General features: G+C 38.8%; 1 protein-coding gene, 1 long non-coding RNA gene and 2 pseudogenes across 2 annotated transcripts; 3 read left to right on the top strand and 1 right to left on the bottom strand.

The window, feature by feature from the left end:
• The window catches only part of LOC121770506, a 9,543-nt pseudogene extending 7,820 nt beyond the window's left edge, over positions 1 to 1,723 (top strand).
• A 22,977-nt stretch (positions 1,724 to 24,700) lies between these two features.
• LOC121771248 lies at positions 24,701 to 26,889 on the bottom strand. Its single transcript, XR_006043965.1, has 4 exons — positions 26,672 to 26,889; positions 26,522 to 26,580; positions 25,354 to 25,417; positions 24,701 to 24,885 (listed from the first exon to the last, which is right to left on the bottom strand). It is a non-coding gene; the product is annotated as an uncharacterized LOC121771248 (long non-coding RNA).
• Positions 26,890 to 34,444: 7,555 nt separating this feature from the next.
• LOC121771654 lies at positions 34,445 to 44,951 on the top strand (annotated as a pseudogene).
• A 3,449-nt stretch (positions 44,952 to 48,400) lies between these two features.
• Positions 48,401 to 50,620, top strand: LOC121771653 (serine/threonine-protein phosphatase 7 long form homolog). Its single transcript, XM_042168486.1, has 4 exons — positions 48,401 to 48,761; positions 49,322 to 50,177; positions 50,257 to 50,344; positions 50,423 to 50,620. The coding sequence occupies exons 2-4, from the start codon at positions 49,519 to 49,521 to the stop codon at positions 50,603 to 50,605; spliced, it is 930 nt and encodes a 309-aa protein (XP_042024420.1). The 5' UTR covers positions 48,401 to 48,761; positions 49,322 to 49,518; the 3' UTR covers positions 50,606 to 50,620.
• The last annotated feature ends 21,469 nt before the right edge of the window (positions 50,621 to 72,089 follow it).

Genomic DNA, 72,089 nt, shown 5'->3' with positions numbered 1-72,089 from the left:
ACCAACCGATCCACTCGAGGTGGATCCACCAGTGGGCCCAAGGGGGTTAACAAACTCCCAAGGGGTTGTTGATGAAGAAGGATTGCGCCCGGGAGTGGGCATCATCGTCGGAATCGGCGAAGTGTTGACAGGTCCAGTTGTCGCCATGGTGGAGGAAATGGCGGCGGCGGTGGTGGCAGCAGCGGTGTTGGATTCCGTCGACATCTCCAGCAAAGGTGTTATATATTTCGAAAGTTTTAGTTCAGTTTATGGTCCAAATTCCTTCAAAGGCAAGTAATATCTCGTCTTGCGATTGTTGGTTTCTGGGATTACAAGAGATACAACCGGGCGTAATACAACCCAAAAGAAGGAATACAAATGAAAACTGAACTGAAATTACAACTGAAAATTGAAACAACTAAACCGTGAAATTTGTTAGCCGAGTAGAAGAGGCCTCTTTCCGCAAGACGAGATACGCCCCGGTAGTGCTCTTCGGATTGGCGTTTCGTCCCCAAAGATAAAACGGCTACGTCTCTGATGAAGCAGCACCGCAATCAACAGAGCTCCGACGAACTGGATGGAGGAGAGGACAGAGCTTTCGACAGCAAAACAATGCAGAGAGAGGGAAAGAGCTTATGATGCTAATGCTTGTGAATATTATATCTGATGCAGTGGAATGACTAGCCTATTTATAGGTCAAGCCACCATGCAGGGTCAACCAAGCCATGAAGGCTCATCATGGCAGATTCGTAACCGTCGGCAGTTACAAGCGTGTGGCAGGAGTGTGCCTTTCGCGTGTGGATTTCTCACGTGGCAGCCTTGTAGGCTTTGACTGTGCCACGCTTGACGATGTGTGAAGCCACTTGGATTGTTGACTCAGCGGTGGTCTAAAAAGATTACTACGGGTCCAGACCCAAGCCCAAAGACCACCCAAAGAACAATTGCCAAGTCCAAGTCCAAGATCGGGCCCGGGGCTCGGGCGGGCGGCGCGCACGTGTGGGCTCTTTCACCCATCTTGGTCCACTATAATTATTCATTAACATAAAGTCACTTAATTTAAACACATTAAAAGATGTGTCACTTCTCCAATGTGGGATAATTAACACTAGTTAATTATTCCCTAAGCCCCAACTCCAAGCTTTAATTAAAAGCTAATTATGCTCAACTTTAATGAACTATTTCTCACTCACCGGAAATCGGATTTGAGAAAATGAATATACTACATTTATCTACGTAAAATGTAGATCGACACTATACCATTTAATTTCACAAAATTAGATGTCTCGTCACATTTATTATTTGGTCAAAATCCATTGACCGGGCATATTTATTCCATGATTTCTACAGATGATAGGTCCCCTTTCCTTGATGTTCTCAACTCACTACTGGACCAAGTTTACCCCTTACTACACTGGATTACAAAGAATTCGGAAATCCTCAGAATCAATCTTGCTTCGAATACATTCTCAAGTACTCTCCTTACGAAAATATTACCGAGGGAGCATGCTGCCCTTCCATGCTTGTCTCGGCTGCGATGCCCGGTAATTCTTCTATTCATTTGTAATGCTTATTTTCACAATTGACGCTGCAAAATGGGTGGCGCGACACAACATGTCCGGGCTGCTCGTCTGCAGTCATTCTACTAACAAGCATGGACGAAGGGCATTTTGGCGGGGGTGGCCGTTTCGCTAGTTGCCGGGAAAAAGCGTTTGATTATGCTTTTGAGTTTGAATCATCTCAATAAAAGAATTTGCAGAAAGCTCGAATCTCATGTTTTTAATTTGACTATTTAGCCATACTCGTAAATAGCAGTAGCCAGTATCTAAAGAAAAGAATATATACCAAACATTTTAAATTTACTTCATGCTCGCAGTCTCAATTATTTTACTCCCTCCGTCCCGAGCTACTTGATGGAGTACGTACTAAACAAGCCCAACAGCAGTAAAGCCCATCAGCCTAAAGCCCAAGAAAGAGTATCAGTTCGGCATGACTAAAGAGTATCAGTCCAGCATGACTAAAGAGTTCAGTTCGGCACAACCAAAGAGTTCGGCCCCAGCCTACAGCTCGGTAAAAGCCAACCAATCAAACTCTGCTCTCAGGTCGGCATCAAGCTCTACTCTCAGATCGGCAAAAGCTGCTCGGCAATAATTCAGCAGTTCGGTCTCAGTATTCGACCGAACTAGGAGATAGTGGACTCATGCAGGATTTCCACCTCCACTACACCCACGATCTATTTAGTGGTGTCAAGCAGTCATTAACTCATGCAGGATAGTGGACCCATGCAAGATCGCCACGATCTCCACGACATCCACTACCTAGTAAAGGGTGCTGCATGCCACGATCTTGGTTCAATGTATAAATAGAACCTAGATCAGATAGATAGGGTTAAGTTCTGTTAAGCTCTCTAGAGATAAAAGATCAAATAGCAAGTCTGTATTGTAAGCTGTAGAAAACAGATCAAGCAATACAACTCTGCCCTCTTTTCTTCCCGTGGACGTAGATTTACCTCAGTAAATCGAACCACGTAAATTCTTTGTGTCGTGATCTGTATTTTCCAGCATTCTTCACCATCAAAAATTCGCCAAACCATCACTGGCGCCGTCTGTGGGAAACAGAGAACCAAATTTGTGATAAAGCGAATTTTTGACCCTTTTTCCACCCCAAAAAAAAAAATGCATACCAGATCACATACTACCCGTAATACCGTTCGTGATAACCGTGAGAAAGCTAGTCCAGCTCGCAGGTCTGAAAAACGGCCTCGGGAGACATCTACCTCCGGTTCTCACGAAGAAGGAACAAGCCACTCCAGGAGTCATCGCACCGAGTCTTCCCAGCAGCCCGATTTAAATGAAGCTGTCAAGCTGTTCTTGGCCGAGAAGCAGGAGGAGTTCTTAACCTTCCTGCAGAAGAGCCAATAGCCGGAGAAGACAACGGCGGATTCTCCCTCCTCATCCAGACATGAAAGTCACTACCGCAGTAGTGACGTGTCTTCCAGGAGAAAGAATCCTCAACCCCGACATGTTCCTGTTCCTCCTCGGTATCGGAACCACAGGAGAACTCCATCTCCTCCGTACCGAAGAGATGTCGGGTTCGCCATGTACGGAGCATTAAAGACTCCGTTCTCGGACGATATCACCCGAACTCCTTTGCCGCGGAACTACCGGACACCGTCAATGACTTATGACGGGTTGGTGGATCCTCATGACTTCCTGGGACGCTATCAGTATAACATGGCGAACCAGGGTCTCAATGAGGTCCATATGTGCAAGCTGTTCCCCGAGCTGCTTATCGGGAACGCGAGAAGGTGGTTCGATAGCCTCCCCCAAGGCAGCATTAGATCCTACCGAGATCTAATGGATGCTTTCCACAGGAGGTTCTTTCAGAAAGCGGAAGCCCGAATTACTTCGGCTCAGCTGCTTTCTATACGTCAAGGTCGCGACGAAAAGATCAGCGACTTCCTGACGAGATTCCATAAGGAATGCCTACAAGTAGATAATCTCAATGATCTACTTGTCATTTCGGCATTCCAAAATGGAATCCTGCCCGGAGCTCTCTACAGAAAGCTCGTGGAGTGCGGTCCGCAAACAGCTCAAGAAATGTGGGACATTGCGGACCAGTTCTCCCGTGCCGATGAGGCAGACCGTCGAAAACGGTCTTTAGACAGCTCATCTAGAGGAGACGAAAAGAAACCCGATCATAGCGATCAGAGGTTTCCTCGCCGAACTCCTTTTGAAAGAATTCAAAGGGCACCGGTACAAGGCAGATTGGGACCACGTCTCAATCCTGAGAAGCCGCCCGCTCAGTTCGTACCATTGAACAAGTCAAGAGCGGAAATTTTCGAACTGCATTCCGATATGTTCGAAAAGCCAAGGCGGATGACGAAATCGGCCGCGCGCCGACCTCAGGATCAATATTGCTCCTTCCATCAAGACTACGGTCACGATACCGAGGAGTGCCGACATTTGGCTACAGGTATTGATGCCCTTGTGAAAGCAGGGACGTTAAAAAAATACCAAAGCAAGCAGCCGAAAAGGAACAAAAAGCAGGGAGGTGCGAACTGCGCTCCTCAGGATCCGAAAAGGCAACAGGATCCCGAAGACGATAACGAGCCGCAATATGATGGAGTAATCCTAACTATTGACACTCTCCCTGCCGGGAAGACTAAATCGTCTCTGAAGTCATAGAGCAGAAAAAGGCTTTTGACGAGCTCAAAAGTTATTTAGCCGAGCTTCCAATTCTCTCTGCTCCAACAGATGCCGAAGTGATTTTCTTATACTTAGCGGCATCGGATCAAACCATCAGCGCGGTGCTTGTACGAGAAGAAGGCCTAAAGCAGTTTCCCATCTACTTTACAAGCCGAGCATTAAGGGGTCCAGAAACAAGGTATCAACCTCTGGAAAAAATTGCTCTGGCGTTAGTAAATGCAGCAAGGAGACTGCGGCCATACTTCTATGCTCACAAGGTATGCGTCTTAACCGATCTGCCTCTTCGGCAAGTTTTGACCAAGCCAGAAGCATCAGGCAGAATCGCCAAATGGGCCATAGAGCTGGGAGAACACTCAATCGAGTACCTACCTCGAAAAGCCATCAAGGGACAAGCCTTGGCAGATTTTCTTGCAGAGGCCAAGTTCGATCAAGCAATCCCTGTCATTGCCGAACAGAAAAATTCTGCCAATGCCGAACTAGCACAGCCCTTGGAATCCGAAGAAGAGCCGCCGGACTGCTGGAGCGGATTCGTAGATGGAGCTTCGAATAAGACGGGAAGTGGAGCTGGTATTCTGCTTATCGCTCCCGATGGACACGAGGTAACCTATTCACTTCGGTTCTCATTCCCAACCACTAATAACGAAGCCGAATACGAAGCCCTCCTTGCCGGACTCCAGCTAGCGCAAAGTCTATGTATCAAATCTCTCAAAATCCATTGTGATTCACAAGTCATAGTGAATCACATGTTGGGTACAAGTGAAGCCCGTGATGAGAGGATGAGGAAATATTTAGACAAAGCGCAAAGCATCAGCCGAAGTTTCTCCTATTTTCGGATAATCCGCATTCCCAGAGCGGAAAATAGCCGAGCAGATACCTTAAGTAAGTTGGCCTCAGATCCGAGCTCAAAGGCGGAAGAATTAATGCATCGAAGCATTGATGAAGCCGAGGTACATTCAGTATCCAGCTCGCCGAACTGGATGACGCCGATCTTGCAGTATCTGGATCAAGGACAATTGCCCGAGGATAAGAGAGAAGCTCGGAAGATCACGTGCCGAGCACTTCGGTACGAACTTCATGAAGGAGTCCTCTTTAGAAAGTCTTACCTCCAGCCGTTATTGCGGTGCGTAGGACCAGAAGAGACGGACTACATCCTCAGAGAAGTTCATGAAGGATCGTGCGGCAGCCACATCGGAGCTAGAGCTTTAGCTAAAAAAGTTCTAAGATGGGGATATTATTGGCCAACCTTGGTACAAGAAGCAGTGCCGCTCGTCAAGACATGCCCGAAGTGCCAAATCCATGCAAATATCCCAAGGATGCCGCAGACCGATCTATCCACTATGCAAAGCCCTTGGCCTTTTATGCAATGGGGTATAGACATAGTAGGACCACTACCACAAGCTCCTCGGCAAATAAAATTCCTAATCGTTGCCGTGGACTACTTTACGAAGTGGGTGGAAGCTGAACCATTAGCTACGATAACGAGCTCGAAGGCATTGGATTTCGTCTGGAAGAACATAGTGTGCCGATTTGGCATACCCCACATCCTCATCTCGGATAACGGGACTCAGTTCACCGACAAGACGTTCAAGAATTGGTGCCAAGAGCTGAATATTCAACAGCGGTTCACTTCAGTCTCTCATCCACAAGCAAACGGACAAACGGAGGTAACAAATCGTATCCTGGTGAAAGGGTTAAAAGCTCGGTTAGAACAAGCCAAAGGACAATGGGTAGAAAATCTCCCTCAAGTCCTATGGTCCTACCGAACTACACCCACAACCTCCAACGGTGAAACTCCGTACAGTCTTGTGTACGGCACTGAAGCCGTGATTCCGGTGGAGATCGGCATACCCAGTCCCCGAACTCTAAATTTCTCAGCAGAAATGAATGACGACGGACTGAGAGCCGAACTAGATCTTGCCGAAGAAAGAAGAGAATTGGCATGCATAAAAGCAGCCAAGTACAAGGAGCAAGTAGCCCGGTATTACAACCAAAGGGTGAAGAAGCTGCAATTTCAAGTGGGAGATCTCGTCTTGAGAAACAACGAAGTAAGCCGAGCAGAAAAGCTGGGCAAGCTCGAACCCACATGGGAAGGTCCGTATCGGGTGTCAGAAGTCCTCGGCAAAGGGTCTTACAAATTGGCTCACATGTCAGGAGAACAGGTACCCCGAACATGGCACATTTCCAACCTCAAGAAGTTCCATTTGTAAGAGACAGTCCGGTCAGTCAGTCTTGAGTCCTGTTCGGTCAATGTGCTTTATTTGGTTTGCTTGGTCTTTGTTTGTCTCTGTGCGTTTTGTCTGTGTGTTTTGTCTGTCTCTGTGCGTGTCGTCTCTTACAAATGTTACTGAGGTATCTTGTTCTTCGAAGGCTGATCCCCTTCTTAGAACATATACAAGCCAACGATTGTGAGTCAAAGCTTCTAAAGAGGATACAAGACCACAATTCAGCTTAAACAAGCAGTTCGTCTAAAACGAGCTGCAATAAGCCAACGATTGTGAGTCAAAGCTTCTAAAGAGGATACAAGACCACAATTTCGCTTAAGAAACAAGCACTTCGTCTGAAACGAACTGCAATAAGCCAACGATTGTGAAGTCCAAGCTTCTAAAGAGGATACAAGACCACAATTCAGCTTAAGAATCAAGCACTTCGTCTGAAACGAACTGCAACAAAAGTCCGATTCACGCGATAAAACTTGCCTGAATTAGGACAAGGGAAAGTCCGATCCACGCGATAAAACTCGCCGAATTAGGACAAGGGAAAGTCCGATCCCCAAATTAGGACAACGGAAAGTCCGATCCGAGCGATAAAACTCGCCAAATTAGGACACAAACCAAGTCCGGTCAAAGAAGAGTTTACTTCATAAGACCGAGGACAAACATCAACTTACCCCGTACCTTTATCCAGAATGCCGAAGTGATTCACTTCGCTTTCCGGGGGGGGTAGTGATGGAGTACGTACTAAACAAGCCCAACAGCAGTAAAGCCCATCAGCCTAAAGCCCAAGAAAGAGTATCAGTTCGGCATGACTAAAGAGTATCAGTCCAGCATGACTAAAGAGTTCAGTTCGGCACAACCAAAGAGTTCGGCCCCAGCCTACAGCTCGGTAAAAGCCAACCAATCAAACTCTGCTCTCAGGTCGGCATCAAGCTCTACTCTCAGATCGGCAAAAGCTGCTCGGCAATAATTCAGCAGTTCGGTCTCAGTATTCGACCGAACTAGGAGATAGTGGACTCATGCAGGATTTCCACCTCCACTACACCCACGATCTATTTAGTGGTGTCAAGCAGTCATTAACTCATGCAGGATAGTGGACCCATGCAAGATCGCCACGATCTCCACGACATCCACTACCTAGTAAAGGGTGCTGCATGCCACGATCTTGGTTCAATGTATAAATAGAACCTAGATCAGATAGATAGGGTTAAGTTCTGTTAAGCTCTCTAGAGATAAAAGATCAAATAGCAAGTCTGTATTGTAAGCTGTAGAAAACAGATCAAGCAATACAACTCTGCCCTCTTTTCTTCCCGTGGACGTAGATTTACCTCAGTAAATCGAACCACGTAAATTCTTTGTGTCGTGATCTGTATTTTCCAGCATTCTTCACCATCAAAAATTCGCCAAACCATCACTACTCGTTCATTTCCTTTTTCGGCACGGAGATTAAGGAATGAGTGTATAGGAAAATAAAAAATGACGGATGTAGGTGAAATTTTTTACTAAAAATGGAAAGAGTGCAAGTAACTTGGGACGCTCAAAAAGGAAATACGTGCGAGTAGTGCGGGACGGAGGGAGTACTATTTTTCTATTTTAACTATTTATTAGCATCATTTTTTATAAAATGAGTGCTCAAAAGTAACTAAACCGGGACGGAGGGAGTATATCTTTTCAAACTAATAGATATCTGAGTTTCTATACTTTGATTACTTATCATGTCAAGACTGGAATGTAACAGACTTTGCTATCACCGTTCATCAATTAAAATATTGAAGCCTAAAAGAATTAAGTCGGAAATGAAATAGACGTTGATAGTGATATTCATAAGTGAAAACATCAACAATTGGTGAGTGGAGTGACTGCATTTGGCACAAGCATTTTGCCACTGCCATAATATACAAATAAAATAGGTGTCGAGATACACCATTTGCTGCTGCTAAAGACAGATAAACATAACTAATCTCCCCGTTCCGAGTTTAAGAATAATATGTTAAATGGATGATGGAAAAAGTAAGAGAGAATAAAGCAAAAGTGAGAATTACTTTTTGTCAAAAATAAAAATGAGTCAATTAACTTAGAACTTCCGAAAAAATAACTCTATTAAAATGGAATGGAGGGAGTTCGATCTATCTACCGGTTGAAATTACCATAATTAGTTACCGTGTCCTATGCTTGCATCAAACTGTTAAAATATTCACTGAAAATTGTACACATTTACAATTGGTTACCATGCACTCATTTGTATGAAATATTCATACAAACTCAATGTTTTCACATTATAGCATTAGCTTTGTCACTATTCTTTCCATCTGCTTCCACAAGAATTTCATACAAACTTAAATTACAAAAATTCAATTATCACCCAATTCCCAATAAAATAAAAATATCACCTTTGCTGTTATAGCTTTATTTTTTCATTAAATAATTTTGAAATTAATGTTAAGTTATTAACATTAATAATAAATTATAAAAAATAAAAAATAAAATATAAAATATAAAATATAAAATTGAAATTTAATGGAGTACTACTTTTTGCTCCACAACCAGTAGCAGAGCCTATACTTTGACGATAGGGATTCCAATTATTACGTACTTTTCAACGCCGGCGCCGTCGAAACAGATGCATCATGATTTATTAGAATTGAACATTTTCATGATTTAAAATTTAAAATTAAAATTTAAAATTTAAAATTTAAAATTTAAAATTTAAAATTTAAAATTTAAAATATGCTTTATATCCTTAAAATAATTATTATTTGATTCATTTCTTCTTCAACCAATTTAATCATTGATTTACCTAATTAAATACGCCTAGAAATTTTATGATGGAGCCACTGACCTTTCTTTCAATATTTGATGTTGCTTCAAAAAACCACCACTATACATATCCTTGTTACTGTCACCTATTCTCTAAATACTCCTTTACTCCATTTGTCCCACTTTAGGAGCTAAAGTCCCGATTAATTTGTTGGAATTTCGTTTTAAGATGCTCGATCAATGAAGTTTGACCAATAATAAATGTGACGAGACATTTAATTTTAGAGAATTAAATGATATAGCGTCGATCTACGTTCCACATAGATGACCGTAGTATATTCACTTTCTTAAATCCGATTCCCGGTGAGTAAGAAATAGTGGATTAAAGTTGGTCACATTGTAGCTTTTGATAAAGCTAGGAGTTGAAAGTATAGGGAGTAATTCACTAGTGTTAATTATCTCATATAGGAGATGAGACACATCTTTAAATGTGTATTTATTAAGTGACTTATTACACTTAGTAATTATCGTGTACTAAGATGGGTGAAAGAGCCCACACGCGCGCCGAGCCGAGCCGCGCTTTCGCCCGTGCCCGAGCCCGTGCCCTTGCCCTTGCCCTTGGGCTTGTCCCTGGATCCTGACTTAATGTTTTGGACCACCTAAGTTTTGGGCAGCAGCCTGATCAACTTGACATGCTGCGCCTTGATCAGCAGTTTGATCAACTCGCCTGCTGCGCCTTGAGCGATGGCTTCAGTAGCCTGATCAACTCGACCTGCTGCACCTTGAGCGATGGCTTGATCAGCGTCTTGATCAAGTCGAAGTCCACATGTGACGGTTGAACTAGGGCGTGTACAGCGTCTAGATTCAAAGTCGACCACTCCAGCTTTCAAACTCGTAACGGCCGGCGGTTACAACCCCGCCATAATGAGCCATGATGACAGCCATCAAGGCTGAGTTGACCCCCGCAGTGGACCAAGCCTATAAATAGGCTAGTCATTCATTGCATTAGGATAGACATACGAACATACACACAAGCATCATACTCTCTGCACAGTCTTTCTTCCTGAAGCTCTGCCCTCTCCTCCATCCAGTTCGCCGGAGCTCTGTTGATTGCGGTGCTGCTTCATCAGAGACGTAGCCGTTTTATCTTTGGGGACGACACGCCAAACCGAGAGCACTACCGGGGCGTATCTCGTCTTGCGGAAAGAGGCCTCCTCGACTCGGCTAAGTTTAATTTCCGTTTACAGTTTCGATTTCATTGTAATTTTCAGTTTTAGTTCTTCCTTCTTGGGTTGTATTACGCCCGGTATTGTTTATCTCTGTAATTCCAGTCACTCGAAAAACCAACAATCGCAAGACGAGATATACTTGCCGTTGAAGGTTTCGGACCTAAACTGAACTAAAACTTTCAAAACTTTAAATACCTTTGCTTGGAGATGTCGACCAACGCCAACACCGTCGCTTCCACCACCGCCGCCGCATCTCCATCCACCATGTCGACCAATGCACCGGTCAACACATCGTCGATTCCGACGGTGAAGCCCACTCCTGGGCGCAATCCATCTTCATCAACAACCCCTTGGGAGTTTGTTAACCCCCTTGGGCCCACTAGTGGATCCACCTCGAGTGGATCGATTGGTTCCACTTTTAGTGGTTCCTTCGGATCCTTTAATGGATCAAGTGTTGGGGCCTTCGGGTCTCACATGAGTGTTGGGGCCTTCGGGTCTCATGCGGGTGCTAGTTCCTTTGGGGCTGGTACGACCATGGCGGGCTCTATGCCCAACAAGAATGGTGGGGGCTCTATGCCCAACCATGTTGTTGGCTCCTTCGGGGGCAACAGAATTGGTTCCTTCCAAGGACCAAGTTCGGCACCTTTGGCACCAAGAATGATGCCACCTTCCGAGAAGCCACCAAAGTTTGGAGGATCTGACTTCAAAAGGTGGTACCAGAAAATGTTGTTCTACTTGACAACATTGGGGGTCGTGCACTTCCTCAAGGAAGACGAGCCACCCAGGCCAAGCGATCAAGAGACAAGACTGGAGGTCTTCTCCGACTACGACGCATGGCAAAAAGGAGATTATCTATGTAAAAATTTTATTTTAAGTGCATTAGATGATAGCCTCTACAATGTATACACCAATGTAACCACATCTAAACAAATGTGGGAAAGCCTAGAAAAGAAGTATAGCATAGATAATGCTGTAGGTACTGAACAAGTTGTAGCATCCAAGTTTATGGACTACAAGATGGTCGACTCTCGATCCCTCATGGAGCAAGTCCAAGAGCTCCAAATGATCATCCACGCATTAGTGGCTGAAGGGATGACCTTGCCCGGCAAATTCCTAATGTGCACGATCATCGACAAGCTTCCTCCTAGTTGGAAGGACTTCAAGAGGTATCTCAAGCACAAGCGAATGCAGATGACCCTTGAAGACTTGATCGTGAAATTGCGCATTGAGGCTGATGTGAGCAAAAGCGACCAAAAAGCTAAGGGCTTTAGCCCACTTGAAGCCAAAGCAATCTGTTGGAGCGGGGCGGTCCCTCCAACAAATGCCCTTGCCCAAGTCAAAAGGATAAAGGGAAAGGGAAGCAGCCTACAAAGAAATTTGAAGGCAAATGCTTCAAATGTGGTAAAACTGGCCACTTTGCCAAAGACTGCCGCAGCAAGAAGAAGAAGCCGACAGCCCACGTCGTTGAGAAGGAGTTCAAAGACTGGGATGAAATGGACCTCATTGTCGTGGTCACTGAAGAAGCCAACTTGATTGAAAACAAGGGGGGCTGGTACATCGACACTGGAGCAACTGCTCATGTTTGTGCCGATAGGAGTAAGTTTTCAACTTACAACCCTGTTGATGGGAGGAAGATCAACATGGGGAATCAAGCATCGTCCGAAGTCCTCGGCGTTGGCAACGTGATTCTCATGATGACGTCTGGCGTCACTATCACGTTGAAGGATGTGCTGCATGTCCTGGACATCCGCAAGAACCTAGTGTCGGGATCAATACTAGTTAATAAGGGGTTTAAACTTGTATTTGAGTCTGATAGGTTTGCATTGTACATGTTTGGAAAGTCACTCGGAAAATGCTATGTAACCGATGGGCTTTTCAAGCTTAGTGTAGCAACTCGCAGTATTGCAAAGCCGTTGGCTAATAATAATAAAACATCTACTTCCTCTTATTTGATTGAGTGTTCAAATGTGTGGCATTGTAGATTGAGACATGTAAATTCAAAAGCCATTAAAAGATTAGTGAATTAGATTTACTAAAGGCTAATGAAGTGGATACCCAAGATAAATGTAAAATTTGTCTTGAAGGCACAAAACCCCTTGAATTAATTCTCACGGATGTATGTGATTTAAAGATGGTGCAAACTAGAGGTGGTAAAAAGTATTTTATCACTTTCATAGATGATTGCACAAGGTATTGCTACATTTATCTTTTAAGAAGTAAAGATGAAGCAATAGAAGCGTTCAAAAATTATAAGAACGAAGTTGAGAATCAACTTGGTTGTAAAATCAAAACGATTCTAAGCAATAGAGGAGGTGAATATGTAGCCCCGTTTGAGGAATTATGCAAGCGGTATAATCCATCAAACAACTGCTCCATATTCACCACAATCTAATGGTGTTGCAGAATGCAAAAATTGAACTCTAAAAGAGATTATGAATGCACTGCTTCTGACTTCAGGATTACCACATAACATGTGGGGAGAAGCTGTTTTAACAGCCAACTATATCTTGAATAAAATCCCTCTCAAAGGAAAAGAAGTTACTCCTTATGAGTTGTGGAAGGGAAGGAAGTCATCCTACAAATACCTCAAAGTGTGGGGGTGTTTGGCAAAGGTGATGGTTCCTCCGCCCAAAGAAGTTACAATCGGACCTAAAATGGTTGATTGCATCTTCATTGGATATGCACTTAATAGTAGTGCATATCGATTTGTTGTTCATAAGTCTGAAATATCGACTATTATAGTAGAAACAACAATTGAGTCAAGGAATGCTGTATTTCTCGAAAATACATTTCCTGGCAAAGACAAGGAAAAAGTCTTAACCAATTCTAAGACAAGAATTGAAGTAGAAGCCACTAGTTCTAAATCAACGGACGAGGAACCTGAATCGCGCAAGCGTGCAAGGCCCGATCCAAAGGATACAGTACTAAGACGTGGTAGTAGGGTCAGAACACCAAAAACATTTGGTCCTGACTACATTGCTTTTATGTTAGATGAAGAACCGACATCTATAAAAGTAGCCTTCGATGGCCCAGACGGGTTACATTGGAGAGAAGCTGTTCAAAGTGAAATTGACTCAATTTTGCTAAACCACACTTGGGTGTTGGTAGATCTACCTGAAGGTGCGAAACCTCTAGGTTGCAAATGGGTACTTAAAAGAAAATTTAAGGCCAATGGAACAGTGGATAAGTATAAAGCCCGACTAGTAGTAAATGATTTTAAACAAAAGGAAGGACATGACTTCTTCGATACCTATTCACCTGTAACAACGATTACATCTATCCGAGTGCTTCTTGCTATTGCTGCATTGCACAATCATGAGATTAATCAAATGGATGTAAAGACCGCGTTTCTAAATGGTGAACTAGAGGATGAAATTTTTATAGAACAACCCGAAGGGTTTGTAGTACCTGGACAAGAGAAAAATGTATGTAAACTGGTTAAATCCCTCTATGGATTGAAACAAGCGCCATTGCAATGGCACTTAAAGTTTGATAATGTGATGTTATCAAATGGGTTCAAAATCAACGAGTGTGACAAATATGTCTACATCAAGAGCACCAATAACGGCCATGTTATAGTGTGTCTATACGTTGATGATATGTTAATCTTGGGTAGCAACACTCAAGTAATTAACGATACAAAGGTCATGTTAAAGAGAAACTTTGACATGAAAGACATGGGTCTAGCATATGTAATTCTTGGAATGAAGATTCTAAGAACGTCTGATGGAATCATCTTAACACAATCTCATTATGTTGAGAAGATATTGAATAAATTCAAAACCTATGATGGCGCGCCGGTTAAGACTTCAATTGAACTCGACGTTCACTTGAGCAAGAACAAAGGTTAGCCCGTTGCACAAGAAGAGTATGCACGGGTCATCGGGTGCATTATGTACTTGACTAATTGCACTCGACCTAACATTGCTTGTGCCTTGAACAAGTTGAGTCGTTACACGAGCAATTCAAGCAAGGAGCATTTGAGAGCTCTTGTGAGGGTTTTGAGATATTTAAAACATACTCAAAATCATGGGCTACACTTCTCGAGATACCCCCCGGTACTTGAAGGGTACTGTGATGCAAATTGGATATCCGACAATAGAGACTCACTTTAAACAAGTGGATACGTCTTTACTATTGAGGGTGGTGCTGTATCGTGGAAATCCACAAAACAGACATGTATAGCCCGATCAACAATGGAATCGGAGTTCATTGTCGTAGATAAGGCTGGTGAGGAAGCCGAGTGGCTTAAGAACTTCCTTGAAGATATTCCATGTTGGTCTAAGCCAGTGCCACCAGTGCTGATCCACTGCGATAGCCAAGCGGCTATTGGAAGGGCAAACAATGGCTTTTATAACGGTAAGTCTCGACATATACGTCGACGACACAATACCGTGAGGCACTTGATCACAACTGGCGTGATTACAATTGACTATGTGAAGTCAATAGATAATCTAGCGGATCCGCTAACCAAATGGTTAAACCGTGATCAAATGAATAAGTTGCTAGAGGGAATGAGTTTGAAATCCACAAACTAAAGAATTATCATAGTGGTAACCCAACCATGATGACTGGAGATCCTAAGAACTTGGTTCAAAGGGACAACTAATGTCACGACCGCCCTTTAGGGTTAATAAATAAGGGCGATCGTGATTAAAAGAATTTAATAAACAGACGAAAAAGATAAGGATTTCAACACAAGTTGGACCAACTATTAATATCTAATTAAATAACCAAGAGTTTAATATTATCCAACAAGAAATTCGGAAAAGCCATTATCCTAACAATTAAAGCTGTCGACCCAAATAAAACATGAATAAATGAAAAGTCACAGCGGAAACGACCAAGAGAAAGAGTGACGCCATGTGTGAGGACACAACGACTCTTAAGGTTCAGAGATAATAATAATATCTTAAATTCACTTGCTCAACACCACCACATCCTCGTCGCCGCTCAACCTGCACATAGGGAAAACACATGCAGGGCTGAGTACTATAAGAATACTCAGTGGCTCATGCCGAAAACATTTTCAATAAAGAGTAATTTATCATGCCATTCACGAGTAACCATCGGGGTTTAGCTTTAGAAATGCCCGAGGCACTCAAAATCATTTTCGTTCCAAACATCGACTGATCAGTCATTTTCCCATAGACGTTTACCATATCTGCCAATACATGACTTGGAATGTGGCCACAAACCAAGCCACTAGACCAGCCAGCCCGTACGCTAGCACACGATCTACCATAGGTGTACACTAGCCCAAGTAGGGTTTGCGGCCCTACAAGGACCCGAATTCGATTTATATAATAATGGCATAAAGCCCCATCAGATAGGCACGTAAAAATCAAACCATAGCATGATAAATACAGTTTCATTTCCATCGATAAAATACTTAGGACGTTGTCCTTATTTAAAAGAAAGCCCACCTCAATTGCTTAATTCTCTACACTTCCTTCCCTTTGGTATTTCGATTCCCTTGCGAAGTCTCACCTTTAGAATTTAAATAATACATATATCAACATACTTTCCAATTAAATAAATAAAATGCATGCAACCTAGTTTAAATCTTTTATCTCGTTTTCTCGATTTTTCGTTTATTCGGCGGCCGCCCAAGGCGTCGCGTGCGACGCCGGTCAGCCACTTACGTCAATAAACGCTCCGATGGCTCCTCGTAATTTCCCTCTTGAAATCGAAATAAAATCCCCAAAATTATAAAAGTGTATAATTAAATTATCGCAAGCATTTTCCCCTCGAACTATATTTATTTCGGACTTAGGATATAATTATTCATTCGTTGAAATATTCCGGAATTAATTAAATAATTCGTCACTATTAATTATCAGCCCAAAGATTTAATTAAAAAGCCCAACTCACCACCTTATATCTCAAACTAAAATTTTAGAGCCCAAAGCAATTTAAATGAAGCCCAAACTAAATAATACATCCAATTTAATTTGTAAGGCCCCATTTCTTTTTTAAAAAAACAAAAGGCCCAACTCTATCCTTCTACCATCTATCGGCCTTCACTCCCTTATCCCCTTTCTTTTTTTTTTCAATTGAAACATAACCCCAATTGACGAAGAACTCAAATTCCGTCGTCTTCCCCAACCTCACATCCCGAATTGACGGCCAATACCCCCTCCGTCGAGGAATCCATCGCGACGACCCTCACGCCGGCGGCTGCTACTTGCCGAAGGTGAACGGTGCTGCTGTCGCTGCTGTCACGCCGTCGCCGCCGCCGTCAGACGCGCTGCCTCCTGAACTGCTGCCGCTGCTGCTCGTCGTTCGTCCAGCCGTCGCCGGGAGGAGCTGCTGCTGCCGCCAGCCGCTGCCTTTGTCGCCGGGAGGAGCTGCTGCTGCCGCCAGCCGCTGCCTTCGTCGCCGGTTCGTGCAGCTACCCGAACTCGCCCCGAACAGTTCCGAAACGACCCCTACTCAGCCCCGATTGCTAGCCCGAAAGGTAATTGTTTGGTATGGTTATATTAGCTTAACGTTTAATTACCATCATCAACTATTATAAGCATAAAGTCAATTAATATAATAGAAACTCAATTGTTGCTTGAATAAATGGGGAATGCGATAATTCGTGTTTGAAACTGGGTAGGAATTTTACCTCCGTTAATTGGACTTGGTTGTGGAGTTCACAAGGGTGAAAAGGGAGATTCTTTGAACCTGGGGTTTCAATCTCTGTTAGAAGAAATCATCGATGTTTTGATATTGAAACAAAAGAAATTAGATATGAGTTGATTAGGAAATTGATTACCACGGTTGAGACTGGATTGAGAATTCGGCAATTCTTCAAGGTTTGTCGTGGATTTCAGAGAAATGAGTTCTTGTTGCAGAGATGGGAAAAATAGGAAAATTGATTGATGAACGTATAGAGAGGAGGTGATTTGGTTTAGATGTAGGAGAGATTTATGGAGTGAGTGGAGAGAGAGGCGGTTTCAACGTGGGAAAGGGAGTGGGGCGATTTTTCTTATTTTCTTTTAAATTGGACGTTAGTTTACTTATTTTGATTTGTTTAATATTTTATTTACAGATCACGGAGGAGGAAAATCTCATCACGAGGAGGAAAAATCTGCGTAGAATCTTTAATTAAAATTCGAATTAAAGATATTTTATTTTAATTAGTTTAGTTTAATTCACAGCCCATTGTATTTTATATTACATTGTGCAGTCCGCAATTTATTTATCACGGACTGGATTTTTATAGTATTTATTTAATTTATCGGATCCAACACGGAATTTAGTCCAATAAACATTCCTCACGGACAGGAATTAATTAAATTCGCGCAGTCATCTATTTCACAAATCTCTAGTCCAACAATTCCACTCAACAAATAAATTTACCAACAATTAATTCACGGACTTCGCAATATTAATAGCATTGAATTCAAGTACTTTAGGGTTCACAAATTAGGTTTAGAAAAACAGGGCGTTACATCCTATCAACCTTAACAGAAATTTCGTCCCGAAATTTGTTACCCTCAAGTAAATAGTTCTGGATACAATTCCATCATTTTATCCTCATTCTCCCACGTAGCTTCTTCATGCCCTAGATTTTCCCATAGTACTTTCACACAAGCAACATTTTTATTTCTCACAACTTGGATCTTTCGGTCCAAAATGGATTGGGGTCTCTCTTCGTAGCTTAAATCTGGATTCAACGCGACTTCCTCAAAACGAATCACGTGCTTTGGGTCAAACACGTATTTCCGTAACTGCGACACATGAAAAACGTTGTGCACATTCCCCAGGTTTGGTGGTAGCGCCAATCGGTATGCAACGGGGCCACTCCTTCAAGAATTTCATAAGGCCCAATAAATCGCGGCTTCAATTTGCCCTTGACACCAAATCGTGTTATCCCTTTTGACGGGGATACTTTCAAGAAAACTTTGTCGCCAGCTTGAAATTGTAATTCAGTTCGTCGGACATCCGCGTATGATTTTTGTCTGTCTTGAGCTTCTTGTATCCTTTCACAAATTTGTCGAACGATTCCCACCATTTCTTCAACTGCATCAGGTCCAAGTATTCTTCTCTCGCCAACTTCGTCCCAGTAGAGCGGCGATCTACACTTCTTCCGTACAGTGCCTCATACGGCGCCATGTTTATCGTTGCCTGAAAGCTATTGTTGTAGGCGAACTCAATCAGTGGTAGTGCTGCCTCCCAACTACCTCCTCGGTCGAGTACCACGGCTCTCAGCATATCCTCGAGAGTTTGGATTGTTCTTTCGGACTGTCCATCGGTTTTCCGGTGAAACGCTGTACTGAAATTCAATTTGGTTCCAAGCTCCTTCTGTAGACTTACCCAAAATCTTGAGGTGAATTTCGGGTCACGGTCGGACGTGATAGTTACTGGGACTCCATGCAATCGAACTATCTCCCTTATGTAGATTTGAGCCAGTTTGTTTGACCCATAGCTTATGAGAATCGGTATGAAATGCGCACTCTTGGTAAGTCGATCTATAATTACCCAGATGGCGGTGTTCCCTCTCAGAGTCCTTGGCAAACCTGTCACGAAATCCATGGCTATGTGCTCCCATTTCCACTCAGGGATTTCCAATGGTTGTAGCTTCCCATACGGTCGTTGATGTAGAATCTTCACTTGCTGGCAGACTAAACATCTCTCGACGAATGACGCGATGTCACCCTTCATACCATTCCACCAAAAGGACTTCTTTAGATCTTGATACATTTTCGTACTTCCTGGGTGGGCGGTGTAAGGAGTCTCATGCACTTCACTCATAACTTCATTTTTGAGTTCCTCGTTATTCGGTATGCATAGCCTTCCCTCGAAAGTAAGGGTATTGTCACCTTCTTCACTAAAATTCCCAGATTCACCGGTTCACACTTCTACACAAATTTCCTCCAATTTTGAGTCCATCCGTTGTACTTCAATGATTCTCGACCTTAGATCAGGTTCAATAGCTAAAGTGGCGATTTAGGCTTCCACTGTTTCACAGGTGCCCTCACCACTTCCAAACGCATCTTGCTAAACTCGCGAATCAGGCTTTCTTCTTTGGTGAGAAAGGTAGCCAATTGGAAATGGTCCTTCGGGCTCAAAGATTTGCTTTGTCGGGGTGGTAGTTGATGCCACAATCGTAGTCTTTCACCAACTCGAGCCATCTTCATTCCCGCATGTTCAAATCTTTCTGCTCGAAGAAATACTTCAGGCTTTTGTGGTCCGTAAAGATCTCATATCGAACTCCGTGGAGGTTGTGTCTCCAAATCTTTAAGGCGTGTACTACCGCTGCTAACTCCAATTCGTGGGTTGGATAGTCCAACTCGTGTGGCCTCAATTGTCGTGATGCATAAGCAATCACTTTGTTGTTCTGCATCAACACACATCCAAGTCCCACCTTCGAAGTGTCAGTGTATACCACGTAGTTCACTCCAGATTCTAGCATAGCTAGAATCGGTGCACCAGTTAGCTTTTCCTTACAATCGAAAACTTGCCTCACACTCTGGGGTCCAATTAACTTCTACCCCCTTCTTGAATTGTTGAGTCATTGGCCTTGCTATCTTAAAAATCCCTCGATGAATCTCCGATAATATTCCGCCAGTCCTAGGAAACTCCGAATTTCGTTAGGTGTGGTTGGTGTTTTCCATTTCTGTACAGCTTCCACCGTTGCGGGGTCTACTCGAATTCCATCTGTGCTCACTATGTGCCCAAGGAAATTCACTTCTTTGAGCCAAAACTCACACTTACTGAACTTGGCGTAGAGTTTCTCGGCCCTTAACTTCTCCAAGGTAGTCCTCAAACGTTCTTCATGTTCCTCCTCGTTCTTTGAGTAGATAAGGACACCGTTTATGAGGAGTAAGACGAACTTGTCCAAGTATGGATGAAACACATGATTCATAAGGTCCATAACTACAGCCGGGGCATTTGTTAATCCGAAATGCATCACTATAAAATCATAATGACCATATCTAGTTCGGAAAGCCGTCTTGGGTACATCTTGTCGGACTCCAGTTGATGGTATTCAGATGTCAAATCCATTTTCACAAAGACACCAACTCGTCGAAGCTGATCAAACCAATCATCTATTCTCGTTTGGTGTTGAAGGTGCTCTCCACTGTTGTACTGCCTCAACCTTGGCGGAATCCATTCGTATTCCTTCTGCCGACACTATGTGGCCAAGGAAGTTCACTTCATTAAGCCAAAACTCGCACTTGCTGCATTTAGCATACAGTTTCTCACTCCTTAACGTCTCGAATTTGATTCACAGGTGTTCCTCGTGTTCCTTCTCATCCTTCGAGTAGACGAGTACATCATCTATGAATACCAAAACGAATTTATCCAAATATGGATGGAATACTCGATTCATCAAACCCATGAATACTGCAGGTTCACTTGTCAATCCAAACGACATTACCACTAACTCATAGTGACCATATCTCTTGCGAAAAGCAGTCTTCGGTATGTCTTCTTTTCGGACTCTCAATTGATGGTATTCGGACATTAAGTCCATCTTTGAGAACACAACGGCTCCTCGCAGTCGATCGAATAGATCATCTATCATCGACAGTGGATATTTGTTTTTGAGAGTCATCTTGTTCAACTCTCTATAATCGATGCACATTCTCATCGATCCATTCTTCTTCTTCACAAAAAGCACAGGCTCGCCCCACGGTGAAACACTGGGTCTAATGAAACCCAAGTCCATAAGCTCTTGAAGTTGCATCTTGAGTTCCTCCAACTCTTTAGACGCCATTCGATATGGGGCATTAGACACCGGTGCCTACCCTAGCTCTAGGTCGATTGTGAACTCCAATTGTCGATCTGGCAGTGGGCCAGGTAAAGCTTCAGGAAAGACGTCTGGAAATTCTCGTACCATAGCGACATCCTCCACTTTCCTTTCCTCCTTCTCATCTCCTTGTAGATAGACCAGATAGGCAGGGCGCCCTTTTCTTAACATCGTAGTGGCTTGGAGTGCGGAGATGTTAGACATTTTTTTCTATTCATCGTGGTTCCATGATACACGATTGGTTCCTTTCCCGGGGCTTGTGATGATATTTGTTTCCCCTTACAACGATTAGTGGCAAAATACAAGGGTAACCAATTTATTCCCAAAATTATATCAATATCCCCTCTTAACTGCTAACGGGGTCCTTGATTGTTCTCCCTTAACTCCGTCCCCACATTTTTGTTTGGACACTCTCTAAAAAAGTGATTATATCTACTACAGTTAAAAAAACTTGATAGTATTATGAATTCTACACTTCCCAAAATGATAGTATGAGCAAACGATGCACTGAGGGGGTTTGGGTCGAAAATCACCCATCTGACTCGGTGCAGCCAGTACTCCCCTATACTTTGGTTGGTTTTTGATGGGCTGGTATCCCTTGTTTTCATAGGGAGCCTTATTCTCATCCCACTTTCTCTTCTCTCGAGAAGAATGTGGTGGAGGCAGTGCCAGTGTAGTGTTTCACATCGCCATCTCCTTGGGCATAGCTTCCTCCACGTCTAGCACTCGGGTCAATGATCCAGCGCATGTAAGTATTCCACGACTGGCTAATGCCATCTTTATCTCATGCCTTAGACCCTCACGGAACCTTTCGGCCAGTTTATACTCAGTGTCAACTTGTTCAGGTGCATACTGGGTTATATCGCAGAGCGCGCGATCATATTCCGTCACCGACATGCGTCCTTGGGTTAAGTTGTAAAACTCAGCCGCCTTTGCCTTTCGGTAACTTTTTAGGATATACTTGTTGTATATCTCCGTCTTAATGTCTTCCCATGTCAATGTATCCACTTGCTTAGTGGTCATGGTCCTTTGCTTGTTCCACCAAGAGTCGGCTGAATCCGTGAGTTGGTAGATTACACAAATCAACCTCTCTTCCTTAGTGCACTTGAAGAATTCGAAGATCCTCTACATTGCGCGTATCTAAGTCTCGGCCTTTACTGGCTCTCCTATCCCATCGAAGATAGGAGGATTTTGCTTTAGCAAAACTATTCAATATGCCATTCTGGCTTAGGTGGAGGAGGTGATGGTGATGGTACTTGCACGCGTTTCTCCCCTCGATTGTTTCACATTTTAGTTGATTCAATTTCGCCACTTGCTGGATGATTTCCTCTCGTCGACGACCTTCATTCGTATATCATAATCTATCAGGGTGCTCGTACTTTCATTCCAATACTATCATACAGTGATGCTCTTATGCGACGATCTTGAATACTCCGACTCACAACTTTCTGTTGTTATCCGTATATCCCTTGATCAACCACTTACATAAATTCTGAGCCCCAAAACGTGATAATTTGGTGTACACGGCTTCTCTCGACTTTTTGTTTCTCAAGACCTAATGTCTGGTATGGCATAACATTCGATTCTTTGGCTGCTTGCTACAACTAAGCATAGATGCGTAAATATTTGACTCTGCGTGTTGCTGGTGTATCATTTTGTATGTGTCTCTTGAAACTTATTCCTCATATGTGTTTGCAGAGATCGAGCCATTGTCTTCCTTGAGAGTCTTGTATCAAGAATTTGGAAATCTACTTAACAGTCTTACTTGGATCAGAACGGGTTTCAACATGAGGAGCACTATTGACATTGCCCTTGATTAGAATGGCTCCGAAAATGACTCAAGAGGAACAAGAATGAGGCACTACTTTCATTAAAAGAAACAGTGATGCATCACTTGCAAATTGCAGGTCAATCAAAGGTTTTAAATGCACGAAAAGAATACCATTGTCAAGGAGCTTCATAGAAAGAAATTTATGAGAATCCAAGTAAGTACTGTCAATTAAATTTGTCCATTCTAGCTACAAAGGTAGCACTCCGTCATTTCCCGAAGATAATAGATGCATTCTCGAAAACTCTAGATTCGAAGTCAAGATTCTTGGTGTCGTTACAACAATTAACTGTCCTTGAAGATCACACCTTCATATTGTTTTTGGCACGCCATAGCGGTCATTCTCATTAAAACATGGTAATAACCCTCCCGGCCTTAACGTGTCATAAGTGTTGTCATATTTGTAACGCGTCGTCGCATTAACATGTTATGCACGATTGCATTCACTTTATTTGATTGCATGCACAAAATCTCGTCGTTGTAAGGATACATCACCTAACATTTCTTCTTGTCTTGATCTCGTTAGAAACTTCCTTTCGTTTTGTTCTTATCATCCAGAGAAGACAATAGGCAATTACAATATTCCGTCTAGTTCGAAGTACATGTTTTCGTTTGTCCCATCACTTAGGAAAGTGATATTGTAGTTATCAGTTTACAATTGTGTTCGAGCACGTTCGGCCTAGCATACTTCTTAGGCACTCTATGTTTTCCAGACATAGTTCATGGTCTCATACTTATACATATATTCGATCATTGCTTAATTCAAACTTCATATGGATTCTACATTTGCAACGAAGTTCAAAATTCCACATTTCACTTTCACAATGATTCTATACAATACCTCGTACTTCATCAATCAAGAATTATAAAACGTCATTCATATATTGCGCAGTCAAACATGTTTATCCATATAAACCATTTGGCATTCCATAGCATTTCATCCAACGTGTATTAATATTTAAAATAGTAACTCAGTCAATCCATCGTCCATGGAATCACATTTCGTAAATCATACAATTCATGGACATCTTTATCACAATCACAAAATTGTAATTGTGCACTCATCATGCTTTGCATTCACAGTTTCGTAATCATGCAATTTCGACCACATAGGCATAAAAATAATAATTTGCCGCTCAAGTAATCAACATGTATGTCCTTCAAGTTAAATTCGCAGCTCAGACATGTAATAACAAATTTCCGCCTCAAGCATGCGATTCATATTCACACTTCAATATTTACCACATTCAACACCTTCAATCACATACTCCCATAGTGTCTCACGTCTCATATGACCACATCATTTTCCAAAAGCCATAGCATTTACTTTAAATTTCCAATAGGCCCAAACTTGCCATATTCTCAAGGAACCATTTTTCCATCGAATTTAAAAAATTTCAGTAATTCATTTCAAAAGTCGCCAAAGTATTCTTACCTCTTCTTTCGTGGTTGGGCGTGACGAGTTGTGGTGTTGAGCCTTCGACGTTTATCACTTTAGTCTATCGATACAAGGGTAGACTATAACTCAAAAAGACTCTTGGGTCCAGAGCGGAAAGAAACTGAGGCTCTGATACCAAACTGTCACGACCGCCCTTTAGGGTTAATAAATACGGGCGATCGTGATTAAAGAATTTAATAAACAGACGAAAAAGATAAGGATTTCAACACAAGTTGGACCAACTATTAATATCTAATTAAATAACCAAGAGTTTAATATTATCCAACAAGAAATTCGGAAAAGCCATTATCCTAACAATTAAAGCTGTCGGCCCAAATAAAACATAAATAAATGAAAAGTCACAGCGGAAACGACCAAGAGAAAGAGTGACGCCATGTGTGAGGACACAACGACTCTCAAGGTTCAGAGATAATAATAATATCTTAAATTCACTTGCTCAACACCACCACATCCTCGTCGCCGCTCAACCTGCACATAGGGAAAACACATGCAGGGCTGAGTACTATAAGAATACTCAGTGGCTCATGCCGAAAACATTTTCAATAAAGAGTAATTTATCATGCCATTCACGAGTAACCATCGGGGTTTTGCTTTAGAAATGCCCGAGGCACTCAAAATCATTTCCGTTCCAAACAGCGACTGATCAGTCATTTTCCCATAGACGTTTACCATATCTGCCAATACATGACTTGGAATGTGGCCACAAACCAAGCCACTAGACCAGCCAGCCCGTACGCTAGCACACGATCTACCATAGGTGTACACTAGCCCAAGTAGGGTTTGCGGCCATACAAGGACCCGAATTTGATTTATATAATAATGGCATAAAGCCCCATCAGATAGGCACGTAAAAATCAAACCATAGCATGATAAATACAGTTTCATTTCCATCGATAAAATACTTAGGACGTTGTCCTTATTTAAAAGAAAGCCCACCTCAATTGCTTAATTCTCTACACTTCCTTCCCTTTGGTATCTCGATTCCCTTGCGAAGTCTCACCTTTAGAATTTAAATAATACATATATCAACATACTTTCCAATTAAATAAATAAAATGCATGCAACCTAGTTTAAATCTTTTATCTCGTTTTCTCGATTTTTCGTTTATTCGGCGGCCGCCCAAGGCGTCGCGTGCGACGCCAGTCAGCCACTTACGTCAATAAACGCTCCGATGGCTCCTCGTAATTTCCCTCTTGAAATCGAAATAAAATCCCCAATATAAAAGTGTATAATTAAATTATCGCAAGCATTTTCCCCTCGAACTATATTTATTTCGGACTTAGGATATAATTATTCATTCGTTGAAATATTCCGGAATTAATTAAATAATTCGTCACTATTAATTATCAGCCCAAAGATTTAATTAAAAAGCCCAACTCACCACCTTATATCTCAAACTAAAATTTTAGAGCCCAAAGCAATTTAAATGAAGCCCAAACTAAATAAATCATCCAATTTAATTTGTAAGGCCCCATTTCTTTTTTAAAAAAACAAAAGGCCCAACTCTATCCTTCTACCATCTATCGGCCTTCACTCCCTTCTCCCCTTTCTCTTTTTTTTTCAATTGAAACATAACCCCAATTGACGAAGAACTCAAATTCCGTCGTCTTCCCCAACCTCACATCCCGAATTGACGGCCAATACCCCCTCCGTCGAGGAATCCATCGCGACGACCCTCACGCCGGCGGCTGCTACTTGCCAAAGGTGAACGGTGCTGCTGTCGCTGCCGCCGTCAGACGCGCTGCCTCCTGAACTGCTGCCGCTGCTGCTCGTCGTTCGTCCAGCCGTCGCCGGGAGGAGCTGCTGCTGCCGCCAGCCGCTGCCTTTGTCACCGGGAGGAGCTGCTGCTGCCGCCAGCCGCTGCCTTCGTCGCCGGTTCGCGCAGCTACCCGAACTCGCCCCGAACAGTTCCGAAACGACCCCTACTCAGCCCCGATTGCTAGCCCGAAAGGTAATTGTTTGGTATGGTTATATTAGCTTAACGTTTAATTACCATCATCAACTATTATAAGCATAAAGTCAATTAATATAATAGAAACTCAATTGTTGCTTGAATAAATGGGGAATGCGATAATTCGTGTTTGAAACTGGGTAGGAATTTTACCTCCGTTAATTGGACTTGGTTGTGGAGTTCACAAGGGTGAAAAGGGAGATTCTTTGAACCTGGGGTTTCAATCTCTATTAGAAGAAATCATCGATGTTTTGATATTGAAACAAAAGAAATTAGATATGAGTTGATTAGGAAATTGATTACCACGGTTGAGACTGGATTGAGAATTCGGCAATTCTTCAAGGTTTGTCGTGGATTTCAGAGAAATGAGTTCTTGTTGCAGAGATGGGAAAAATAGGAAAATTGATTGATGAACGTATAGAGAGGAGGTGATTTGGTTTAGATGTAGGAGAGATTTATGGAGTGAGTGGAGAGAGAGGCGGTTTCAACGTGGGAAAGGGAGTGGGGCGATTTTTCTTATTTTCTTTCAAATTGGACGTTAGTTTACTTATTTTGATTTGTTTAATATTTTATTTACAGATCACGGAGGAGGAAAATCTCATCACGAGGAGGAAAAATCTGCGTAGAATCTTTAATTAAAATTCGAATTAAAGATATTTTATTTTAATTAGTTTAGTTTAATTCACAGCCCATTGTATTTTATATTACATTGTGCAGTCCGCAATTTATTTATCACGGACTGGATTTTTATAGTATTTATTTAATTTATCGGATCCAACACGGAATTGAGTCCAATAAACATTCCTCACGGACAGGAATTAATTAAATTCGCGCAGTCATCTATTTCACAAATCTCTAGTCCAACAATTCCACTCAACAAATAAATTCACCAACAATTAATTCACGGACTTCGCAATATTAATAGCATTGAGTTCAAGTACTTTAGGGTTCACAAATTAGGTTTAGAAAAACAGGGCGTTACAACTAAGCTATGAGAGTTCATGAGAAACACTCAACTATATCTATTCCCTAGAGAGCAATAGAGTGTTGGAGAACTTGCCTAGTGGTAAAGGCTAAGTCTATGACTTTTAATGGTTCTTAAGGATCTCAAAGAGATGGAGTTCTCAAAGAGACCAAGTATGGCAAGGTACTTGACTAAGAATCACCTATGTAAGTGCGAAGTGTGGTCGCTTCATAAAACGCACTTATGAATCCAAAGTGGTGTCCAAGACCGAAAAGGACACAAAACGTGAGAACGGATGAGGTTGAGGTGTTTAAGCGTTAACACCATTGTCTCGGTGCACGCCGTGGGGGATTAGTTCAAAGCATCGCGCTACTAAGCCGCCTGTGTATCCGATGGTGTCGACTATGGAGGGTTCAAAGCCAACAACTACCTATCCTTATGCTTATATACCTCGTGAGGGTTGAGCTTGTGTCTGCATGCATATGCATTTGGCTATTTCCACTCATGTGGGGATTGTTGTAATCTTGTTTTAATATGTCCGGTCAATGAAGTTTGACCAATAATAAATGTGATGAGATATTTAATTTTGGAGAATTAAATGATATAGCGTCGATCTACGTTCCGCGTAGATGACCGTAGTATATTCACTTTCTTAAATCTGATTCCCGGTGAGTAAGAAATAGTGGATTAAAGTTGGTCACATTGTAGCTTTTGATAAAGCTAGAGTTGAAAGTGTAGGGAGTAATTAACTAGTGTTAATTATCCCACATAGGAGATGAGACACATCTTAAATGTGTATTTATTAAGTGAATTATTACACTTAGTAATTATCGTGGACTAAGATGGGTGAAAGAGCCCACACGCGCGCCGAGCCGAGCCTCGCCCGTGCCCGAGCCCGTGCCCGTGCCCTTGGTCTTGGACTTGGAAATTGGACCACCTTAGTTTTGGGTTACAGTCTGATCAACTTGACATGTTGCGCCTTGATCAGCAGTTTGATCAACTAGGCCTGCTGCGCCTTGAGCGATGGCTTCAGTAGTCTGATCAACTCGACCTGCTGCGCCTTGAGCGATGGCTTGATCAACGTATTGATTAAGTCGAAGTCCACATGTGACAGTTGAACTAGGGAGTGTACATCGTCTAGATTCAAAGTTGACCACTCTAGCTTTCAAACTCGTAACGGCCGACGGTTACAGCCCCGCCATAATGAGCCATGATGGCAACCATCAAGGCTGAGTTGACCCCCGTAGTGGACCAAACCTATAAATAGGCTAGTCATTCCTTGCATTAGGATATACATACGAACATACACACAAGCATCATACTCTCTGCACAGTCTTTCTTCCCGAAGCTCTGCCCTCTCCTCCATCCAGTTCGCCGGATCTCTGTTGATTGCGGTGCTGCTTCATCAGAGACGTCGCCGTTTTATCTTTGGGGACGACACGCCAAACCGAGAGCACTACCAGGGCGTATCTCGTCTTGCGGAAAGAGGCCTCCTTAACTCGGCTAAGTTTAATTTCCGTTTACAGTTTCGATTTCATTGTAATTTTCAGTTTTAGTTCTTCGTTCTTGGGTTGTATTACGCCCGGTATCGTTTATCTCTGTAATTCTAGTCACTCGGAAAACCAACATAATTATTTTTGGGTATTCTACTTTAAGAGTTCCGATTGAAATATTTCATAAATAGTAAAAGGCCACACCATTCACTAACTTTTTTACCCTCACATTTCATTATAAAGCTAATATATAAAAGTAGGATCCACGTTCCACTATCTTTTTTCATCAATTTCTTTATTCTTAAGACCCATGTGGAACTCAATTGGGACTCTAAAATGGGATGAAGGAAGTAATTACATAATCATATCTTTAGCAATCTCGTATTGCATGTGATATAAAATATAATATTCATATATTTTGTGAATAATAAGAATTCTTGAAAATGTCCTATTTCACCAAAAAAAATCACAAACATAAAATATAAATAGAGAAACACAAAAAACATGCGTATACAAAACAATACTCTCTTCGTTCTACAAGAATATGCACTCTTTCCTTTATAGTCCGTCCCACAGAATATGCATTTTCTAATTTTGGAACTTTTTTCTCTCTAATGAGGTGAGACTATTTCTCCACTAATAATACAAAAATTACTTTACCAATTGTATATTAAAACTGGTGCCCAATTATATGTATATATTTTTGTGGAACGGATGGAGTATAAAATAGAGAAAATAATATACAAAAATGTTGTGAGAAGCGAGGTTCAAATTTAGACTTCATGATATCAAATCCAAATCATTCATCTATTCTGCCAATAGATTTATTATTACTGAATATACATAATAATTGATATTAGTCTCTCTATTTCACAATAGGAGTCATATTTGGTATAGGCACGAGTTTTAAGAAATATAAAGAATAATGGGTTAGAAAGTTAGTGGAATATGAAGTTCATTTTTTTATATTTATTTTATAATAGAATGTGAGTGAAGTGAGTTAGTGAAATGTGAGACCTACTTACTATTTATGGTAAAAGCAAAATGTGATCTCTTATTGTGAGACGGACCAAAATGGCAAAACGTGACTCTTATTTTGAGACAAAAGAAGTATTGGTTAAATTTATGGGGGCCATGGCCCCGCAACCTACCATATATCTCCGCCCTATTCACAACACATTGGTGGATTGATTGTTCGTTGAAAGCTCGATTTCCTATTGATTCTCTCTGAGATCCTTTTGTCGTTGGTGTTTTCTTCTTATGCGCAAGCTGAATTGTGAGTCGATTGTCGTGGATTGACCAAGTCGACATCCCTTACTGACCCAACTGAATGATGTCATCTTTTACCTGCGAGTTCCTGCGAACTGATCCAGTGGTAATTCTGACTGATCAACTTGACTCATTCCAAACTACTTTTGTTCCGTTGAGTGCGCAAATGGATGAACTTATGGCTTTCAAAACCTTAACCCGCAATATTATGAATAGTAAAGGGAAGTAAGGGTCGAATCCCATATAGACGATGTGTTCTACATTTGTTGAGGACAAGTTGGGGAATGATTGCTGCCACGCATTCTAAGTGGGTTAAGTTTAACTACCTGACTGAATGAACTGAGGGGCTAAGCTAACTAAACTTATCTACTTGCTAAGCTTAACTAAACTTGTAACTCTAATTGATCAACCTGTGCGAACTGAAGAACTCAACATGTGATTTCCTGAAATAGCCAAACAAAGTAAAAGTGAGTGGGTGTCAGTACCCTGCAAAATGTACGGTAAAGTAAACTTTACTATCAAACTCATCTTCCTCACACAATCAGCACAAAACAGAGCATAACCAGATTCTCGACATTTCTATACTAATGAACTACTCATAACGAAACAAACTTAACACAATGAACTCGGAACATTAGATCTATGCTACTAGGTCGATTGAGATCACCAAGATAAAATGACTTAGCCATAATCATGCTGAAATAACAAAAACGACCACCAAATCTACAACTCAGAAACTTAATCAAACATGATTACACGAACATACTGTCACTCATCGCAACACATTCAGATCTGCTTTACCACGCTTCAATCGATTAGATCTAAACACCCTAATACCTTCCATCCAGAATTTCTCCGCAATCAAACATAAATCGTAAACCAGCAACTCAGATCCATCAAAGGGTACTAAAGCAAAATTACTTAACCAAAATACTGCCAAATATGATCACTATTCATAGACATAAATAAACCAGCGAGATTGAAAGCTTGCTCTGCGTTCTCTTTGTGTTTCTTCTATCGTTGTGGACTGCTCAAGTTAGATTGTCAAACTGGTTCAGCTGGCCAAATGTATGCCTTCTACCTGTGAATGCCGGAGAGTGGATCCAGTGGAAATTCAAACTGGTCAACTTGACTTAATCCGACTTGAGTAATATGAATGGAGGAACTCAGAGCGTTTCAAACATTAACCCACAATACTATTAACTAGTATAGGGAAGTAAGGATCGATCCCACAGAGACGATGTGTTGCACATTGGTTGCGGAAAAAATGGAGTTGGTTGCTGCCACACTTTACAGAGTGGGTTAAGTTAAACTAATCGATTTAATAAACTGGGAAACTAAACTAACTAAACTGATCCATGTTAAACGGAACTGAAATCAACTTGATCAATTCATACTAAAATTTCCTGAAATGGCCAAACAGAATAAAGTGAACGACTGTCAGTCTGCTGCAAAACGTATGGTAAAGTAAACCCTTTTTTAACAACTTCATATTCCTTGCAGAATCAAAAGAAAACAAAGTATAATCTGATCTGAACATTTCCAACTCTCGTGAACTAACAAACTTACCTAACAAATTTGTAGCTTTAATTCTACGCTAGGAATTAAATTACATCCTTGTAAATAAACGACTCAACCATAACCATGCAAAAATCATAAATCAACCTATATTTGTTCTATGACACCACGAACAACCTTATCTAAACATCCTAAACACTTCATCCATAATTTCTTAACAACTAACAAAACGCAAGTCAGCAGTTCAGATCCAACCAAATAAACAGCGACAAAATTACTCAGCTAGAAGATATTCCCAAATCAAAACCCAAGGGTGAAACAGAAAACTCATGCACGGGAATCAGAACGGTCCAAAGTAAGCTGAAATCATAACATCAAAATTACTTCACAAAACGAAACATTCAAGTTGATAACAGCAAGGAAACTTAAAAACGAACGTAGCAAAACACAAAATAAAGATTGTATCTTTGCCCCTTCTCAGAACGGTGTTACAAAGCTCCTAACTTGATTTAAACTACCACCCCCCACTAAAACTAGAACCCAAGTGTGGGTGTGACATAAATTAAGTCTGTGAAGTAAGATGAACTCCTATTTCAGCCCTAGAAGATAGCTGAATTCTAAGATGTATCTCTGTGTACCCCCCATCCCCGCGCCCGTCCTTCTACTCACGCTGGGCTCTCTATATATAGAGAGGTGTAGGACTCAAATCCCTAGGGTACCGTCCTCTCAAAAAGTCGCTTCTGCCCTTGGCTGTTGGGGTATTCGGATTATGCTCAATCTTCCATGTGGGAAGGCTCCTGCTGGCTCCACTCAATTCTGACTTGATCAACTCAGCACATCAGTTTCTCCTTCATTCTCTTGTTCTGTCTTTTCGCCCAGTTGATCCGTTCATTCTCTGGTTATGGCGGAATTCACACACATCTGACTCACATTTACACGTTAGACTACAGAATTGGGTGTAGTTTTATCACAAAACACATGCATGGAATGAGCCTTATCAGAGATCATGCATGGAAAACAAAACATTCCAAGAAAAAATAAAATCGTAGTTTCAAGTTGCTTCCCAAAAACAACTAGGTTGGAAAACAACAAGGAAAACTTAAAGTAAATTGTAGCAAAACATAAAACAGAGAGATTGTATCTTCGCCCCTTCTCAGGACGGTATTACAAAGCTTGAAATGCGAATAAACTACCACCCAACCATAACTAAAAACCCAGAACCAAGTGTGTTTGGCGGAGATCAAGAATGTAGAGTGTAGTGAGCTCCCATTTCAACCCTAGGATAGAGCTGAATGTCTAAGAGGGCTACCTCCTTCCTCCTTCCCATTTCCATTTATAGAAAGGCTTGAGGCTCTGTTCCCTAGGGCAACCTTTCCCTTTGAAAAGTCCCTTCTGCCCTTAGCTTTTGAGGATCTTTAAGTTAAGCTCAATCTCATATATGGTGCTCCTGCTGCCTCCATTTGATCTGACTTGATCCATTCAGGGTAGCGAGTTGACTCCATTCTTCTTGATCCGTTTGTCCGCCCAATTGATCCATGAAGCTCTTGATTATGGCAGACTTTATACACACCTAGCTCACAATTGTACGTTAGCTTACAGAAATAGGTGTAGTTTTATCACAGAATAAATGTATGAAACGAGCCTTATCATCCTTCCAATCCAAATTATGAGTTTAAGAGTAGGTTGTAAGATTCGTGGCAAAGTACATGCACAATACGTGGAGATATAGCCAACCACATGTGGGAATCAAACCTTAATTACTCAATCCATAGCAATTCATGATGATAGGATTTAATTTCCTTTACGTGAATTAAATGCACTTTCCATGCACTTTGAGTTCTAAGCACGAGCTGAAACATCCCCTAGAATTCATCCCTTTTGAATAAATTGTGAACATTAACCAATATACTCGTAGAACGAACCAACACCTTGAAGAATAAAGAAAGTGGCTTAGAAGCGCGTATACAAATGACGTTTTGATTACTTAACATTATGCAATAATTTCTAATAAAAGGTGAGGTAGTCCAAATATTGGTTGGGAAAAAACCATACCAACTCCAATTCCAGAAGAAAACTCTACCCGTTCTCTAATTTTGACTTAAACTTGTGCATGTTTGTAGGGAAGATAAGTAAACAAAATATGATAAGAATACACATTTAAGGTTTTTTGCTTATATAATTTCAACGCAAATGAGTTATCTACTCTTCGAACATGCAACGCTCTAGGGACTTTAAAGAGCTCCTCATGGTCCATAACTTGCGTATGCGTAAAACAATAGACTCAATCTTGGGTCACGAGTTAAATGTGATAATGCTCTAATTTCAAGAAATAGAGAACCTTGAACTAAAATGAAATTAGCATCTGACATAATATCATGCAAGTACCTATTTGGAAGGATTTCTTTGAGGGAGTTATACCACAATCAAATGTGCTTTATTTTCTGTTATCTCGTTCTTCATCACACCGTGCTTCACTCACAATTACGTTGGTGTATGATAAGACTCGTTTCATGCATTTGTTATATGGTAAAATTCTGCATTTTTATGTAGACTAATGTGCAATCTTGAGCCAGGTGTGAAGAGAATCTGCCACGATCGGAAGTCTTTGTGGAGCAATTGGGCGGACAATGGATCAAGGAAAAATGGAGCTTTTTACCACAAGCTACCAGTTCATTAAGCTAGACACGCGGAAGCAGCGAAGAGCAACCGAAAAGGAGATGGAGCATATTCTAAGGATCCCAATGCTAAGGGCACAACCGACCTTTCAAAAGGAAGATTGCCCTAGGGATCAGAGCCTAAGGCCTCCCTATAAATAGAGAAGGGAAGGAAGAATGAGGCAGCTCTTGTCATCAGCTCTCTCCTAGAGTTGAATCGGGAAGCTCACATACACTCCATTTCTTCATAATATGTCCTTAAAACTTGGTTTTATTGGTTTAATTGTTGGCTGCAGTGGTGTTTTTAGTTACATTGAAGTTGTGTAACACCGTCCCGTGTGGTTGCGAAGTTACAATCGTTTTATTTTCATTTGGACAATTTATTTTGAAGTATTTCTCTGTTTGTTTATCTGCGTAGTCGCTGAAACTGTTTCAGAACTGAGATTCACATGTTTTCTGTGAAGTGTTATGCTAGTTTATGAATCGTTTTACCTATCTCGCTATGGAATTGTGTTGTTAAATGTGTTGGGGGAATGATTTAGTGTCCAGACTTTGGAGTAGTAGTATTCGATTTGGATCTGAGTTGTGATATGTGATTTTGTTCTGTTCGCGAAGAATTTCATGCAATGAAGTCATAGGAATGTTTAGATCTAGTTTATTGAAGTCTGATGTAGCCGATCTGAGTTTGTTTGCAATAGTTGATGATAGATTTGAGCTGAATTTGAGTTTGGTCTCGTAGATTTGATTTGGTTTTTGGGTTGCATGATTATGACTGGATTCAGTTTTCTACATACTTCTAATTGATCAGTTAGAATAGATCTACATCTTGGAGTTTATTCATTTAGCTACAAGTCGTTCACCAGTTTAGCAAGGTCCGAGATCTTGTTTATGCTGTGTTTTTCATCGATCACTTGAGGAAGATGAAGTCGCTGTCAAGTTTTATTTTATCGTACGCTTTGTAGGGAATCAACCCCACTTACTTTTACCTTCTGTTTGGCTATTTCAGGAAATCTCGGCATGAATTTCTCACTTCAATCCAGTTAGTTTTAGCCCGATAGATCAGTTTAGTTAGTTTAGATCCCCAGTTTACTTAGTAAAGTAGGATAAAGTTAACCCACCTCGTATGCGTGACAGTAGTCATTCCCAAATTGTCCACAACAAATGTTAAACACATTGTCTTTGTGGGATTCGACCCTTACTTCCCTTACTAATTCATAGTATTGTGGGTTAAGGTATTGAAAGTCCCGAATTCTGTTTGTGCGCCTAGCGATACATTAATTGGTTTCGTGAGTTGACTTGATTAGTTAAAATTATGCCACTTGATCCGTTTACAAGCTTGCGTATACGAACCTGGATCAGTCAGTTCGCGTAAATCAATTCACCATTCAGCGCGTGCGGAAGGAAGATTGGAGGCTCTTTTCAGTGTACAATATGAGAAACACACGTGCAAGTATGCAACATATAGTATTTACTAATATGATATTCCATATAAGTAGAGTATCAAAGAACTTGAAGACGGAAGGAATACTTATTAATGAGTCAGAGTAGACCATAGTGAACTGAATAATTGTCCCAAGAAATAAGAAAACAAGTGGCATTAAATTGGCTACTGATTAAATAAAGGGATGATTAGTAAAATAAGAAATAAAATATAGGAGGATAATTGTTGATGGCAAAATCCACACCATAGAATTTCTGTCAACAGATACTTCCAAATTAAACCCCTACTTCTAGAACCCTCCGTCTCTTCCCTTAAACCCATTTTCACACTCCACTTATCTACTTCACCTCCAAACTAACCCCAATCCGCGATTCAATTGAATTGAATTCAATTGAATTTTGAATTTCTCTAGAAAAGATGGCACCTGCGCTGAGCAGAAGTCTAGCTTCCGCGGCGATGGCCGTAACCCCAAATATGCCCTCATTTTCTACCACCAGCAATAGGGGTTTGCTGAGAAGCGCGTTTCTACCCAAGACTGGGCTAAAGAACACTTTGTTAAGGAGTGGGTTGGAGTGGAAGGTGGAGGGCCGGCGGAGCGGGGTGGTGGTGAGATGTGACGCCTCTGCCATCGCTGAGAAGGAGGCTCTGGAGAGCTCTGGAGAAACATTTGAATATCAGGCTGAGGTCAATATGTTTTTCTTTTCATTTTCCACTTTTTGCAGTTAAAAAATGGTGTTATAAAGCAAACTATTTTGTTTTCGATTGTGTTGATGATGGGAGTTTGATTGATTTCAGGTTAGTCGATTGATGGACTTAATAGTCCACAGCTTATACAGCCACAAGGAAGTTTTTCTTCGGGAGCTTGTCAGGTAGTTTTACTACTCCCTCCGTTATGCCGTAGTGGATGACGTTTCTTTTTGGCACGCGATTTAAGAAAAATTGTGTTAAGTGAGTTAATTAAAAGAAGAATAAAGTAGGAAATGAAAAAAAAGGTTGGTAGATGAAGAGAAAATAAAGTACGACAGTAAGTGAGAAGAAATGTATTGATTTTACTAAAAAGAGAAATGACTCGACTACTATGGAACGGACCAAAATGGCAAAATGACTCACTGCTATCGAACGTACCAAAATGTCAAAAATGACTAACTACTACGGAACACGGAGGGAGTATTAGAGTATATACTCCCTCCATTTCCTAATATAGGAACTTTGGCAAATGGCACGGGTTTTAATGCAAAATTGGTAAAGTAAGAGAGTGAAAGAAAAAAAGTAGTGGAATTAGTGTTAGTGGATTGTGAGATCCATTTTCTAAAGCTAGGAGTTTCTATATTTAGGAAATGGACTAAAAAAGAAAGAATTTTATTTTTAGCAATGTTGTCAAATAGCGGCTATAGCGGGGATATTGCGCTATAGCATATCAGTTTTTAATGAAAATGCTATCGCCACACCGATACGTAGCATTTTTCTGTGGCGGCCGCCATACCCGTGGCGGTCGTGGCGCCATAGCGCTACCATATCCCGCAATAGCGGTATTTTAGCCCAATTTGACTTTTTGGTGCTAATTTTGACTTTTATTGGGCTTTTTATTTTTTAATTTAATTTTGCATAGGCCAATCAGCCCACCCCAATAATTCTAACCCCAATAATTCTAAACCCTAATTCCACAACCCCAATCTGCCGCTTTTCATCTCTACTCCTTCAGTCCTTCCACAATCTGCCACCCACCGTCGCGCCGTCGCCACTGTCGCGCCGCCGCCTGTTGCAGCCTAGCCAGCACCCTCCAGCCCCACTCAGTGACTCAGCCACCGCCCAGCCATACAGCCCCTCCTATTCACAAACTGCACCCTACAACCCCTCCTATTCACAATCATCCCCACTCGAGCATAAGAGGATGCAAGATTTGGTTTATGTGAAATATAACCAAAAATTGCATGATAGGAACAAGCTTAGTGCAACCGATGAATTTGATCCTATTATTCTCGATGATATTGATGAGTGCAATGAGTGGCTAGTTGGGGAGTTGGATGATGATGATGATGATATTGATGGTGGTTATCATTTGATTCATGATGACGATGATACACTTGATTGGAACATGGTGTATAAGGCTTCGGGTGTTGGAGAGCCTAGGACATATACTAGGTCAAAGAAGAGGAAAGAATCTTTTACGTCTAGTTCAAGTTGTCTTAGAGTTTCTAAGAAAAAAGAACCTATCATACCTAGAAAAGGGAAAGGGAAAAGGAAAAGGCTTGCGCTTGTAGATGAAGAATCGGAAGAGGAAGAATTTGAGGATAGTGTAAGTGGAGATCAAGAGGATGAAGCAATGGAGGATGAAGATGAAATGGATGCCGATGATAGTGATGATAATGAGCTAGAAGACTATGTTTAGCTTAATGATTGATGTCTATTGAGCTTATCATGGTTTTATGTTTTGTTGAGCACTTGAACTAAAGACTTTAATTGCTAGACTTTTATATAATTGTTTTTTATTTTATGCTTTATTACATGTTTTTAGAGTTTTTAATGTTATATTTTTATTATTTTCTAATTTTTTGAATTATATATGAATATATAAATATTATTTTATATATTTAATTAATGACCGCTATATCCCGCCATACCGATACGCTATATCCCTGTGGCATTTTTCGGGCAAACCGCCATGAACCGCTATACTGCTTTGACAACATTGATTTTTAGGAAATAGTGAGAGTATTTTACATTGTGTTACAGATTCCATGTTTAGAAGAATTTGAGCTAAGTTTTAACAATTTTGTTTTGTGCAGTAATGCAAGTGATGCTCTTGATAAACTAAGGTTTTTGAGTGTGACTGAGCCCGCCTTACTTGGAGATTCCGGTGATCTAGAGATTCGTATCAAACCTGATCCAGACAATGGGACTATTACCATTACGTATGTATTTATTTTATCTCCATTGTAGTGGTGATGGTAAACTAGCTTAATTTTGCTTTCGTTCTTTTACAGGGATACTGGTATTGGAATGACAAAGGAGGAGCTGATAGACTGTCTTGGAACCATTGCACAGAGTGGCACTTTGTTACGAGCCTATTATTAGTATTTAGTTTAGATATATTAGGGATTTGCATATCTTCTTTTCTTATATTTGTTTCTTGTTCATTAAGTTAGGTTAGTAGTTCTAGTATTATAAATAGGATAGATTGTTATCGTTTTATTCATTCAACCAATAAATGAAGAATTATTTTGCCCACATTACTTGTGCAATACTCCTTATCAAAACTTGAAGACTGCCGACGGAGGAAGTTCTCCGCGCCAGCCACGAATTGAGCCGCCGACCCCAACGTTCGGGGCGCCGGATTGGTGTGTTGCGAGTGAAATCGCAGGATTTCTTCGTTAAGAGAATTGTGCTCTTAACAACTGGTGCTTTCATTGAGAGCTCAACCATGGCCGATCAGCTCCGACGCTTCACGGCGAGTGGCCGCATCGGTGACGGATCGCAGCGGATACGGCGCTACGACCCGGATTCAAGCAGCGCGACGCGCAATGTATCGGGGGCGTTCGAATCTACCGTGTCGGCGCTGGACAAAATTATGGCAAGATTTGATCAATTGGAATTTATATTGGATGCGAGGGATAGAAGGGTTGATAGGTTGGAAGCCAGACGCCTTCCCGAACCGGATCAGCTCTATTTCTCGGACTATGCGGAATTGGACGGATATCGCTTCCAGCGTGATGTATGGACGGCCGACGAGGATGTCCCCCGGAATTTCAACCACGGCCGGCGTGACCGTGGTTGGGATATTCGGCGTCGACGAGGTACCGTTCGCGTGACACACTGGCCAGAGGGCCGCCCTCCACGACACGGTACAGCAGCAGCCCCCTACCGCGCTTGCCTTGATTCGCGGCATGGCTCGAGCTGGGATAGGCCGGCAGATCGCTACCCTCAAGGACCTGATAGGGGCTTTAGGAGTTATCAGCAACCCACGTCTTGGGGCTCCCCTATCAACCGTCCGAATCACGGAACCGTGAGAACCGATAGGCCAAAGGATCTCACCATGAAAGCGCCCCAATTTGAGACGACAAGGAAGTTCATTAACACCTGCCTAGACCAGCGACAACCCGAACGCACAACAGAGAACTCTCTTGTGAATCAGGAGCCCGATAACCAGCGACTTAATCGAATCGAGGAAGTCCAACAGACAGTTATTGTTGTTACGGATCACAATGTAGATGGCGATCATAGTGACCAAACTTGTAGTGAGTTGCTTATGGCTAGTGAGATCATCATCGACGATGATATCAAGGGCGTCGGGTATGACATGGAGCAAGCTGCACAAGTTCAGGCTCTCACTGTAACCATTCTGCCAAGGGAAGGCCCAACGGATCAGGAGGATCGTGATAAGACCATTTATAATGATGATGAGTTAATAGAGATAGAGCATCAATCTAGCAAAGGTAGAAATGGCAGACTCGAAGACCAACAAGTGTCATCTTTTGTGGAAATCTGCCCACCGCGCAGCCCCGATATGAGTACAGAGGAGGAGGAAAAGGCATTGTTGAACGATGTAGAGGAGGACGATTCCACTAATGAAGTGAAGAAGGTCGTCGCCTCACTCAATGTTGTTCAAGTGTCATCCAACAATGTTGGAAATTGTTGGAGCAATAAAGGAGATGGTGCTTACACCGGTTTGCCCGTCATTGCTTGTGTCGGTGATGTACCAAGTATGAATCATCGATCGACATCGCTCGATACCGATGCAAGGTTGATCCCTCCGCGCAATGACATGATGGTTGCGAACATTCTTGGAGGCGTGGACAAGCTTGTCGTTGTGGCGTGGAATTTTGCCGACCATATTGGGTCTCCTTTGTTGATTTTGTATCGAGATGATGGGAGACGTTCACCTATTTGGTGTGTGTTTGATCCAGGAGGAGATGCCTCGCCGAAGCTTCTGCTTTCAACTCTCTCTGTTGCTTCGTGGTTCCCACCTTGAGGACAAGGTGGATTTTAACCGTGGGGGAGTTGTTACGAGCCTATTATTAGTATTTAGTTTAGATATATTAGGGATTTGCATATCTTCTTTTCTTATATTTGTTTCTTGTTCATTAAGTTAGGTTAGTAGTTCTAGTATTATAAATAGGATAGATTGTTATCGTTTTATTCATTCAACCAATAAATGAAGAATTATTTTGCCCACATTACTTGTGCAATACTCCTTATCAAAACTTGAAGACTGCCGACGGAGGAAGTTCTCCGCGCCAGCCACGAATTGAGCCGCCGACCCCAACGTTCGGGGCGCCGGATTGGTGTGTTGCGAGTGAAATCGCAGGATTTCTTCGTTAAGAGAATTGTGCTCTTAACACACTTCTAGATTCCTAAAGGCTTTGAAGGTTGTTATGTCATGTCATGTTGTGTCCTTCGGCCTTCCATGTTTGAAGAGTTAACTAGCTAAACCTTACATGTGAAGTTTGAATTACACTTTGTGCAGGAGAATCAGGACCTTGGGGCTGACAATAGCTTGATTGGCCAATTTGGTGTTGGGTTCTATTCTGCTTTTCTGATTGCGAACAGGGTACTCTCGGGTTCCCATACATACTCTCTATTATAAGTTCTTGATAGTTTGTTGAATGTTTTCTGTTTCTTCTGTTAATGCTGGTTTGATTTAGATTTTCACTTTCCATTGTCCTGGTCCAGGTGGTCGTATCGACAAAGAGCCCCTGGTCTGACAAGCAGTATGTTTGGGAATCTGTGGCTGATAGCAGCTCCTACACAATCAGAGAGGAAACTGATCCCAGCAAGCTCATCAGTCGAGGCACCCAGATCACACTTTATCTGAGGGTATTCATTATTCTCGCTTGCACGTTCGGATTTTTGTTGTGTTAAATATCTCATCCTATTCTGTTATAAAAGCTTATTCATTTACTAAGATTCTCATGGGATTTGTTCTTTTGAACATGATAGTAGTGGCTTTTTTCAAGTAAAATAATCATAGTTACTTTTGGCTTGCAGGACGACGATAAGTATGAATACACCGAGCCTACAAAGATCCAGAGTTTGGTCAAGAATTATTCTCAATTCGTATCATTCCCCATCTATACATGGCAAGAGAAATCAAGGACCATTGAGGTTCGACTTTTACATCATGATCAGTACTAGTAGGCTTTGAATATACTTTGTTGCTGATGATACTGTCAAATTTTGTATGATTACATGTCAATGGCTAGATTTTACTGTTGCGGAGTTTGTGCGGGACAAGCTTAATGCTGATGTTCATCTTTTGATTTTGGCAGGTCGAAGAAGAGGAAGAACCGAAAGAGGGAGAAGAAGTTTCTGAGGTAATGTAATACAGTTGATGATGATTTTGCTTTGTCTCTAAACTCTTTTGAAGGATTTTATGATCTTGCTGTTTTTTACTCTCGGTGTTCTTCCAGGGGGAGAAGAAAAAGGTGAAGAAAAACGGAAAAATATTGGGACTGGGAATTGACAAATGAAACAAAACCTATATGGGTACATCTCTGCTTGAATTGATCTTATACTTTTTTGTCTCGCATTTGGATCTTTATGTATGCTTTATGCCCCACTGTTCTGTATTTAATGTGCAGATGCGCAACCCGAAGGAAGTTGAAAAAGAACAATATCAAGAATTTTACAAGAAGACATTCAATGAGTTTTTGGACCCACTTACTTATACCCATTTTACTACAGAGGTATGGATGTTCATGTCGAATAAGCTGGTGAAACTTTCAATGTCTCCAATGTGATTTTGATCGAGTGCTTCTGCAGGGTGAGGTGGAGTTCAGAAGTGTGCTCTACATTCCTGGAATGGCACCTCTTAACAATGAAGAAGTTATCAACCCCAAGACAAAAAACATCCGTTTATATGTGAAACGTGTATTTATTTCAGATGATTTTGATGGTGAACTGGTGAGAACCCCCTCTGCTGCCTTGAGACTTTTTTGGATATTCTTGCTTTCTTGTGAACACCCAAAAACTATTAGAACAATTTGATTTTGACGCATCATAAGATGTAGTTCTTGAGTTTGCCCTTATGATTGTAGCGACCATATTTTTGTCCTTTTTACGCATGTGTTAATATAAAACCGATCTGATGACCTGCAGTTTCCAAGATACTTGAGCTTTGTGAAGGGTGTGGTCGACTCGGATGACCTTCCCCTAAATGTTTCCAGGCAGATTCTTCAGGAGAGCAGAATTGTAAGGAAGTCCCTTCTTATCGCCAAATCCAAATCAGTATTATAATCCTCTATTCCTTTTTAAATTAAACGTCTATTGTTGATTTTCTTGTTTTAGGTGAGGATAATGAGGAAAAGACTTGTTAGGAAAACATTTGACATGATTCAAGATCTTTCTGAGAGTGAGAGCAAAGAGGTTGGTTGGCTCTACATGAATGAATAAATAAACATATACTCTTCTTATTTTTCATGCAACTTAAACATATGGTTCTGCTGCAATTTAGGATTATAAAAAATTCTGGGAGAATTTCGGAAAGTTTTTGAAGCTGGGTTGCATCGAGGATACTGGAAACCACAAGAGAATAACTCCATTGCTGAGATTTCTCTCTTCCAAGAGTGATGAAGACCTGATAAGCTTGGATGATTATATCGAGAACATGGGTGAGAATCAGAAGGCTATCTATTACTTGGCAACAGACAGCTTAAAAAGTGCTAAATCTGCTCCTTTCGTGGAAAAATTGATACAGAAGGGTATTGAGGTAAGTACGCAAATGAGAATCAACGGGTCCTACTTTCTTTTGGGACAAATTTTTAGGTTGTTGAGAGTGATGCATAGACCAATCCATTTGCTTGATCAGTCGAACATACAGATAATCTGAAATGGCGTTGGTCTTGAATCTGGACTCTGTATGTTCAGTTTTGAGTGCAGTTCATGCTTCTATATGTTGTATGATATTGCATGCAAGCTTATCACTTAAAATGTACAGGTGCTTTACTTGATCGAGCCAATTGATGAAGTCGCCATCCAGAATTTAGAAACGTACAAAGAGAAGAAATTCGTTGACATCAGCAAGGAGGATCTGGAGCTTGGTCAGTATCTCTTATACTGTTCAAAACTGGTTCCCCCTGATTTTCATTGATTTGCTAATTCACCTTGGTTCTATTTGAAACCAAATGTTTGTTTTTCTGGTTAGAACTTTTATCGACACTCTCAGCTTACATTTGCATCTTAATGACACAGGTGACGAAGATGAGGTGAGCGAAAGGGAAAATAAGCAAGAGTATAATCTCCTCTGTGATTGGATAAAACAACAGCTTGGCGAAAAGGTAGCAAAAGTGCAAGTTTCGAAACGTTTAGCCTCTTCACCGTGTGTGCTCGTTTCTGGCAAGTTTGGATGGTCAGCCAACATGGAAAGGTGCCACATTTATCTCATATCCATCTATGTTGATTTGTAAATGCTTATATTATCTTGTTTCTAATATCTATCCACCAACCTTTGATCATCGAATAGATTAATGAGAGCACAAACTCTTGGCGACCAATCGAGCCTCGAGTTCATGAGGGGTCGAAGAATACTGGAAATCAATCCAGAGCATCCAGTCGTCAAAGATTTAAATGTACGAAAAACATGTTTACCATATTCAATATCTAATCTTCTACTTTGTTCTTCCAATATAATCGCTCCACTTGCTTTGTGCAGGCTGCCTGCAAAAACGCCCCTGATAATGTGGATGCCAAGAGGGCCGTCGAACTTCTCTATGATACCGCATTAATCTCCAGTGGGTTCACTGTAAGTATCAGAAACTTTTTAGGCAAATCTGTTTGTTATTTTCATAGGGCTGCAGCTCGTTGAGGTGTCTCCTCACTTACTGTAATGACAGCCTGATAGCCCGGCTGAGCTCAGCAGCAAGATATACGAGATGATGGCAATGGCCCTCGGAGGAAGATGGGGAAGATCGGAGGATGACGAGGAAGGTGAAGGTTACTCGAATGCTGCCTCAGAGGCTGTCGAATCGCAGGTTGTCGAGCCTGAGGACGGAGAGTGATCCTTGGAGTGAGTGATTACATTTTTTGGCCATAATTGGAAGAAAGGTTTATGATTAGGCGAGACAGGGTAGAAGCAGGCTTCAGAGGGTAAGGAAAGGGTGATAATGGAAAATTTTCGGACATTTTTTATATCTTGTTTTTATGGTAACAGTTTTTTTGATTAGTTATATATGGTTCTATACACAATACCATATTTGATAGAACCCAACACCATATTTAATAATATGCTGTATAAATTATTAAATATGCATCGCCGATATCTCAAAATTATACACAAATTCTACAAAATAATATGCAAAAATTATATTAACACAGTTTTATAATGCAAAAAACATCTAAATGATTAACATAGTATTAAATTGACTAAAATATGTTGTAGTTCAATTTAATAAAAGTAAATACAAAATAAAAATAATCTTTAAGAATATTTAAATTGAATTACAATTTCATGGTAAATTCTAACATTGTAATTCAAAATAAAATAACAAAAAAAAATTGAAATGAAAATCTATTAAAAAACTATGGAAAAAAATACAAATATATATACTCCTAAATTTAACCCACATTCTTAGCTTCTATTCCCATATTTAATGATTGAAACTTTCTATGGTTTATACATTGTGGATCATTGAGGAAGATGAATTACATATTTGAACTATCTTCAATTGGTAAAAGTATAAATAACAAGGGTAGTGATTTAGAGATATAATGTCTCTATGCCATAATACCCCTATGTTACATAATTTTAATTTAAATATAGACTAATATGCCCTTATGTTATTTTGGAGAGAAATATCTTAGATTATGATAATTAAACTAACCATGCTTATTATGCTCATATTAATAGTATTCATGGTTTTAATTAAAGTACTTAAAGTCTTAATTAGAGTATTTGTAATTTTAATTAGAGTATTTTTTGTACGTACCATTTAATTTTATGAGAAAATACTCATGTGATTTGGAAAAAGTATAAAATTAAAATGATTGTTCTTACAAATAAAATTTATCAGTATATTAATAAAACTATTCTTGTGAATTTAATTTATTAATACTATTAATTTAATTAATAAAAGTTATTCTTTTATTAATAAAATTTATTATCTAATAAATAAAATATATTATCATTTTCAAGAAAAGTAATTATTTTTTGAATAAAATTTATTATTTTAAAAGGATCAATAATAGTTTTCTATTTAACATGTGATGACTCAAATCCTTTGGTCTATTGGATAGATAGAGAGCTTGTTAGTACTTAACTGTACTTCATTATAGAATCCCGAGTAGAGAAAAGATAAATGTACATAACTTGTACACGTATATAATATCCTTAAATTTTTAAATTTAATTGAATTAAATCAAAAAGAAGATTTATTATTTTTTGTATTATTGTGTAGCAATAAGGAAGAAGTGATATAGAAATTTTATGGCAAACTGTAACATGATTCTGAGCTTGATTATAATTAATTATACAATATTTAATAAAAAATAATTTTTTTCTTAAATATACAAATAATTAAGTTAAAATTTTTAATTTTCTTGAAGTGTTGCTGTCACGACCGCACTTTCTAAGGATAGAAAGCCCGGTTGATAGCGACCAGGGGAGGACGAAAGAAGCGGGGAAGAAAGGGGAAAACTGTGGCACAACTAAACATGAACTGAAATAACTCGAATTTATCTATATCAGAGTGCATGATACAAAGATTGAAAACTCGACTTTTACTTTGCAGCGGAAGAGTCAAGAGCAGATAACGTCGTGTATGGAGACACGTCGCATCCGAGTACTATTCTATTGAAGGATCTTCATCGTCTATGCTCAACACCGCCCGCCGTCATCACTGCTCAACCTGCACATTTTTAAAACATATGCAGGGCTGAGTACTTGGTGTACTCAGTGGACACGTGCCGAAATATATTTTACTGAAAAACTAGTTTTGTCAAGCCACCCTTTGAGTGAACTCGGGGTTTTAGGAAAAGGTCCGAGAACACTAAAACATTTTCCTTTTTCCTTTTTAAAAAGCGATCTGTCGATCTATTTTCCTAGAACATATGTCGTATCTGACTAACTCCTGGGGAACAGAAGCCCACTAACCACCTAGTGAACAGAATTCACGAAACTCCTGGTGAACCGGAATGTATGGGCTTATCCCACTTACAAACCCGAATTCACTAACACCTGGTGAAACGGAATGTATGGGCTCATCCCACTTACAAACCCGAATTTACTAACTCCTGGTGAAACGGAATGTATGGGCTCATCCCACTTACAAACCCGAATTCACAAAACTGAAACTCATGGTCTAGTAGGGACATCGCCTTGCTAGTCAATCAGATAGGCATTGTTCAAAACAAAACATGGCTTGGCATAACCTTTGCAACTTTATTTTTTTTATAAAACCGTTTATTTTACATAACTCAGCTTTCTTTCATCAAAAGCCGCACATATAACCTTCAAAACTTCCCTTTTCTTTTCTCGTAAACGTATTTGGATCGAAACTCATTTCTATCGGTCAAAGCCGAACTCAAAACTTCCGAAACTTCATTTTCCTCGTAAACATACTTTTAACAAAACTCACTTCTATCGATCAAAACCGACTCAAAACTTTCAATACTTCCATTTCCTCATAGAACACTCTTGAAACATAAACTCATTTTTCTATCGGTCAAAGCAGAACTCAAATATCAACGAAGGCTACACTTCATAAGCACTCGTAAAGCAGCGCATAACATCATATAATAACACAAAACAAATAGCACTTATCATAATACTTCACATTAAATAGCAAGTTCGCACTTAACATCATATCTTAATTAGAAAGCACATAAAAACACTTCTCATAAAATCTACACTTTAAACATAAAGCCCAAAATCATACTTTTCATAAAAACTGTAATCTAAGTAGAAAGTCCACGTAACATCTCATAATAAATAGGAAAGCTCACTAAAATACTTTTCGCAAAAACTTTATAGTAAACAGAAAGCTCACCTCGTTCGCTTAAAACTCCTTAACTTGAATTCTCCTGACTCCACCCTTAACTCGCGGAGATAACTTTTTTTAAAAAAAAACACCACTTACTAACAAGACTTAAGAAAATTCTTAAACTTTAATTAGAATTAGAATGCATGCCCTAATTAATCACGGCCCAAGAACTTAATTAGAATTCCGGCTCAAAACCAATTAATTTCAGCCTAAGCTCCCTCGTAAATTAATTCCATCCGGCCCGGCCCAGCTAATCTTATCCCTTTTTTTGGTTTATTTTGGCCTAAGGATCAATTATTTCAGCCCAACAAATAATTCTCTGCCCAACTACCCTTCTCATTTTCTAAGAACTCGGCCCAAATAAATTATACGGAAGCAGCCCAACTGTCAAATCTTCTCAGCCCAAGCATACACCATTTCCGGCCCAATATAAATTCCTCAAATAAAATCATCCTTCCTCTCTCATTTAATTTTCTAAGCCCAACTTATCAATTAGATTGGCTCAACTCAAGAGTCCAACAAAAATACTCCTTTCTGTCGCTTCTTCCCCAACGCAACACTCTATCGAGGAAATCGCGTATATAGGCCACTTGGCCTTTAAAATAACGCAAATGTACCCATTTTGTTATCAATTCCATTTATGGGAAAACGCCGATGAAGTTGGCGTGTTTATAAGTAAAAACGCCATTGAGATTGGCGTGTCTATACTGTAAAACGCCAACATAGTTGGCGTTTTACAATGGCACCGTATTCTGCTCGTATTTTTAACCAAAATACTTAAATTTGAACACGCCAATCGTGATGGCGTCTTTACTAAATAAAACGCCAAGTTCATTGGCGTGTTTGACGTTAAAAACGCCAACCTGATCGGCGTCTTTACTAAAAGACGCCAACACCATTGGCGTCTTTGTTCAGAAGCATATAATAGCAGCAGACAGTCGCGAAAAATTAACCTCACATACCCACTTCGCGATTTTCTCTAGCAGCGGCCAAATCCTTCGCAAATTCGTCCGTGTCTTTGTGATTTCGCCCTCCATTCATCAATCGGTGCTAGTTTTCCCCAAATTCGTCCAATTTATTCGGTTAGTATGCTTATCTTTTACATTATTAGAGTAATTGTTGGATACTTAGCTAGGGTTTGTAATGTGTTGCGATTTGAGTTGAAATATTGTGCATATGGATTATTTGTATGACGGTAGTGTTGATTATTATGTTGGATTGTTTGGGTTAAGTGAATTTGTGTATAAATTTGATTATAAACCAAAATCGTAGGGTTTGATAGCTTAAAAATTGGGCAAATTGATTTGGTTTATGTGGGTTTTGGTTAATGTCTTTTTTTAGTTTGAAATGTTAATTTTGTGTACATTGTTAGGTTGAAATTGAAATTGTTAGGTTGGTTAAACTAAAATTGGGTAAGTTGAATTGGTGGAAAATTGATGTATATTGTTTATTTGAACTGTTACTTTTGTGTAGGTGAATTGTGTTATGATGTGTAGGTGAATTGTGTTATGATGTTGAAGTTGTGTATTGTGAATTGTTTGATATAGGTGTTCCATTTTGTGATATTGTATTAAATTGTTTGTAATTATTGAATTTGTTTAGGTTTGTTTGTTGTTTAATTTGGAATATGAATGTTGTGTAGGTGATTTATGGCATCTTCTTCAACTTCGTCGGCTCTTATGTGGTCCTGAGGACCCCTCCGTATTATATCTGCAGAGACAACACGTCTCTAATAACATATGGGCAGGAGTGCCATCGGAAGACGTACGGTGTAGAAGATACGAAGGAATCATATGGGATGTTCCCATAAATCCTCGTGTTTTGGCGGTTATAGATGAGATGGGGTTCGGCGGGATGTTGAGGTGTGGTCAACCGAAAGACATTGACCACCATCTTATCACCGCTTTGATTGAACGTTGGAGGCCAGAGACTCACACGTTTCACTTTCCAGTCGGTGAAGCGACTGTGAGCTTAGAGGACGTGGAGGTCTTATGGGGCCTCAAAACTGACGGTGAGCCTCTGACGGGTTACATCCCCACTAAGGATGTCAACTATTGGAAGGATGTTTGTTTGGATTTTCTTGGCTTTATTCCAGATGCAGTTGATCTAAAAGAATTGAACTGGAAGCAGACAAGCTTATCAAATCAACTGCGGATTGAGTTGAGTGATGACCACGAGCAATACATGTACAATCAACGTGCTCGTGTGTATTGTCTGCTGTTACTGGGTGGTCTACTGATCCCGAACGCTACCGGTAATAAAATTCCCTTCTTCTACCTTCAGTTTTTCATGGATATAGAACAATGTGCTAGCTATAGCTGGGGAGGTGCGACTCTTGCCTGCTTGTACCACAATCTATGTGAAGCTGCACTTGGTAAGAGGACCGATGTCGGGGGAGCTCTTACATTGTTACAGCTGTGGGCTTGGGAAAGAATCCCAATTATTAGACCGCAGATGCTGAACCCCGCGCCCGTAGACTACTTACCATGTGCAGTCGCGTAAGTTGTCCACTAATTACTCTTTTAAGCATAATTTTTATTGATTTTTGTGTTGTTCGCTCATAATTTAATTTTGTAGATGGACTGGTCGGGCCTCTTATGTAAAAGCACCGGGGCATTGCATTGAAACTTTCAGAGATCAGTTCTCAACAATGCATGCCAATCAGGTAATTTACGTAAACTAAATTGTTGCTAGTGTGTTGTTTTGATTGAACTTGTTTTGACTAAATAAGTTTCATATCTAGTTTATTTGGAGGCCGTATGAATCGCGAAATCTGCCGGATGTTTGTGTTGCCGGTCGTCCTATATGGACGTCGATGACAACACTAATCTGCTGGAATATGGTTGAGCCACACATGCCACAGCGGGTGTTGCGACAATTTGGGATTGTCCAACCTTATATCCCGATTGTCGACCTCGACTTTTAGGCATTAACTGGGCTCGTGAACATTGCAAAGTCCATTCAGGCACAACCCAATAATCTTGGTGTCTGATTGGATTGAACACCGTAGAATACTGGTGTACCCAAACACTTGTGCGGTATACGTTATCAACAAGCGACAGCATGGGCTCGTTTCTAAACCGCGCAACTGCCGCTGCATGTGAACATGGAAGCCTCCACATCTGCCACTTTTGACATTTGCAGTTCGACTCCAAGTACTTTACCTTCCACTTATTACCTCCCTTTCCACCAATTCGACGCTTTGTTCGAACCACGTAAAGCCCTGCAATTGTGTTTGGGACTCTCACATTATGTAATTGACCTTTTACATCATTTTTGCACACCTTTGCATGGGCCCACGGGGTAAGTGGTGTGGCACACTGTGTTGATGCAATTGACCGCTCATTAAACCATTCTATTGTCCTCCAAAATATCAGATCAATGCAAGCTTTAATTGGGAGTTGTCTTGCGCCTCTCAACACATTGTTGTAAGATTCAACCATATTAGTGGTCATCTCACCCCATCTTTTGTGTTTGTCATACGCCAAACTCCATTTTTCTAACTCCACGGCATCAAGGTACTGCACAGCCTCGTTGTTGATGGTTCGAAGTAAACGACGTCTGATCTTAAACTTGCGTTTCTTTGTAGCAATACCAATTTTCCAAACAATTTTTTTTACCATGATGCCTTTGTGATTCTGCAAAACATTTTTTCTAACATGTACCAAGCAAAATCTGTGATGCCCCACATTGGGTTCTTCTTTCCATATGGGAGAATTCATTGCATCTATGATTCCCACATGCCTATCAGATATTACACATATTTCATGCTTGGCTACGTGAATTCTAATACGTTCCATAAACCAATGTAACTAACTTTCACATGAAATCTATTTTCAATATCCGCGATAGCTGGACCAAAAGCCCAAAATACGTACTTGAAAACCTTGTTCATACCGTTGCTTAATCTTTCATCATGTAACCATTCGACAATTGTGCCAGGATTTTGTCTTTGCAACTCATTCAAATAACCTGGTAAAACTTTGAAATTCCACGCCCACGAACCATACACAAGCTCAATAGCTGTCCTCCGAGCATACCATGCTTTCTTGTAACTAACTTTCACATGAAATCTATTTTCAATATCCGCGTAAATTGCTTTTACCTTGTAGCAAGGATCGTTTTCTATCTGATGTCGAACACTCAACGCTATCATACCCGACGAAAGATTAGCGTGCCCATTATAATTACGATCCCCCATGCAAGTATGAGCAGTGCTAAACACTCTAATTTGCCAGTGTTCATCATGCTTCCTCAATGTTGCTCGGCACTCCCACAAACATGGCGGTAAGGACTTATCTTTCGGATTTCCTTGTGGCCACTTACAAACTGCATGCCATCTCTTTCCTTTACTTTCAACAACTGTATATTGTCGGATTTTTTCCAAATGCCAAAAAGTCACAGCTGACTTCAATTCCAATTTGGTTTTAAATTTAGTATGCAAACCGACATTGCTCGGATCTTTTTCACTCCAATAATGCACATTGAGATCATCAGACTCAAAGTTTTTTGGATCAAAACTATCATATGGACCTGGTAAGGTGCGAAAATAGTTCATACCAGGCTGTGGGAACTGTGGAACTACTCTTTCTCGTACTGCTCTTCCTCCAATTGATGTTTCGCCAACCACTGTTTCTCCAACCGGAATGGATGTACTTGGAGCAACAAATTGGTCCTCATCCGACGAAGCACCATCTGAATCTGTACTATCCGGATCGACATCTTCAGAATCATAAGGTGATTGTGGATCAAGAAAGTCGGCTTTATCAAGACCAATTATGTCCTCAACCACAGCTGGGTTGTCACTGTCCCCTAAATGCACGCCTCCAATATCAAAATCTTGTGTTGTATCGAAGCATGGTTCTTGGCCTCTCGTAGACGTACCAACATCAAAATCTTGTGTTGCAGCGAAATATGGTTCTCGGCCTCTCGTAGACGTACCAACATCATTACTCATGAGATGATGACTATGTTGTTGACTAATTGACGAATACTCAATTAATGTCATACTACGTCATACTATCTGCATTAATGTCAAACACAAATATTGGTCAAAAATATTTCTTTACAGTACACTACAATATATACTATCATAACAACCTATCAAATATGGGTAAAAAATTAGATATACTACAACATATAATACCATAACAATTGGTCAAAATATTTCTATTAATTACAATACAATTTATAATACTATAACAATCCGTCAAATAATTATATAAATTACACTACAATATATACTATCATAATAATCCATCAAATATTGGTAGACTAATGTTTGGAAGAATGAGTTAAAAATTAGATATACTAACCGATTGCGAGTACTAATATTTGGAAGAAATGAGCGAAAATAGAAATCTACACGCTTCAATCCACCACCGGGTTAACCCGACCAAGGCAAGCGTTTTCGCGTTTTTCAGCTTTGGGAAGGTTTTTCGCGTTTTGGGGAGGGAGGAAATGTGATTAGGGTCTGCGATTTTGGGGGAGATCTGAGATATATGGTTCAACCGAAAAACGCCGATCAGGTTGGCGTTTTTAACGTCAAACACGCCAATGAACTTGGCGTTTTATTTAGTAAAGACGCCATCACGATTGGCGTGTTCAAATTTAAGTATTTTGGTTAAAAATACGAGCAGAATACGGTGCCATTGTAAAACGCCAACTATGTTGGCGTTTTACAGTATAGACACGCCAATCTCAATGGCGTTTTTACTTATAAACACGCCAACTTCATCGGCGTTTTTCCCATAAATGGAATTGATAACAAAATGGGTACATTTGCGTTATTTTAAAGGCCAAGTGGCCTATATACGCGATTTCCTCGCACTCTATCTCTCCTAAATCGTTCTTCTCTCTCTTCCCTCAAATCCCCAATTCACTCTTACTTTTCCAAATTAGGGATTCGCAGGTTGAGAAGAAGCCATGGCAGCTCCTCCTTCCGCCTCGCCTCGTCGCCCCGCCCCCGGCGAGCACCTTCGCTCCTCTCCGGCGGTTCACGCCGGAGTGGCCTCTCTTCTCCCTTTCTTTTCATTCCTAATTCCCTCAATTGAAGAACACAGCAACAGCGCCTCCTCCAAGTCCCTCGCTGCCCTCTCGGCGAAATTGCCACCATCTCGGCGGAAATGCCCGCCGGCGCGTAATCCCTCCGCCATGCCTCTTCCTCGGCGGGTTCGCCGTCCGCTTAGCTCGGTTGGAGTCGCCAATGTGGAAGGAGGCGTCGCCTCACCTCCGCGACCCGCCGTCTCACCGGTTGCTGCCTCTCCGGCGATTAAGTTAAGTCCCCTTCCCCTCATCCCCTAATTTCTTCTTGTTACTCTGTGCTTGATTCTTAGTAGTGGATATTGCTGTGTTCGAAATTTTCAAATGCTCTTGTTCCCAGAATGAGCTTCTAAATGTTGTGATCGGTTAGCCGTTGGCCATAAAAGATCGTATCGTGGCTTACTGATGAGGCTTTCTATGGTAAGATTCTAAGTTCTTGAGCTTCTATCCTACTACTGATCTTGAACAAAAACACTTGTTCCACTAAGTCCTTGGACTATCCTGTGGCTGTTCTAATCGTGATGCAAGAGTTGGTTTCGTGGAGATTACCTCAGTTTGGTGAATCTTGATTTGCCTCCTTGCTGCCACTGCCTCGTGCTGCCCGTTTCCTCCCTCCGTCGCACTCCACGCTTGAGAATCTTGGGCCGAAAGAGTGTGTGGAGGGGAGGGTGATGGCTGCATTTATAGGCCAATTGCTTGGCTTCTTGTGGCAGCAATTTGGGCTTCCTATTTTTGGCTACAAGCTTAGCCCCCTTTTGAGCTTTATGATTATGTTGATCATGCCAAGTTGGTGTAAGAGCATCCACAACCGTGCTCACGGTTGTGGGCTCGGGCGGTACTATTCATGCCTGCTCTCTGGCAAGAGCACAACACCCACAACTATGCTCTTCCGCAAGGACGAACACAATTAATTTAAAATTCAATTAAACAATAGCATTTCCATAATATTAAAATTCATTTAAAAACCACAATAAATATTACAGATGACAAATAAAATTAAACATTACATAATTAAAATACTAAAAATGAAAAATTACATAATTAAAATCCTAAAAGTTAAAAAAACCACTACTCGTTGCTGAATTTCGCCCACATGTGGTTTGTATAAGAATTATGAATGAGAGATGAATGAAAGATGAATTGATGTGATAAATGAGTGATGAATGTGTGTATTTATAGATGATTTTGGGAAAAAAAAAATAAAAAAAATCAAAAAAATTCAGAAAAAACGGGAAAAAAATGGCCATATTTTTTGGATTTGGAAAATATTTTTTTTATTTTTTAGCATTATTTATAATTAAATACCGATTTTTAAAAAAATAAAAATAAAAAATGTTTAAACACAACGGTTATGCCGTTGACGAATGGGAGCGCGCCACGTGTGCGTCCGCTGGCACGGACGTGCTCGATACATCGAGCAGCGGCGGATGGCGTCCGTGCCAGCGGCACGGACGGCGGTGGCGACGGACGCCACTGCTGCGCATGCTCTAAGTCTTGGAGTTGTTTGTAGGCTGATCTTCCAGCCTGGGATTGTGTGGATTTGCCTTGCTCTTTTGAGCTTGGTGATGAGTTCACTCCCTAGAGGTACCTTGTGTTGATTTCCTTTTTGATGATACTTGGATTGGTGACATAAAGGGGCGGTTATCGAGCTCTAACTTGCAGCTCCAGGCTGCTCTGAGCAGTCCACCCCATCTCTTCCCTTAACCGAGCTTGTGTCTCCCTTTTCCTTTATTTTATGTACCAAATTTGATACCTTCTTTGGTGATAATTTGTAGGTACCATGGCTACCCATGTTTGAGTCTTGTGGGTGCCAAAATCGAGGGGAAGAAGAGGAGAAGATGGAAGTATGAGTTGGCTAGTATACTACTTGTCTCTTTGCCAAAATAGTATAATTTTTAGTGTGTAGTGATAGAATCCTTAAAGTGAAGGTGTTGTGTTCCACCATTGTTGCAAATCATAATGTGTAGTCCCTTTCAAGAAGTAACCATATACTACTTGTATTTCCATCATTCTTGTAAAAATACTCCTCAAGTATTTTTTTCTAATAAAGTATATCTTTTACCTTTATCATTGAATTAATTTATTTGCACTTTGATTCCAAGTATCTCTTCGTCCAAATTTTTTTTTATACTCCAAAAATCTGTGCACGAAAACTCGGGGTGTTACAGTTGCAAAATGATTAGCTTGAAATCAATTAATGTTTATAAATAAATTTTTGATGTAAGATGTTAAAAAAAGTTTGATTATGTACGTTTATCACTACCCGAGTAGAAAGAGTATTGTTATTGGGAATAAAATTTACATTTATTATGAAAAATCATAATGTTTAATATATAAATTTACTCCTCTAATATAGTGTTGCAAATAAAAGTTATTTATTGCGGACAAAAGTTATTTATTTTTGCCATTTTACAAGAGTTATTATAATTGTGAAGAAAAATATTAATAAAAGCATTATTGTAACAAATAATAGTTATAGTTCTAGTTAAATAGAATTATTGTTCCAATAAATAAAAGTTATTATTCTTATGAATAAAATTTATTATCCTTGTAAATAAAAGTTAATGTTTTGGGAATAAAAGTTATTTTTATTGCAAATAAAAGTTACTATTTTGGAAATAAAGTTATTATTGTCATAAATAAATAATTTTGTTCTAATGAATAAAAAGTTAGTAGAATTAATTTTGTGAAGAGACAAAGCAAAGGGAATTAATCAAATGCGTATTGTAATCTGTATGTGATAAAATGATATAAATATTTTTTTTATTGTTATAGAAAATTAGAAATGAGCAAATTGGAAAATAGATAATTTGTTGATGGAAATCTATAATTGGAGAAAAAGAAAATGAAAATTTGTTGATGGAGAATCATAATTGGAGAAAAAAGGGAGAATTTATTGATAGACATATAATTAGAGAAGAGGAGAGAGAACTTAATAAAAAAAAGATAGTGATTTATAGACCTAATGTCTCCATGACATAATATCCTTGTGTTTTTTTGCACTAACTATAGTTTATATTTTTCCTATTATGTCCTCAATTCTACCATATATTTATGCACTGCACAATCAGACAACGCCCCAACTCCATTTTGGGTAGCTAGCTGCTTAATTCTTCTTAATAGATTTTGTATGATTTTGATTTTTTTTAATTTATATATTTTTTAGATACCAATAGGTAGTTTGCATTTTATTTTTTATCCTTATTTCTAGTAATATTTTTAATGTTATGATATATATATATATATAGATGATATTATATTATAAAAATATTAAATATTATATATATAGTTTTAAAATATTAAATAGATAAGATAAGGACATGTGATTATATTTTAAAAAGGTTCAACTGTAATGTTCTAAAATTTTAAAATTTATAGCAATTATTTTTTTTAAATAAAGAATATGAATCAATATTATAAAATCAATTATTATTTATACATCATATACTATCAAATTTTAATTTGTTTTATATTATAATGATTGAGCTAAGAACTTTAATATTCTATAAAGAAAAAAAATATTGACTATATATAGCAATAAAATTTTAAACAAATGAGATAATTTAAGAACATGTGATTATTTTTTTTATCGATGTTCAACAATAACATTCCACAAAATACATGAATTCAAAAAAATTAAAATCAAAACCAGAAACTCAATTTGTATTAATACATGACACAACATATGTAAAATTTTAATTTGTTTCATTGTAAAATGAATTGAGCTAAAAAATTCTAAAACTAAGAATCAAGAAATAACAATTTTGATTTGTGGTTTAAATTATACAGTATATGTTTTTGTGATTTTTTTTAATCAATGTTCAACGTAACGTTCTAGAATGTTAAAAAAAAATTTAATTTTGGAAAACAAAGAATTAAAATCAAAATTATAAAATTCTTAAAATCAAAACTGAAGACTCAATTAGTATTAATATAATATAGTTTATCAAATTTTAATTTGTTGCATGTTATATTATAGTGAATTTAGGAGAGAACTCTAATATTTAAGAATGGAAAAGAGAAATATTAACTTTATATATTAAACTGACAAGTTAAAAACATGGGAACAATTATTTTTTTTTATCAAAATTTGATGTAAAACTTAAAAAATTAAGAATTTAAATAAATGAAAATGTTGGAAATCAAAGAATGAATAAATTTTAGAAATTCTAATGTTTTATAAATATAAAAGAAAATATTAAATCAATGAGTTAAGAGATTGTTACTACTTTTTAGAGGGAACATCTTTTTTAGTACACCAACTATCCCAAATGAGCAACTTTGGTCCATAACATTTCATAATATCTTTTAAGGTCTATCAACTATAAGTTAATATCAATTCAACTACTTTTTGGCTATTTCCAATATTTCCATGACCAAAGTACCCATAAGGCCAATGAGGGGCAATTCAATCTATTTACCCTCTCATTTTCATTAAATTAGTATGTAATTTGAGATAGTTGATGTACCAAAAAAGATATTCCCTCTAATTTTAATTTCAATATAAAAAATATCTTAATGATATTAATATTCTATTACTATTAATTATTTACATTTAGTTTTACTTATTCGTAATATTTAAAATTATTGTACTATATTTAATATTTATAGTGAAAATAACTTAGATATAAATATATGTAAACATTATACTTATACAATATTTGTATATAAAAGTAGTTCAATTTATTAGATGAAATATTAATTTTTCAATCTTAAAGCTATACATATAATATGTTATTTTTAAGTACAATACAAAATTGATGATTAAAAATAAAATAAAATAAAATATATTAATATACATAGAATCTTAAATAATTCAAAGAGCTAAGTTTTATTTTATCTACTCTTATGTAGTAATTGCATTAAAAAAATTAGTTGAAATTATCAATAATCAATTTAATAAAAAAGACAATGACATTCTTAGTTGAATATATGATTAATTTAAATCTATGATTGTTGAATTAAATAAAAAATCAATAGTTGCTATCAATTGTTTAATATCACAATGTCGCGTCTTAATATTATCATTAGGCCATTTACAACATTATGAAACTGCTCATAATTCTCATATTTATTCCATTGACTATTCATGAATCATATTTTTTCTAATTTATTAAATTTTTATTTTTATGTAGTATATATATTATGATTAACTTAAATTTTCAGTTTAATAAAATTACGAGATCTATTAAAATAAAATATTTATCTTAGTTTTATCTAAATAATTGAGAATGTAACCATATAAAAGTATTAACTAGCACTAGAAAGTAATATCATAATATTCAAATAAGGTATGGTATATATTAGTAATAATAGTATAAGATCTATTAAATTAGATCTTAAAGTGGATGCATAAATAGATTGAATTGCCCTTCATGGCCTTAAGGGTACTTTGGTCATGAAAATATTGAAAATAGCCAAAAAATAGTTGAATTGATATTAACTTATAGTTAATGGACCTCAAAGATATTATGAAATGTTACGGACCAAATTTGCTCATTTGAGATAGTTGGTGTACTAAAAAAGATGTTCCCTCTACTTTTTATTATTTGACTGTACTGAACCAAATATTTAAGAATTTATAGAATTTGTTAGGAGTATTTTGAAAGGTAAAGAATTAAAATTGAAATTAAGAAAACTTTTAAATTAAAGCCATAAACTCAATTAGTATGAGTATTATCATATATCAAAATTTTAATTTGTTGCATGTTATAGTAAATTGAGCTAAGAACACTAATATTTAGAAAGAAGACAACGAAGCGCATCTCAGTTAGTAAGACATTCCCCTCCAATCAATAGGTCGGGGGTTTGAGTCACCACCAGGGTAGATGGGGAACTATTGCTAATCCTCTTTAAAAAAAAAGAAAAAAAATACTAATGTTTAGAAAGAATAAGAGAAAACATTAACTTTATAGCTTTAAAAAATTAAGAACCGACCAAAATGATAACGACTACTAATTTCAGTGGAAGGACCAAAATGAACGTGACCAAAAGAGAGAGTATTTTTTATAAAATTATTAAAGCATTTGATTTTTAATATTTTATATGAAAAATAGGTGAAATTGTTACATTTTTTCTTATACTTATCTTTTTTATTTTTCAAACATATTACAAAATTTTAAGTGAAATATGTTAAAAAGGTTATAAAAGTGTGGGACAAAATGTGGGTCCCGCTTCTCTAATATTCTAACTTCTTTAGGAATATATTTGAATTTTAATTCGTATCTTTTATATACATATATTCCATAAATTAAGCCATCCTTATTTAAGATCACAATTAATACATCATTATGTGCACATAGCCGTTTTTTTGATGTAGGGGCAAAAAGGTATAAATGCAAACTATAAATTTAATTGAAAATAAAATTTAATATATAATTAATATTTTAACCTCATTATGACATTGCATTATGTCTCAAAATCATTTCTCTAAAAAATGATATAAAAATCTATGAAATGTAATTAAATGCTAGGCACAAATCTCAGACACCCACCTTCCTTAATTGAAGACGTACATACATTTTATACCATTAAGGGTAAAATAATATACATGTAAAATATTAATTTAATAACAAACACAATATAATATAAAATTACTATTTTAGCTATTGTGACGGTGCCATTATGTCTAAAAATCATTTCTCAAATAAAAAATACTACTACTATCTCCGTATTTTAAAAATAGATTTTTTTTATTTTAGTCCGTCTCTTAAAAATAAAAATTTTCAAACTTTTTATTTTAGGAAATCTTTAAACCCTATACATCAATTTATTTACCATTTATACCACTACAATAAATTGGACCACATAATCCACTAACATTAATTCTACTACTCCACCCGTCCCTGAAAATTTGTCACCTTCCTTTTTCGTCCGCCCCTAAAATCTGTCATCTTTCACTTTTGCCATTTTTGGTAGTAGACCATACATTCCACTAACTCATTTACACTCACATTTTATTATAAAACTAATATATAAAAGTAGGACCCATGTGCCACCAACTTTTTCAACCTACTTTCTATTACATTTCTTAAAACCCGTGCTGAGACAAATGGTGACGAATTATGAGGGACAGACGGAGTACTTTTTCTTTCTCTCTCTTATTTTAGCAATTTTTTTTCTTCTCTCTTATTTTACCAACTGTATATTAAAACTCATGTTGTTTTAGAGTTTTTTTTTTAAAATACGGAGATAGTAGTATTTAATAGGAGAGGGTAGTGAGGAGGTGAATTAGAAGCTAGCAAATAACATCTATTTATAGCAACAAATTTGAATTGTATCTATTATTTCTCTATTTGTAACGAAGAACTTAATTTTGATTTGTCCATTATTATATTATATATCCTATTAATACAGTATTAAAAAATATAAACGACATTCATTAATAATACTTTTAGGAATAAATTAACTTCCTATATTTAATACACAATTGGTGGTTACATAATTTGTTTCATGAATTGTTGGTTTCATGATTTTTTAATTATATATATGAATTAGATACAAAAGAGAGGTACTAAAAAATTCCTTATTGTAAAATTTAATAATTATTGAAATTAATGACCAACGGTTACATCATTTTCCAGTTATAAAATGCACATGTGTTTTGCTTAAATTTGCCAAAAACTTATAAATATCCAAAATTCATACCCAAAACTTTTAAATATTTAAAATTAAGGTAAAAAATTACCTTTTATATATTATAGATAGAAAAATATTAAAATTAGGGTAAAAGATTACCTTTTATATACGATAGATAGATAGAAAGGTGTAAAGATAGATAGATAGGTAGATAGAAAGGTGTAATAATTCATTATAACTTTAAAAACATATACGTATTAAATATGAGTATTAAAAATATTAAAAATGGTGTTATCTTGCTTAGTTTTTTTTGGTTTAACATTACATTATCAAGATTTGATCGACATTTACATAGATGAAATCAACTAAAATATCAAAAATTGACTTTCAGTATTATAATGAATAACTTATAAAATAGAGCAGTATTTTTTTCTCAACCAGAACACACAAACTTAGTAAAACATTAAAAGTATATTTGTTGTAATGATGAAGGGTTTGTTAGTCGCATTGTGCATGTTAATTATGGTGGCGGTGCAGGTTCATGAAACGACGGCCAGGACATGTGACGTCCATGAGCTGCAATCATGTGAACCGTCGTTTATTAGTGGTGGAAAAGTAAAACCGACAACATAATGTTGTAATAAGCTAAAGGAGCAAGGACCATGCTTTTGCATTGAAGCCCTTTATTGAAGATCCAACCAATGCCAAGACGCTTCTCGCCAACTGTGGAGTCCCGCTTCCTGTTTGTCCCTTGCCTTGATTTTTATCATCTTATTCAAATAAATTTATAAGTATTGCAATTTTTCTTGGAATAATGGTGTAAATGGTGAGAATTTCTTGAAATGAAATCGATATGTTATTCTACCTATTGATGTTTTCTCCTCATTTTTTGTAATGTTTTAAAATTTGAATTTATGATCTAAATATATATAATCTAGATTCTAGAATGCAATCATGTAACTATGTGAATCTAGCACTATGTCAGGGGAAGATGCCCCTCTGCTCATAAAGTAAGATAGAGATATAGTATTGTCTTTTTGTCATAAAGGGAAATGGTCACTTATAATGGGGCGATCTAGAAAAAATACATCTCACTTATAATGGGACGGCGATCCAGAAAAAATACATCTCACTTATAGTGGGACGGAGGGAATGTATGTGATGCAGTGGCATTATTTTTGGATATAAATGAAATAGCATAAAGGGTAAATTGATGTTATGAGTTAATGAAAGCTCAAAAACTGAAGTTTAATAAAAAAAAAGTAAAAGAGAGGTTATAGTTGATATTGATTTGCATTGAGTGTTTAAGTATTGTAAGATAGAGATATAGTATTGTCTTTTTGTCATAAAAGAAAATAGGTCATTTATAATGTGGCGATTCAGAAAAAATACATTTCACTTATAGTGGGACGGAGGGAATGTATGTGATGCAGTGGCATTATTTTTGGATATAAATGAAATAGCATGGAGGGTAAATTGATGTTATGAGTTAATGAAAGCTCAAAAACTGAAGTTTAATAAAAAAAAGTAAAAGAGAGGTTATAGTTGGTATTGATTTGTATTGAGTGTTATGGTACGTGTGTTTATACAAAAATAGGCGAAAAGGCTCAAGTGTAAGTAAGAAAGGAAAGGACAAGATATTTGAGTAAATAATTAGATGGAAATTTGATGATGTGTGCAGATAGTGGGCGTATTCTAAAATTTAATGTGTTTAACTTCGGTTGATATTGATATGTGATTATGTGGTTTGTGTTCTTGTTTTGTAGAGCTTAAATGCAATTGTGGGATACATGAGACTTCTTTAATTACACTCCCTCCGTCCCAGTACAAGTGAACAGTTTCTTTTCGGATGTTGTTTTACGAAATGATAATAAAAAATTAAAATGAAGGGAAAGTAAAGTGAGAGAGTAAATAATATAAATTAGAGTATTTTCTACATTATTCTCTCTCTTACTTTACTTTCACTGAACTTTAACTATTATCATCTTCGCAAAAAATGACAAAAAGAAAAGAACTATTAATTTATAGTGGGACGGAAGGAGCATGTGATAATGTGAAAATAGTCAAATAGTGATCAAAGCTTGTGTAGACTAATTTAGTACTCCCTCCGTTCCACAAGAATATGCACAATTTTCTTTTTAGTCCGTCCCACGGGAATATGCACTTTCCAGTTTTAGAAACTATTTTCTCCCTAATGAGGTGGGACTCATTCTCCATTAACAATACTTTAATTACTTTTTCTCTCGACCTCTGTCTTAGTTTATCAATTTTACATTAAAACCCCTGCCGAACCCAAAGTCCATATTCTTTGGGACGGAGAGAGTAGTATTATGTAATACTCTATTTGTCTCCTATAATAGACTAATTTAAAAACAATACTCCTCTCATCCCAGAAGAATATGTACTCTTTCCTTTTTAGTCTGTCCCACAAAAATATGCATGATAGGGTTCGTTTCAAGCATGGTTTATTGGTAGTTATTACACTAATCGGGTTACTAAGGCTGGAAAAATCAGTTGTTTAAGTGCGCAGGAATCGAAAAGTGCTGAAGCAGCTGAGTGTAGAACCAACTTGATCAACTTGGAGAAGAAGCAGAAACTGGCCAGAATTGAAAGAAAACTGATCAATTAGAGACAAGCGGAGCAAATGAGCCTGACAAGTTGAGCAAGCTGATTGAGAGGAGCTAACCAAATGAAGACATGAGATGATGAGTCAGAAGAGAGGGAAAGAAGAGATGCTCTTTTTGGCAAGTGGCATTAATGCCAAATCAGGAGGACTTTTCCCTAGGGATTGGTGTCCAAGCCGTCCTATAAATAGGGGAGGAAATGAAGCAAGGATAGTCACTCATCAATCACTCAACACTCTACATTCTCACTTAGGCCGTAGATAGTATGGAGCAAGGAAGCTAGCAGTCACTGGAGTCGACGTTCCACCATCACATCCCTCTCTTATTCCTCATCTAGGAATAAGGGAGCTGAATCTTCGCAGAATCATTCCTCTGTTTGTGTTTTTCTTAGGCCCCGAGGGGTCGAAACATTTGCTACTATGTTTTTAGTTTCACTTTTCCGGATAATTCTGAATCGTAGTTGTTTTGATGTTTTTCTTTTAGTTAACTCTTGTTGCTTTCTGTTTTGTTGCTCGGTCTTGAATCTGAGTTTGGAATTCTGTGGTTTAAATTGAGATTATCAAAGATCGTTTATGAAATGAAGTTTTCGTTTGGAGTTGGTTCAGATCTGATGTTTTCCGAGTTGAAGCTTGTTACGTCCGGGTTTGATTCTGTTAATCTCTGATTGCTAGTCTAGATTTGATTGTAACGTTTGAATCGCTTTGTTTTGCTTGTTTAAGTCCGGATCTGAGATACAAATGTCGGTTGCATGGAGTTTGAGTAGTTTCAAGTTGATATGTTTTCTGTACGTTCGTGTTGCATGGATCTGTCTCGGATTTGTTTTCTAGCTTGTTTGATGTTAAATACTCTGTTTGGATCTGCCATGGATACTTGGCTATTTTACTTTTGTTGATCGTAGAAGTAGGCCGTAGTTAGTTAGAGTAACCGTCTTTGTCAACTTTTTTGTCGTAGCAGCTTTTTGGTAGTGCGTAATTTCTTTTCAGTGGTCCCGATTACTTTTCGCAGTTGTACTTTTCGGTTGAGTTGAACAGTTTGTTATGCGTTGTTTTAACCCTGCCTAGTTCAATTGACCAGTTTAATTTTGTGTCTTGAACAGTCCAATTTCTAGAGTTAAAACTTAACCCACTTTAAAGCGTGGCAGTAGCCAAAATCTTCCAAATGTCCCAAACACAACTCGACACGCCTCTGTCTCTATAGGCTTTTTTTTATAATCCAAAACGCCCTTTGTGGGCGGGAGGTTTAGGCATACCTCTAACCCGTAAATAAGATCAAAATGTAATGTTCCAAAAATATGATCTTAGCCCAAAAGTGACTAAGATCTAAACAAGAACATGAAGATGCAAAATAGAGGTCCCACAAATCGAGATCCTCCGAGCTATCAAGTGGAAAAAAACCGACCACCAAAGAAGCTGGATCAACCCACATCTCTACGTCGGAAACGGAAGTTAGGATATCCCTGCTGGTCCATCCTAGCCAGCGCCTTCAGATACCGAGGCGCAGAGATTGGGTCATAGTAAATAAGGGCAGGGGTCTGAACCCCCTACCTGCAAGAAAATCGGCAGCCCGGTTCCCTTCTCTATAGATGTGTGAGAACCGAACATGCCGCTGAGAAGTCATACTCCGGATCAAAGCCATGTGATGTCTAAAATCCGCAGCGCCAAGCTGTCCAGATGACAACAAGGTAACCAGAGCCGCTGAGTCAAGCTCAATCCAAATGTGTCTCGAAAGCTCCATAGCCATCTCGTAACCCCGAATCAGAGCCAAAAGCTCCGCCTCAAAGCTCGATGATGCGGCTATCGGAGCACAGAAGGCACACATGAGTCCTCCATCAGAATCACGAACCAAAACTCCCTCCCCTGCCTCCAGTGTCGATGTAGAGAAGGCACCGTCAATGTTTAGCTTCACCCAAGGGGCATCAGGGGGATGCCATAGGACCATGAGTGACCTCAGAACACGCTGTCTGGGGGAGAAAGGCATGAAATCAACCGACGAAGAACATCCCCTCCAGTGGGTCGGGGTGATCTTGCCAGCCAAAACAAGCACGTGCAGGTGGTGAGTGACCTGCCAAATAACATGAGAGTGACGAAAAGGACGACCGCCATGCTTGCAGCCGTTCCTCTCCGTCCAAAGAAACCAAGCAATCAAACAGGGGACAAGAAAACTAATATATAAGGCGGGAGCCCTCTGGAAATAGGACCTCCGCCAGTGACCTAGTCTAAGTGCAATATCAGTGCTCGTGTGAATCGGTGTGTGCTTTGTCTCTGTGGGCTTCTTTCTTCATGATTTGTCACTTTTGCCCTCTGAAATAGGATCTTTTAGAACTGCTCATTGCTTCACTTTTGCTCATTTTTCCCTGCCCTGGTAATTTGTATGCATTTCCTAGGTTTGACAGATTTTTCACGCACCTGAACTTACAAACACTTATTAGTTCACTGAATTTACAGAATTTAACCCCATAACCAATGCATGAAATGAGCCTTATCATTGATTCAGATCTGATGTTTTCCGAGTTGAAGCTTGTTACGTCTGAGTTTGATTATGTTGATCTCTGATTGCTAGTCTAGGTTTGATTGTAACGTTTGAATCGCTTTGTTTTGCTTGTATAAGCCCGGATCTGAGATACAAATGTCGGTTGCATGGAGTTTGAGTAGTTTCAAGTTGATCTGTTTTCTGTACGTTCGAATTGCATGGATCTGTCTCGGATTTGTTTTCTAGCTTGTTTGATGTTAAATACTCTGTTTGGATCTGCCATGGCTACTTAGCTATTTTACTTTTGTTGATCGTAGAAGAAGGCCGTAGTTAGTCAGAGTAGCCGTCTCTGTCAACTTTTCGTCATAGTTTCTTTTTCAGTGGTCCCGATTACTTTTCGCAGTCGTACTTTTCGGTTGAGTTGAACAGTTTGTTATGCGTTGTTTTAACCATGCCTAGTTCAGTTGATCAGTTTAATTTGGTGTCTTGAACATTCCAGTTTCTAGAGTTAAAACTTAACCCACTTTAAAGCGTGGCAGCAGCCAAAATCTCCCAAATGTCCCAAACACAACTCGACACGCCTTTGTCTCTGTGGGATTTGACCCTTACTTCCCTTTACTAATTAATAGTATTGTGGGTTATGGTTTTTAAAAGCCCGAGTCTCTCAGGTTGCACAAACAATGACTAGTCAGTACTCCTCTTGATTCATTGCTTGTTTGTCTTGATCAAGTGCGCGAACCTTATATGTTTAAATCTGTGCATAAACCTTGAGAACACTCGAGACCAAATTCGCTGCTTTCAATGCACTTTCTAATTTTGAAAATTATTTTCTCTCTAGAGATGGGACCCATTCTCCCTAACAATAGTTTAATTACTTTTTCTCTCTACATCTCTCTTAATTTACTAATTTTGCATTAAAACTCGTGCCAAGTGCATATTCTTTGGGGACGGAGGGAGTACAAAATTTAATGTGTAATTGATAAATTAAGAAAAGAGATGGTCTAAAAAAGTGATTAAAGTATTGTTAATTGAACATGCGACTTGTCTCATTAGAAAGGGAAAATTTTCCTTATTTGAATTGGTGTAATTTCAAGGGATGGTGTAAGATAATAAAACTAGTACTATATGATTAAGTGATGGAGGCAGGACTTGAATTCAATTTAAATTTGAAAAGTAACATTCACACCCTACATTTTCACTTAACTATCCATTTTGTATTTATTTCTTTCCAATTTATTTAATATAAATTTAATAAAATACACAATTAATTATATACGACCAAATTAAATATTCCATCCGTCCCATAAAAATATGTGCACTTTCTATTTCATCCGTCCCACAAAAATACGTGCATTCCATTTTTGGAAAGTTATACCAATTTAATAATATAGGTCTCACTATCCACTAACTCTATTTTAACTACCATTCTGCTCATCTCTTTTACTTTACCATTACCATTTTCCTCCTCTCTCTTACTTCACCAATTTTGTCTTAATTCCCGTGCCATCTCATTTGCTTATATTTTTATGGGACAGATGGAGTATAAAATTTATTAAATATTATATAACTAATATTATAATAAAATCATAAATTATATAATTAAATTAGAGACCCAACTCCTTCAATGCCGTAATTGGGAGGTGTTAGAGTTTAGTATACTAAACGCATCTTTCGAATGCTTGTATATGTAGTAACTCTTTTATCCATTTGTACCATTTATGAGAAAGAATATTTGGTTATAATGTGTTTGCTTTTACATTTATGAGATGTTTTAATTTAAAATTTAAATGCTTAAGAAACAAACAAATCTAAGTCGTATGCGTAGTAGACTAGTTAAGAACGACATTAATAGTAGGTAACTAAGTCGGTTTGTCACACCCGAGCCCCTATGATGTATCCACATAGAATAAATAAATCCAAGTATTAAAATAAATAACCACACGTCAAGTATATAAAAACACGTCAGCCGATGAACCTGACAACACATGAAGTTCCCACGACCCACGTCAACCAAAAACTTCACTGATATCTTATTCCTGAAAAATATTAGGGTTTATATGAGCCACAATTCAGTGTCTATAAACCCTACCTTTAATTCCACAGCCCAAAAATCAAACATTTTCATTAGTCAATATATATATATATATATATATATATATAGGATTGTATTCAAATCTTTTTCCTCTACTTAATCCAATTTCCTTTTTAATCTCAACCGTGTATTTGTGCTGATCCAATGGATTAAATATTTGAATGGAATTATCAGATTTTATGATTTATTAACGTGAGAAGGGTAGAATAGAGATTATCTATTCTAATTAGTTATGGAATGCTGCGAGATTTCCTCCGTGCGGATTATTGCAGTTTCTCAGAAAAATTGGTTCCAGATTTAGTTTAATTCCTTCTCCTCCAACGGAGTCGTGCCGGTGCAGAACGAATCGGGTCAATACGTACCGGGTCCCGTCGTGAACGGATTCCCCACTTTTGAAATGGATTACGCGGTGCCCAAGCCATTCATGTACAATTTCACCTCGCAATCCATCAGCCAGAGAGTATGCTCCTGTTCCCCTCTTTTGATTTGATAAACCCTAATTTGGTGGATATGCGCAATTGATTTTGAAATTGCTAATTACAGGTGTTGTCGTCGTCAATGGAGGTGGGGGTGGTGCCGGAGGCGGCGGAGAGCTTGGGGAAGAGCGAGAGCGTGGCGGTGCTGGGAATGGATAGAGAGGCGAGGGTGCTGAGGTACAGAGAGAAGAGGAAGAACAGAAAGTTCGAGAAGACGATTCGATAGCGTCGAGGAAAGCGTACGCGGAGACGATGCCGAGAATTAAAGGGAGATTCGCGTAGCGGTCTGAGCTGGAGGTGGAGTCGCACCTCGGTGGCGACGCTGCGTCGTACGGTTGTCCAAATATGCAAAAAGTTCGAGAAGATGATTCGATACGCGTCTAAAAAACGTTGTCCAAATACACGAGTTGCAGTAATTCGTCGGAGGTTGCACATAATGTATATTTTGTATAGTATAATGCGTAGTTTAGATTCTATAATGCATTCTTTGTGATATGTAATGAACATTTATCCTGACCCGTTTAATTTAAGTTGTGCCATGTGTCGTTGTTTGGCGAACGTTTCTTATTTTCCCTAAGGGTTTGATAAGCCTAGGGGCTAGGGTGTAGTATATTCTAAGTCTAAAAAATATTTTCCAAATACACGAGCTGAAGTAATTCGTCTGGGGTTGCACATAATGTATATTTTGTATAGTATAATGCGTAGTTTAGGTTCTGTAATGCATTCTTTGTGATATGTAATGAACATTTATCCTGACCCATTTAATTTAAGTTGTGTCGTGTGTCGTTGTTTGGCGAACGTTTCTTGTTTTCCCTAAGGGTTTGACAAGCCTAGGGGCTAGGGTGTAGTATGTTCTAAGTCTAAAAAACGTTGTCCAAATACACGAGCTGGAGTAATTCGTTTGGGTTTCCACATGCATAACGCGTAGGTATATTTTAAAACAGATATACATAATGTACATATTGTGTAGTATAATGCGTAGTTTAGTTTTTGTAATGCATTATTTGTGGTATGTAATGAACATTTATCCTTACCCGTTTAATTTAGGTTGTGCCGTGTTTTGATGTTTTACACACATTTCTTGTTTTCCCTAAGGGTTTCACAAGCCTAGGGGCTAGGATGTAGTATGATCAAAGTCTAAAAAACGTTGTCTAAATACACGAGCTGCAGTAATTCGTCTGGGGTTGCACATGCATAGCGCGTAGGCATTTTTAAAAACAGATATAAATAATGTACATATTATGTAGTGTAATGCGTAGTTTTAGTTTCTGTAATGCATTATTTGTGATATGTAATGAACATTTATTCTGCCTCGTTTCATTTAAGATGTGTCGTGTTTCGATATTTAGTGCACGTTTCTTGTTTTCCTTAAGGGTTTAACAAGCCCAGAGGCTAGGGTGTAGTATGTTATAAGTCTAAAAAATGTTGTATAAATACACGAGCTGCAGTAATTCATCTCGGGTTGCACATGTATAGCGCGTAGGTATTTTTTAAAACAGATATACATAATGTACATTTTAGTGTAGTATAATGCGTAGTTTAGTTTCTGTAATGCATTTTATGTGATATGTAATGAACATTTATCCTGATCCGTTTAATTTCAGGTGTGCCGTGTTTCGATGTTTGGCGCATGTTTCTTGTTTTCCCTAGGGGTTTAACAAGCCTAGGGGCTAGGGTCTAGTATGTACAACAACAACCACGTGATGCATAAAACAGGAAAAATAATGCATTCAAATAGCCAAATAATGTATAAAATCACTCAAATAATGAACATACAAATATTGCATTCATTCTTAGACTCGTGTACAACAACAGTCTATTGATGCATAAAACAAGATAAATAATTCATAGAAATAGCTAAATAATGTACAAATATTGCATTCACTCTTAGACTCATGTACAAGTTCCGTGACGTCTTCCTTCTGCCGTGGAGTTAAACTCTTTATACAATTCAGAAACTCTGTAGGGGTTCGTCGACAATACAGATGGTCGACGTTCCTACCCCTTAGTTTCCTATCCTCCGTCTCTTCCGGAGCTGTACTAGTCCCGGCCTCTGATAAGCGCTCCCTGAATTTATGGTTAATTCCTACTGGCAGTATATCATCGACCGCCTCGTCGATGTCCAATCTTAGCTACTTTCATGTTGTACAACATACACAATAATAACATACAATTAGTTACATAATTTACAGACTGGATAAAATAATGTGGACAGTTATACTGCATTCACTTATACACCATTGTACAGAAGCATCAAAATAATGCCTAAAAACTGATACATAATGCATTTTAATAATCAAATAATGTTCAGAATAAATCAACAAATGCACCAAGAATATTGCAATCACTCATTGTCTCATGTCCAACAACAGTCACATAAAGCATAAACCATGTTAAATAATGCACTAAAATAACTAAATAATGTACAGATCCGGCCAAGTAATGAACATACAAATATTCAATTCACTCTTTGACTCATGTACAACAGCAATCACATGATGCATAAAAAGGATAAATAATGCATTCAAATAGCCAAATAATGAACAGAATCACTCAAGTAATGAACATATAAATATTGTACTCATTCTTAAACTCGTGTACAACAGCAGTCAAATGATGCATAAAACAGGATATATAATGCATAGAAATAACTACATAATGTACAGATTCGATCAAGTAATGAACATACAAATATTGTATTCACTCTTTGACCCATGTACAAGATTACGGAATATGACATTCACCTATTCACCCATGTACACAAGCATTCACATAATACCCAATACTTGATAAATAATGTAAACTATTAGCTAAATAATGTCCAGATTCAATAAAATAATGCACACAAGAATATTGCATTCAGCCATTCACCCAAGTAACCAAGCAGTCACATAATGCTCAATACTTGACAAATAATGTAAATTACTAGGTAAATAATGTACAGATTCAATAAATACTGCACACAGAAATATTGCATTCACCCATTCACTCATGTACACAAGCAGTCAAATAATCCCTATTAATTTATAAATAATGAATACTAATAGTTAAATAATGTATAGATTCAATCAAATAATGCGCATAGGAATATTGCATTCACCTAATCACCCGTATACCCAATCAATCAAG

The sequence above is a fragment of the Salvia splendens genome, chromosome 16 (genome assembly GCF_004379255.2).
Source record: "Salvia splendens isolate huo1 chromosome 16, SspV2, whole genome shotgun sequence".
In the NCBI taxonomy this organism is placed as follows: domain Eukaryota; kingdom Viridiplantae; phylum Streptophyta; class Magnoliopsida; order Lamiales; family Lamiaceae; genus Salvia; species Salvia splendens.
Note: the sequence above shows the minus strand (reverse complement) of the source record. Positions and strands in the feature narration are given on the sequence as shown.

Coding starts and splice junctions, on each gene's coding strand:
- LOC121771653 (XM_042168486.1), top strand. CDS start 49,519: ATGGGGTTCGGCGGGATGTTGAGGTGTGGTCAACCGAAAGACATTGAC. Junction 50,178..50,256: donor TACTTACCATGTGCAGTCGC/GTAAGTTGTCCA, acceptor TTAATTTTGTAG/ATGGACTGGTCGGGCCTCTT. Junction 50,345..50,422: donor CAACAATGCATGCCAATCAG/GTAATTTACGTA, acceptor TTTCATATCTAG/TTTATTTGGAGGCCGTATGA.